Source organism: Salvelinus sp. IW2-2015, linkage group LG23, assembly GCF_002910315.2.
Source record: "Salvelinus sp. IW2-2015 linkage group LG23, ASM291031v2, whole genome shotgun sequence".
Taxonomy (NCBI): domain Eukaryota; kingdom Metazoa; phylum Chordata; class Actinopteri; order Salmoniformes; family Salmonidae; genus Salvelinus; species Salvelinus sp. IW2-2015.
In genome coordinates, this window is record NC_036863.1 from 47,793,523 (window position 1) to 47,844,784 (window position 51,262).

At 42.1% G+C, this 51,262-nt stretch overlaps 1 protein-coding gene across 2 annotated transcripts; it reads left to right on the forward strand.

Annotated features, from left to right (window-relative positions):
• The first annotated feature begins 4,556 nt into the window (after window positions 1–4,556).
• Window positions 4,557–50,211, forward strand: LOC111951088 (lissencephaly-1 homolog B-like). 2 transcript variants are annotated; one of them, XM_023969090.2, is given in 11 exon segments: window positions 4,557–4,726; window positions 19,834–19,986; window positions 23,471–23,555; window positions 23,694–23,768; window positions 25,374–25,580; window positions 39,084–39,252; window positions 46,151–46,253; window positions 46,490–46,718; window positions 49,283–49,384; window positions 49,701–49,857; window positions 50,034–50,211. In XM_023969090.2, coding segments are annotated over 10 exon segments (1,233 nt in total). In that variant the 5' UTR covers window positions 4,557–4,726; window positions 19,834–19,954; the 3' UTR covers window positions 50,108–50,211.
• Window positions 50,212–51,262: the final 1,051 nt, after the last annotated feature.

Consider the following 51,262-nt stretch of genomic DNA (forward strand, 5'->3'; position numbering starts at 1 on the left):
GAGTAACAGCATTAAGTGTTTTAGTACTATATTCTTGACACAATTGATGAAAATAATCATGGCCTCTTAACCTTCAAGCTGCATACTGGACCTATCAACTAAACTACTGAAAGAGCTGCTTCCTGTGCTTGGCCCTCCTATGTTGAACATAATAAACGATTCTCTATCACGGATGTGTACCAAACTCACTAAAAGTGGAGTAATAAAGCCTCTCTTGAAAAAGCAAACCTGTACCCCAGAAATATTAAAAACATCGCTATATTATGAATCTTCCATTCCTCTCAATTTTCTTTTGAAAAAGCTGTTGCGCAGCAACTCACTGCCTTCCTGAAGACAAACAAGGCTATACGAAACTGTCAGCTGCTGTTTTAGACCCTCATACTGAGACTGCACTTTGAAGAGTGTAATTCACCTTTTAATGGCAATTCGAAGACCGACAGGCTCTGCATCTGTCCTCGTGCTGTGGTAGACCTTGAGTGCTGCTTTGTGTTTGATTCCATCGATCACCACATTCTTTGGGAGAGATTGAGAAACCCAAATTGGTCTAACAACGCGAAGTTTCTGGCCTGGTTTAGATCTATCTTATCTGTCGAGAAAGACATCAGTTTGTCTCTGTGAATGGTTTGTCCTGTGACAAATCAACTGTAATTTCGGTGTCTCCTCAAGGTCTCGTTTTAGGACCACTATTGGTTTTCACTAATATTTTACCTCTGGGGATGTCATTCGAAAACATAATGTTAACTTTCACTGCTATGCGGATGACACACACAGCTGTACATTCCATGAAAACATGGTGAAGCCCCAAAATTGCCCTCGCTAGAAAGCTGTGTTTCAGACATAAGGAAGTGGATGGCTGAAACGTTCTACTTTTAAACTCGGACAAAACAGAGATGCTTGTTCTAGGTCCAAGAAACAAAGAGATCTTCTGTTGAATCTGAAATTAATCTTGATGGTTGTAAAGTCGTCTCAAATAAACATGTGAGGCCTCGGCGTTACATCTGGACCCTGAATCTCTCTTTTGACGAACATATCAAGACTGTTTCAAGGACAGCTTTTTTCCATCTATGTAACATTGCAAAAATCAGAAACTTTCTGTCCAAAAATTATGCAGAAAAGATGAATCCATGCTTTTGTTACTTCTAGGTTAGACTACTGCAATGCTCTACTTTCCGGCTACCCTGATAAAGCACTAATAAACTTCAGTTAGTGCTAATACGGCTGCTAGAATCCTGACTAGAACCAAAATTTTTATCATATTTACTCCAGTGCTAGCCTCCCTACACTGCTTCCTGTTAAGGCAAGGGCTGATTTCAATGTTTTACTGCTAAACCTATAAGAGCATACATTGGCTTGCTCCCTACCTATCTTTCCGATTTGGTCCTGCCATACATATCTACACGTACCTATGGTCAACAAGACGCAGGCCTCCTAATTGTCCCTAGAATTTCTAAGCAAACAGCTGGAGTCAGGGCTTTCTCCTATAGAGCTCCATTTTTATGGAAGTCGTGCCTACCCATGTGAGAGACGCAGAACTCGGTCTCAACCTTTAAGTCTTTACTGAAGACTCATCTATTCAGTGGGTCATATGATGATTAAGTGTAGTCTGGCCCAGGATGTGGAAGGTGAACGGAAAGGCTCTGAGACAACGAACCGCCTTTTGCTGTCTCTGCCTGGCCGGTCCCCTCTCTCCACTGGGATTCTCTGCCTCTAACCTATTACAGGGGCTGAGTCACTGGCTTACTGGTGCTCTTTCATGCGTCCCAAGGAGGGGTGTGTAACTGACGTGAGTGGGTGATGTCACTGACTGATCTTCCTGTCTGGGTTGGCGCCCTCCTTTGTGGTGGTGGGCGGAGATCTTTGTGGGGTATACTCGGCTGTCTCAGGATTGTAAGTTGGTGGTGAAGTTATCCCTCTAGTGGTGGGGGCTGTGCTTTGCAAAGTGGGTGGGGTTTATATCCTTCCTGTTTGGCCCTGTCCGGGGGTATCATCGGATGGGGCCACAGTGTCTCCTGACCCCTCCTGTCTCAGCCTCCAGTATTTATGCTGCCGTAGTTTATGTGTCGGGGGCTAGGGCCAGTTTGTTATATCTGGAGTACTTCTCCTGTCTTATCCGGTGTCCTGTGTGAATTTAAGTATGCTCTAATTCTCTCTTTCTCTCTTTCTTTCTCTTTCTCGGAGGACTTGAGCCCTAGGACCATGCCTCAGGACTACCTGGCATCATGACTCCTTGCTGTCCCCAGTCCACCTGGCCGTGCTGCTGCTCCAGTTTCAACTGTTCTGCCTGCGGCTATGGAACCCTGACCTGTTCACCGGACATGCTACCTGTCCCAGACCTGCTGTTTTCAACTCTCTAGAGACAGCAGGAGCGGTAGAGATACTCTTAATGATCGGCTATGAAAAGCCAACTGKCATTTACTCCTGAGGTGCTGACTTGCTGCACCCTCGACAACTACTGTGATTATTATTATTTGACCATACAGCACTTTGAGATATCAGCTGATGTAAGAAGGGATATATAAATAAATGTGATTTTATTTGATTAATGATCCAAGGTCAGTTTTGCATTCACCTACTGATGATTATGATGACTGACAGTGTTGGGATTAAAATAACACAAGGCTTAATCATGCTCTTTCTCTCGTCTGCAGGTACTGTATGTTTTGATGTGAGAGAGGATGCCAACTCCCAGTCCCGTCATTTCCACCTCACCTGRTCTAAGATAACTCACGGGCCTACTGGGTGCCCAAGGCTGGTTAGGAAACACTGCTAGACACTTATGTAATTGTGTTGACCTGAGAGAATATGAAGTTTAGTAGCACTARAATTCATTCATCATATGCTATCTTCCCTGCTCCTCAGTTCTTAACTCTTTCCCTTTGTCTTTTACACTCTCACACCTCTCTCCCAAACTTCTTTCTTCCTGTGTTTTTACAATGCACACCAGATGTGCATTGAAGTACAGATTGAACTTGCATTTATAATATCATACTACAATTATAATATGTATAATGCATGTATTATGTATTTATAACACTTGGATAATGAACTTCTTTCATTAAAGCTTTTCAAATTCTCTACTGGAATTGGTTCACATTCTCTACTGGTTGAAATTAAGTCTKATTTGATGACATACTACATCTATCCTGTGTCCTCAGATCAGTGCAGATGAAGGAAATTAGATATGGAGATGAACCTGTTTTAGAGTATTTACATGACGCATAGGAAGTGTAGTGTAAGTTTTTTACAATTCTGGTTCTATATATATATTGTAATGAAACAGCAGGGAGCAGGTCTCGAACCCTCGACCTTCTAGCCCGAAGTCCGGCGCGCTATCGACTGTGCAGCAAAAGCATGCTCAAGCGGCAGAGTCGATTTCCGCGCTTATAAACCCAGGGTCGTTACAATATGTATTACAAATCAGCCTTTAACTAGTCAAATAATGTGTTGTAGTTCATTGCAGAGTTACAATGTGTAACCATTAATGTCCCAGGACCAGGATTGGTAAACACTGTTTAAGTGTATAATTGTAATASAAACACGCAGATACAGTACAGCATAATTTCAAAGAATGGAGTTTGATACTCCTGATATTGGATATGACTGAAAAATAATGTCTCACAGGCATTCATACCTGAACCACACCTTTATTTGCCAAGGTAGAGTATATGATCAGTGAATATATTCAATGTACAGGCTACAATGTGGCGAACTCATGCTTGGAAATAACTAGATGTATATACGACTTGCATCTTTGGCACAATAATATTATATTATATTCTATTCAATCCATAGGCTTCATTGATTCTATTCAGACTGTGTTGATGTCAATACAACCGGCTATGATAGCTGAGGTTCATAGGTAGCTAGCTAATATTGACATGATAATAATGACATGTAACAGTCGTGTGTAACAGTTATTTTCTGCAATTCTACTGTCAGACTGATGGATCTTACATGGATGTARCTGTAGTAAGTAGACCTACTGTCAGACTGATGGATCTTACATGGWTGCTCCTGTACTAAGTGGACCTGCTGTCTGACTGATGGATCATACATGGATGTACCTGTGGACCTACTGTCAGTGCTGGTGCTTCTGATGGTCCTGGCATGGTTTCGAGGCCTGTTCAGAAATATGTGCTCATGAATGTGCGGCGTCYAAGGACACTTTGATAATGAATAAAGTGGACTTCATACCTTTTATTGGTAAGGTTATCAATACGACTCGGGTTGTGGAAAGCAGAAATGCCAGGTTGAAGGTTATTGTGGAGACGGCAAAATAGATATTGGGGGTAACAGATGTTATTGTTGAAATGGTTGTTGACATGCTGAACAAACCTAAGGGTGGAGTGTTTCAGCATGATATAGATAAAGTTAAATGGGGTTGGGGGTTTGGAGGAGGGTGTGGAAGAAGTTAGGGATTTATTTGGTTTAGAATTTGTTCATTCCAGCACAGTAGGTGGTGGCGTGCACTTAAACGATTGTTTGCGGACCGCCATGATATCATAGAAGAATAATTATTATTATTATTATTATTATTATTATTGTTCATTTGAACCGGGCGTGCGCACTGCGCTGTCACCGCCTGCGAAGCAACACCAACCCGTGCGCGTACTGAAAACAAGATTGATCCTGCCTGGTGATAGGACATATCCCAGCAAAAACATAACATTTTATCGCCTATTTAGATCACAGAACACGGACTTTGAGACAGATCATACATAGAAGGGTGAGTTGAGTTGATTTTATTATCTTGATAAAACGAAGCGGTAATGATGACGATGTGGCTGCAGTTGTTTTGCGCTTCCCGTCTGTCTCAAAATGGCGGAGAGGCAGTTACAGCAACAACAAACGGTTGGGAAATTGATTATTGTAGCTAAATCATGACATTCTATCTTGTTCTGATACATGTATCCAATGTTGTCTCGACGTGTAGTTTTAATCCATGACATTTGGAAACTTGGCTAGCATTCACGTCGAGTTTGTTTACGTGGAACGTTAYCTTACTAAGATTTTAAACTTTAGTAGCTAACATAGCAAGTCAGCATAGCAATTAGCCACGGCTCAGTTGGTTCGACTTTAAATTGTCCGAATGCGGAATGATTGATTGAAATTACAGAACTATAGAATATAGTATTGGTTTATTACTTCTATTAGGTGACAATGTCATGTTTGGTGAGAGGACTTGGGCAAGATAAAATGCWAACGAACCGCTTCAATTTCGGTCTTACTAGCTAACGTAACAAGCTGCATTCGTCAACTAGCTAACTGGCTGGAAGGGCGTATGTTGGTCATTGCTGCAACCTTGGATAGCCAATTCCCTCCATGCTAGATCATGTAGCTACCTACCGGTATGTTGGCTAGTAAACCACCTATTTAAGTATCACCTTTGTTTTACTACCTGCGCCGATATTTAATCTAGSTAAGGTAAGGAGTTGTCTACTTGTGTAAACACTTTTGGAAAATGGCTAACTATTGTAACGTTAATGTTAGACGTTAGCTAACTAGGGCGTTAACGTTAACTAGGTAACGTTAGCGATCTTGTGTGCCATTTGAGTTAAATTAGTAACATCACATTTCTGGTGTTGATTCCTCGAGCATATATACATGTCGATCAAGGCTTAAATGGGCTGAATGTCCAAAATAAATCACATCGTTCATGTGATGAGACAGCTTGTTTGCCACCAGAATATAAGCTAAARAGGGTGGAGTTTTCGCATTATGGTGTTTATCATGAATAACGTTACWCAGATAAAGTGGTTTCTGGTTGTCTAGTGGCTACTCTACATCGAACATTCGCTGSGTGTATATCTACATTTCGGTTCAGATATTATAACGTTAAGCTAGCTAACTGGCTAACGTTATATTCACGATTTGTGTTGTCAACAGTTAGCAAGCCAGAAGGGTATTTTCATGAGCCTTTATGGCAAAGACAACGTAGTTTGAGCTAGCTAACTTTAACTGTCACTGGAGGGGACTCATAGAAAATAAAAAGTAACGTTAATGGCGTATTTCTGTAAGCACTAACTCCGCCATGGTTTGTTTGCAGAGGCCAATGTGAAAATMAATGGCGTATAAGGTCTGTGGTAAACGCATGCTTAGATCTTATACACATTGTTCTGAGATGCTCTTAAGCAGCTAATGTCACATTTTGTGAATTATGTAATCAGAACAAGCACATTACGTTTTAGTAATTTAGCAGACGCTCTTATCTACCTGCCGCATATAAAGGCGTCATAATTCATAAAGGTCATGTTAACTGACTCTTTATTTCACAGAACAAACCATATAAGATCTCCTAKGCCTGTGTTAACCTTAGACCCTATTTTTGGTGTTTATCCCAAAACCCCATTCCCCCATAGGAATGGCTGAATGAACCAGAGGTAACTCATTTCCGTTTTTTAGGACTACAAGCTGGCGAACTCTATTAGCCGAGTTTGTTTTGCATGGCCCACCCGMTGGGTGGAGATTACCCTTGAGGACCAATTGAATGGTCTAAAATGCATTATTAACTGGGTAGTTTGAGCCCTGGATGCTGATTGGCTGTCTGCCGTGGTATACCGTGGGTATGACACAAATATATTTTTACTGCTCTAATTACATTGGTAACCAGTTTATAATAGCAATAAGGCACCTGAGGGATTTGTGGTATATGGCCTATATACCATGGCTAKGGGCTGTGTCCAGGCACTCTACTATGCGTTGTGCTTAAGAACAGCACTTAGCCGTGGTATATTGGCCATATACCACACCCCCTCGTGCCTTATTGRWTAATTAACTCAGCAAACTTGGGGCACTGGGCCATACAAAACGAAATCTCTCAATGCTGTCTTGACACAGCTGTTTGTGATGTGGGCTGACATTACCTTTGAACCCACTAACAATTCAATGTTGTTTTTTTACCAACCATCAAGGTACATCTGATCTGAATTCTAGGTCATTATTTGCGTTTAAGCTAGAAGGCAGCTGTCATCCATGATTTGAGTGAGGGTGGAACGAACAGCGAGCAAKAGGACATTAAAAACAACAATTAATGAGCCTGTGCTAAACTTCACTGTTTTTGTCAGTCTGCTATTATTAGTGGGTCCGAAATTGACACYCTTAAAAAAGATGAGCAAACATTATAATTAAAATATTGAGTTATTATATTATTTTATACTAATACAATTGCTCAGAGAATGAGATTTTGTTTAACTAATACTTTTTTTTCTTCTCAAAGGTAGGGGTCAAAATGATTGACAACCATGTTTTAACACCTTTCAATACCTCACCTTGTGAGGATAATGACACAGAGCCTTTTTCTAAAATGTTTTATGAGTTGGAGAACACATTGGGAGAGAGCTAAGACCATTCCTCCATACAGAATCCTTCCAGATCCTTGATATCATTCATCTGCACTTATGGACTGGCCTCTTCATGTCTGGAGACTGAGATGGCCATTTGCAAAATATTGATTTTGTGGCCAATTAACAATTTCTTTGTGGATTTTGATGTGTGCTTGGGGTTGTTGTCTTGCTGGAAGATCCACTTGTGGCCAAGTTTCAGCCACCTGGCAGAGGCAAACGTGTATGTATATATATTGTTTTTTTGTGTGTGTGTGTGTGTATGTATGTGTGTGTGTCTTTGTACTTGGTAAAGTTCATGATGCCATTGACCTTAACAAGGGCCCCAGGACCAGTGGAAGCAAAATAGCCCCATAACATAGTTCCACCACCATGTTTTACAGTAGGTATTAGTGATGGGGGCAAAAATTGATAGTTACATATCAGGTAGTGATGTTAATCGTTTAGCTGCTGGAAATGCATTTAACCGGTCATGCTTATCAGGCTAAGTTAATTTGAGTAATTTAGTGGAATTAAATTGGCGCAGCATACAAAACCTAGTTTGAGGAGCTGAATGGCCTATCACCTGTCAGTCAGTGCGAGAGCAACTCCTCAAAAAGCTGGTAGTGGAGTGAAATGTGCTTTTATAAGCCCAGTCATTGTGCAACAAATAATTTAAAATTAAATTGCATGCTAATAACTGTTTTGATGCCCACGATTTTAAAATAGCTAATATTTTTTATTTCACCATTCAACTCCATTTTCTATAGTATCAGCGTGTCACCCACCKCTTTACAATGTGAGGTTGAGGCAGTATAATTGTACTTCAAATAATGAGGAATGTCTTACCTGGCTTCAAAATAGCCTAGCCAAAATCCAACCATAGAAATGTGGAGGCAATTCTTTATAAAGACTACCTCATGTCATTAACCAGCATTTCTCTCCTATTCTATTGGTTTTCATAACTTTATTTCGTTGTCCAGAACCCAAAGGCACAATCCTAATCATATTAGCAACCATACTAGTTGTTGCTGTTATATTCCCTCTTTCAAAATTTCMAACAGAAATGTTTGTCTCGGTCAGATTAGGGCTGGGTGATATGGCCAAAATATATCATATGGTATTTTTCAAGTCTTTGACAGTATGACGGTATTTTATGTTTTTGATTAATAGAAGTTCAACATTTGCTTTATGAGTAGTGTGTGACCCTAGGGTGGCAACACATATATTCTAAATTATTTCAATGTGTCTTTCTCAGTTCTGATTTGTTTTATACTTTTCAGTTCAACTTCAACCTAAAACAATTTCCATCCATTTCTGCATTTCCTGCACTCATTTGAGATCATTTCCAGACTTCCACGATGTGGGCAAAAATATTAGGCCTTATTTTTAACCAAATGGTGCAATTGTGATTTAGATCAAAACACTTAGGTGAACTTTTGGAATCATGGAAATGGAATGTTTATTATAATTCTATAGTTAGAATATAATTAATAGTGTGCACTTTGAATACAGTGTTGTTTGACATGACAACGAATGAAAATGCCATGGACATGTTATTGTGACAGGGTAGGAAAAAATGTGATGTTCAGTGTTTCCTAGGGGACCCTATAATTTTTGGCTATATTAAATCTTTATTCATATAGCCAACATTTTCATGCTTCACATATTCCTATTTGATTTAGAAGATACTGTTGCACAAAAAAAACATGCTGATTTAAGCCTCCACCAGTACTGGTATCAGGCTGTATTAGCTAGATACCTTTGCTCTGACTCAGTACTTTTATCTAGTTAGCTAGCCAGCTAACTAGCGATTAGCATTAGTGGCTAACATAATTTAGCTTAACTTGCTAAGAGAATACAAACTAGCTGTTTGCCGATGTAAGAAACACAAACTAAGATTGCAACTATAGAACACTTGTGGGTTTATATTAAGATCAAAGTGGAAGCAACATCGTTGTCATCAACATTGTTGCATGTGCTGCATTGACCATGCAGACTGAACGAAAGTGTCTCGTGGCCAAGCAACAAATGCGCTCGTTGAGTGACAGGGACTAGGGAGAGCGAGAGAGAGGACTCAAGTAGCGGAGTAAACTATAAAAATGGACGTTACACAGGGCGTATCACATTTAACAAACCAAACATTCAAATACCGTTATAGAAGGTAAAGTAAAAACCCAAACCCGTCCGTGCCTAAATACCGCTATATAGTAGAATACGGCATACCGCCCAGCCCTATATCAGTGTTTTCCCACAAATTGCATTTTGGTAAATATTTAAACATGTTTATTTAGCTGCTTCATTACAGCAGTTGCATGTTCAATAATGGGTTATAGACTTTTTACTGTAAGACAATGGGTGTGCTATTGTTGCATGCTTTCATTAAGCGCTTAATGAAAAATGTCAGTTCCTTGTACAAGCATGCATAGTATTTTCTGTTGGTCACGTCATTTTGTTTGGAAATTTTTTAACAATTTGTGACCGGTGAATGAGGGTCGGTGAGTCGGCAGCAAAATTGCCCGAAATGTGCATCCCTAATATCGGGATATTATTTTTGGCGATGTGGCGACAATATCGCGTTCAAAATGTTGAGTTAGTTGGCTGTGCCTGCACCAAAGCTCCAGTGTTGTTATATCGTAGCTTGTTCTCAGTCTTTTTAAATAAGGGAGACAATTTGTTTTCAGCACATATTTCCATGACTGATCAATACTCGTTTTCTCGTGACTCTCATTTCCCTCTGCAGAAGACATGATGAGCAATATGTGTGGTATGATTAATGCAATTCAGATCGAAATTGTGATATTGGTATGTTGAATATCCGTATCGCAAGAGGCTGCGATTTTCTCCTTTCTTTGACGATCTGTTAAAACAACAACTAGACTCCGGTACCTCCTCCAATGAGACGATCTATTCTAGACTGTTCATTCACTCTCTGCTTGGAATACACATGCATACCAATCACAAGCTTCCCCGCTTAGAGCACGCAGTTAGGTGCTGGTGGGCGGGGAGAGAAAGTGCTTTACCAAAGACGGTACAGTATGAGGTTTAGAAACTCTGTGGCTTTACCTTTAACTCTGTGTGTTGGAAACATGAGTGCTGTTAGTATTAACGACAGTGTCGTATATGGTGCCAAATAAAGGTGCCTCTTCAGTAGTATGGCAGTATTTTGGCACCAGGCAAACCAATGACAACCAAATGCAAGTTGTGTTAATAAAAGTACCTCAGATTTGTGGCGACTACAAGAGGCAACACAACAAATTGATTCAATCATTTGAAGAATGGTGGTGAAAAAACCCAGCAGCAAAGCCCCTCAGCCACAACCAGCCATCTACGTCAAACAGGCATTGATTGCCGATGTGTTTTCAAGTATAATGCCCTACCTAAAACATCCCGCAGACACATCAGAGGCTATCACCTATCACATAGCCAAATACATGGTTCCTATTTACAGTTGCAAAGACAGCTTCAAGAATATGATAAACAAGCTGGACAGGAGATACAATATTCCATCTCTTCCATCAATATTCCATCCATCTACAATATTCCATCATATTTCTCCCAAGTCACCATCCCAACACTATAACAAAATTAAGGGAGAAGTTTAAACATGTCGTGTTGAATGACTGGACCAGACTCCAATGTTTTGGACACAGGCTACACCTTGTAATCGGTAGGCTACGTGTTACATGTTTTTAAGGCATTTTGATATTACATTTTAATGATTGAGCCTACTTATGCATCATTACACAATCATAAGGCTATGGCTGCCTGAATAAATAAATTAACTTTTAAGTTATTTAAGAACTCATAATGGTAAAATAGTCAATAGGAACTCTTTATTCATTAATAAGTGCTGTGCTTATACCACACTATATTATTAGCGTCCTCCATTTGCTATTCAAGTGCATAGATTACGTACTTTTTCCCGCTGCCCCTGTTTGGAGACAGCTGCATCAAAACAAATGTCACACATATATATTATTATTTAGTATATGTAAAGACGAGATTAAATCAAGAATAGTCTGATGGGTGACAGTATTAGCCTATGTTATCACTTGTGGATGATGCCCAGCATAAGAAACAATGACTTTTTTGTGACTTTTTCAACTCATAATCGCACACCTCATGTAGCCTAGCCCGTATGTTTTGATAAGGTTTTGTATCGCAATTTAAGTGGCCAAATAACTTCTTTAAAACGAAGCCCATTAATCCGRTTTAKAAGGGTTGTAGAGCTTAATTAGCATACATAAGCAGCGCATGAGTTTCACGTTTGGGGAAGATAATTTTCACCGTAAAAATTCACCTTTATAATAAAAGCATTACATGCATAATCYCATTTCGGTCACTTTTGATAATGGCGTTTTCTTACRAATGGAACATTCACGCTTATAGCTTACTGCCATGTGCGCATTGCTGTGCTTATAATGTGAGGAAATAGCCTAACAGTTTAACAACATTTTAAGCTAAATGTTCTGATCCGTTGCGTGAGCCACGTTGCCTAAAAAAAAAAGTTGATGCTAGTATTTGTATTAATTTGTCATCTATCGCATCCCACAACTGTCCCAGACTATGTGTGGAATATTATTTTTTAGCATAGAATAGTTCAACTTTTGTACTATGGGGGATAGTAGATTGACATAGGCTAGCGCTTTTGCTGTTTGCTAGTTGTTTGCTGATGAAAAGTAAATGTGGACAGTTCTTCCAATATCTTCAATATGCATCTCGGAATTGGATAAGGTTGCGTCCCCGATGTGTCTGTCTTCATTTGTAGCCTGTGAGAAAGACTCGATCAGGTGATTGAGAGCTTTTGGAGTGAGAGATGCTTTGGCGCGTGCAGCGCTCAGGGAGAAGGGCACAACGCAGCACTCCGGGCCAAGGGCACAATTGTCACTGGAGGCAAAAGGCATTGATTTTTTTAGGGTGCGTTACTGCCACACAGAGGGGATGCCGCCATGAAATTTGAGGCATTAACAAGTGCTTGTCAAATTGTGAATGATAAAGTGTGTACGCCCTGCGCAAAAAACAAACCAGAGCTCATGCCTTTTCAAGCAAATTTTTTCAAATCATCATTAGTTGCATCATGCAGCCTTACAATGTATTAAAAATCAAAACATGTAGAACAACTAAAGTTACATTAATAACTCTAAATTGAGCATGTAGGAGTACCTATTTCTTTGTTAACCGCTCAACACAGAATAGCCGCATTTGCGCACTCCCTCAAAGCGTTTGGAGAAAATATTTATATATTATTCAGCTTTGTTCAATTGTATTCTTCATACTATAAAATAATGCCACAGAATTCGAAGGAAATCTTATCTGCAAAATTTGTAGCCCACAGCCATTTGGCATAGCRAGATAAGGGGCGGCAGGTAGCCTAGTGGTTAGAGCGTTAAACCAGTAACAGTTCAAATCCCCGAGCTGACAAGGTAAAAATCTGTCGTTCTTAACTGACTTGCCTAGTTAAATAATGTGTATATATTTTTTTTTTACTCAGACTATGCTATTCTGTTCTTCTGAAATGGACTACATTTTCTTCATATCATGTTTCTTTAGACCTGTCTAAAATAACTAAATGGATTTATTGTGAAGGTGTAGGCTATATTACATGGATTTATTAGACTTTTAAAAAAGTTCCAAAGGTCTGCATCAGTGGCTTGTAGGCTATACGTTGAAGCCAGGAGATGCTAAATGTGTTTATGTTCATTAACGGTCAATTACCGTGAGACCGACCCAGTTATTTGCTTGACAATCACCATCTGAGGAAATGATCGCCACATCCCTAAACGGTACACAATTTGAGCGAGTTCCTTCCTACAAATATCCTGGTATTTGACTTGATACCCAACTGTAATTTAAAGAACATGTCACTGAGCTGAAGAAGTTGAAGTTCAAGGTTGGTTTCTTTTACAGAAACCAAGCATGTCTGAATTTTCTTTATAGGAAATAAATTGTCAAGGCCACTTTTATGTCTATTTTAGATTATGGGGATATTATCTACACTACATACACAAAAGTATGAGGACACCCCTTCAAATGACTGAATTCTGCTATTTCAGCCACACCCTTTCCTGTCAGGTGTATAAAATCAAGCACACAGCCATGCAATCTCCTTAGACAAACATTGGCAGTAGAATGACCTTACTGGGGAGTTCATTGACTTTCAACATGGCATCGTCAAATCAGGTTTTATTTGTCTCATGCATCGAATACCACAGGTGTAGACCTTACTGTCATAGGATGCCACCTTTCCAACAAGTCACTTTGTTAAATGTATGCACTGCTAGAGCTGCCCCAGTCAAGTGCAAGTACTGTTATTGCTCTAGGAGCAAGAACGGCTCAGCCTCAAAGTGGTAGGCCACACAAGCTCACAGAACGGGACCGCTGATTGCTGAAGCTCGCAGCGCGTTAAAAATCGTCTTTCCTAGGCTGCAACACTCAATACCAAGTTCATAACGGCGTCTGGAAGTTACGTCAGTACAATAACTYTTCGTCAGGAGCTTCATGAAATGGGTTTCCATGGCCGACCAGCCGCACACAAGCCTAAGATCACCATGCGCAACGCCAAGCGTCGGCTGGAGTGGTGTAAAGCTCACTGCCATTGGACTCTGGAGCAGTGGAAACGTATTCTATGGAGTGATGAATCACGCTTCCACATCTGGCAGTCCGATGGACGAATCTGGGTTTGGCTGATGCCAGGAGAATGCTACCTGCCCCAATGCATAGTCCCAACTGTGAAGTTTTGTGAAGGAGGAATAATGGTCTGGGGCAGTGTTTGATGGTTTGGGTTAGGAACCTTAGCTCCAGTGAAGGGAAATCTTAACGCTGTGCTTCCAACTTTGTGGCAACAGTTTGGGGAAGGCCATTTCCTGTTTCTGCATGACAATGCCCCCATGCACAAAGCATCCATACAAAAATGGTTTGTCAAGATCGGTGTGAAAGAACTTGACTAGCATGCACAGAGCCCTGACCTCAACCCTATTGAACACCTCACCGACTGCAAGCCAGGCCTAATTTCCCAACATCAGTGGCTGACTTTACTAATGCTCTTGTGYCTGAATGGAAGCAAGTCCCCGCAGCAATGTTCCAACATCTAGTGGAACGCCTTCCCTGAAGAGTGGAGGCTGTTATAGCAGCAAAGAGGGGACCAACTCCATATTAAGGCCCATGATTTTAGAATGAGATGTGTATCTGACGCGAGTTACATTCCTTGCCAAAAGACAACCGTTTAATCCCAAATTCTAAATCCAATGGTTGATTTGAAGTAGTAAAATGTGTTCCAACGAGCTGCAGTTTTGAAATAATTTCTTTGTCTATTTTCCGCTTAGGCTACTTTGCGAACTGCTAGTGCCATTCAGATTTGGTCAGCCTAGGCCAGTACACGAACAGTCAAATGCCCATCCCTTTGTGTGTGGCCTAAATGTTGTCCAGTAATACTAGCCCTAGCTCCTCTCTAAGAACCCGGTTGTCTATAGGGGCCTTGTGTGTCTGTGACTCTCTGGATGGTTTGGAGAGTTAGTCTCCTAGCTAAGTCTACTGTGGTATTACTTACTGTACGGTCTGGCTGTTGTGTATGATGTAGTTCACAGATTGAGAGAATGAYAGATGGACAGGAGACAAGTAACTGACCAACTGGCTAAGACCTACCTTGAGATCTGTGGCGCATGCTACATGAACTTTTGGCGCAAAACTGAAAGTTTGACGGAACAGTGACTGGACTGCATTAGATACTGATACAGTTCCTTCAGAAAGTATTCACACCACCCTTGATTTTTCCAAAATGAGTTGTTACAAAGTGGGATTAAAATGGATTTAATTGTAGTTTTTTTATCAGCGATCTACACAATACTCCAATGTAAAAAATAAAAATAAAACATGTTTTAAATATGTCCACAGTTTCGGCCCCCCTTAGGTTCTCTGGCAGGCTATTCCAGAGGCTGTGGGCATAATAACTAAATCATCATTTTTTGTTACATTTGTGCCCAGGTGTGGATAAAAACACTGGTTGGCTAGCACTGCTAGCATTAGCCTGRTCTGTTTTCACAATGGCTAGCAGCTAACTGCTACTTAACAGGAATCCTGGACACACACTTGCAGTTCCAGCCATAAAGTCTCACCGTGTTGCAGAATCCGTACCAATACAAACTTTACCTATGATTAAAAATGCTGTTCATTGACTACAGCTCTGCATTTAACACCATAGTACCCTCCAAACTCGTCATTAAGCTCGAGACCCTGGGTCTCGACCTCGCCCTGTCCAACTGAGTCCTGGACTTTCTGATGGGCCGCCCCCAGGTGGTGAGGGTAGGAAACAACATCTCCACCCCGCTGATCATCAACACTGGGGCCCCACAAGGGTGCGTTCTCAGCCCTCTCCTGTACTCCCTGTTCACCCATGACTGCGTGGCCATGCACGCCTCCAACTCAATCATCAAGTTTGCAGACGACACTACAGTGTTAGGCATGATTACCAACAACGACGAGACGGCCTACAAGGAGGAAGTGAGGGACCTCGGAGTGTGGTGTCAGGAAAATAATCCACACTCAACGTCAAACAAAACAAAGGAGATGATCGTGGACTTCAGGAAAAGCAGAGGAGCACCCCCCTATCCACTCGAGGGTACAGTATTGGTGGAAAGTTTTAGTTCCTCGGCGTACACATGACGGACAAACTGAAATGGTCCACCCACCAGAACAGCGTGGTGAACAGCGCCTTCTCTTCAACCTCAGGGGTGAGAAATTTGGCTTGTCACAAAAAACACTCACAAACCTTTACAGATGCACAATCGAGAGCATCCTGTCTGGCTGATATACCACCTGGTACGGCAACTCCTCCTCCCACAACCGTGAGGCTCTCTAGAGGGTAGTGAGGTCTGCACAACGCATTACGCAAACTACCTGCCCTCCAGGACACCTACACCACCCGATGTCACAGGACGGCCAAAAAGATCATCAAGGACAACAATTACCCGAGACACTGCCTGTTCACCCTGCTATCATGCAGAAGGCGAGGTCAACAGGTGCATCAAAGAGGGACAGAGAGACTGAAAAACGCTTCTATCTCAAGGCCATCGTGGCTGCTGCAACAGACTCAAATCTCTAGCCACTTTAATAATTAATTATTGATGTAAAAAATGTATCACTAGTCACTTTAAAAACAATGCCACTTTATATAATGATTACATACCCCACATTACTCATCTCATATGTACAGTTGAAGTCGGAAGTTACATACACTTAGGTTGGAGTCATTAAAACTTGTTTTTCAACCACTCCACAAATGTCTGTTAAGAAACTATAGTTTTGGCAAGTCGTTAGGACATCTACTTTGTGCATGACAAAGTAATTTTTCAAACAATTGTTTACAGACAGATTATTTCACTTATAATTCACTGTATCCAATCCCAGTGCGACAGAAGTTTACATACACTAAGTTGACTGTGCCTTTAAACAGCTTGGAATATTCCAGAAAATGATGTCTGGTTAGAACTATTTCATTTGAGTCAATTGGAGGTGTACCTGTGGATGTATTTCAAGGCTACCTTCAAACTCAGTGCCTCTTGCTTGACGTCATGGGAAAATCAAAAGAAAAACCAAGACATCAGAAAAAATTGTCGACGTCCACAGTCTGGTTCATTTTCGGGAGCAATTTCCAAACGCCTGATGTTCCATGTTCATCTGTACAAACAATAGTACGCAAGTTAAACACCATGGACTACGCAACCGTCATACCGCTCAGGAAGGAGACGCGTTCTGTCTCCTGGAGATGAACGTACTTTGGTGCAAAAATGCAAATCAATCCCAGAACAAAGCACGAAGGCCTTGTGAAGATGCTGGAGGAAACTGTACAAAAGTATCTATTCCACAGAAAACGAGTCCTATATCGACAGAACTGAAGGCCGCTCAGCAAGGAAGAAGCCACTGCACCAAAACCGGCCATAAACAATCCAGACTTCGGTTGCACTCCACATGGGACAAAGATCGTACTTTTTGGAGAAATGTCCTCTGGTCTGATGAAACAAAAATAGAACTGTTTGGCCATAAGACCATCGTATGTTGAGGAGGAAAAGGGGGAGGCTTCAAGCCGACGAACACAAACAACCGTGAAGCACGGGGTGGCAGTATCATGTTGTGGGGTGCTTTGCTGCAGGAGGACTGGTGCACTTACACAAAATAGAAAGCATCATGAGAAGAAAAATGTGGATATATTGAAGCAACATCTCAGACATCAGTCAGGAAGTTAAAGCTTGTTGCAAATGGTCTTCCAAATGGACAATTACACCAAGCATACTTCCAAGTTTGTGACAAAATGGCTTAAGGACAACGAAGTCAAGGTATGGAGTGGCCTCACAAAGCCTGACCTCAAGCCTGTAGAAAATGTGTGGCAGAATTGAAAAAGTGTGTGCAAGCAAGGAGTCTACAAGCCTGACTAAGTATTGCTAGTTCTTCAGGAGGAATGGACCAACGTTCAGCAACTTATTGTGAAGCTTGTGGAAGGCTACCCGAAAAGTTTGACCCAAGTTAAACAATTTAAAGGCAATGCTACAAAATCTAATTGAGTGTGTAAATTCTGACCCACTGGGAATTGTGATGAAAAATAAAAGCTGAAATAAATCATTCTCTCTACTATTATCTGACATTCTCACGTTCTTAAATAAAAGTGGTGATCCTAACTCACCTAAGACTGGGAATTTTTACTCGATTAAATGTCAGGAATTGTGAAAAACTGAGTTTAAATGTATTTGGCTAAGGTGTATGTAAACTTCGACATCAACTGTAAACTCAGCAAAGAAATAAACATCCTCTCACTGTCAACTGCGTTTATTTTCAGCAAACTTAACGTGTAATATTTTGTATGAACATAAGATTCAACAACTGAGACATAAACTGAACATGTTCCACAGACATGTGACTAACAGAAATTGAATAATGTGTACAAGACAAAGGGGTGTCAAAAATCAAAAGTAACAGTCAGTATCTGGTGTGGCCACCAGCTGCATTAAGTACTGCAGTGCATCTTCTCCCTCATGGACTGCACCAGATTGTTGCCAAGTTCTTGGCTGTGTAGAATGTTACCCCACTCTTCCACCAAGGCACCTGCAAGTTCCCGGACATTTTGGGGGGATAGGCCCTAGCCCTCACCCTCCGATCCAACAGGTCCTAGATGTGCTCAATGGGATTGAGATCCGGGCTCTTTGCTGGCCATGGCAGAACACTGACATTCCTATCTTGCAGYAAATCACGCACGAACGAGCAGTATGGCTGGTGGCATTGTCAAGCTGGAGGGTCATGTCAGGATGAGCCTGCAGGAAGGGTACCACATGAGGGAGGAGGGTGTCTTCCCTGTAATGCACAGTGTTGAGATTGCCTGCAATGACAACAAGCTCAGTCCGATGATGCTGTGACACACCGCCCCAGACCATGACGGACCCTCCACCTCCAAATCGATCCCATTCCAGAGTACAGGCCTCGGTGTAACGCTCATTCCTTCGACGATAAACGCGAATACGACCATCACCCCTGGTGAGACAAAACCGCGACTCGTTCAGTGAAGAGCACTTTTTGCCAGCCCTGTCTGGTTCAGCGACGGTGGGTTTGTGCCCATAGGCGACGTTGTTGCCGGTGATGTCTGGTGAGGACCTGCCTTACCACAGGCCTACACGCCCTCAGTCCAGCCTCTCTCAGCCTATTGCGGACAGTCTGAGCACTGATGGAGGGATTTTGTGTTCCTGGTGTAACTCGGGCAGTTGTTGCCATCCTGTACCTGTCCCGCAAGTGTGATGTTCGGATGTACCAATCCTGTGCAGGTTTTTGTTACACGTGGTCTACCACTGCAAGGACGATCAGCTTTCCGTCCTATCTCCCTGTAGCGCTGTCTTGGGCGTCTCACAGTACAGACATTTCTTGCAATTTATTGACCTAGCCACATCTGCAGTCCTCATGCCTAATGTACGTTTATGCAGATGAGCAGGGACCCTGGGCATCTTTCTTTTGGTGTTTTTCAGAGTCAGTTGAAAGGCCTCTTTAATGTCCTAAGTTTTCAGAACTGTGACCGTAGTTGCCTACCGTCTGTTAGTGTCTTAWCAACCGTTCCACAGGTGCATGTTCATTAATTGTTTATGGTTCATTGAACAAACATGGGAAACAGTGTTTAAACCCTTTACAATGAAGATCTGTGAAGTTATTTGGATTTTTATGAATTATCTTTGAAAGACAGGGTCTTGAAAAAGGGACGTTTCTTTTTTTGCTGAGTTTATATAGCACTATTAGCCTAAACCTGTTCCACACCTGTCAGTCCAGACTGAGAGGAGCAGGTGAGCCTTGCCATTAGGCAGAATGGCAGATATCAGTCATTGTTTGTGTACCATGTTCATTTCTTATCTGTAATTGTTTTCCGTCAACAACCAGTACATTTTTGTCTTTCTCTTCCACTCTCCCTCTACCTCTGTTTTTTTTTTCTCCCCCGTGTTTTCTGACTGCCTCTCTCTCGCTCTCTCTGTCTTTTGTGGAATACCAGTTATAGTTTCTGAGGGTTGAAGTCTGAACGACTGACCGAGGGACCTGAGAACCCCCCCTACACCATCTCACCCTGTCTCACCCGCCTCCCCCAGAGGGAGAGAGCAGCCACTACAGCCAACATGGTGCTGTCACAGAGACAAAGAGACGAACTGTAAGTACACACACACACACTAGTGATATGGGGGGGCGGGGATCGATAGTTACATATCGCAATATTATTTTGGACGATATTACATTGATACTTTGACTCAAAGTATCGATTTGTAATGCTAGGTAGCATTAGCTAGCGATAGCTGGCTGTACATTTGCCAAAACGCCAATATTTTTCATCCTATGGTTTGTTCTAAATCTTTTTAAACAGTGCGGCAACATGTTTTCCGCACCTATTTCCTTGACTGCTCAAAACAAATTTTGTCATGCTCTTTTTTTTTTCTCTCTCTCTGCAGCAGGAATATAGTGAGCAATATGTTTGGAACATCAGATTACAATAAAATCTCAGTATCAAACTGCAATACATATCGTATACACATCATTTTGTGAGGTACCTGGCAATTCCCACCTTTGAATTTTTTTGGGGTGTGTGTTCGGATGTTTTCACACTTGGTCCCTTTCAGACAATGTTTTTAATTTTGTGCGTTTTGCTTCATTTTTTAGTGCAGTTTGAACACTCCAAAGGATCTCAGACCCCTCAAAAGTGCCCCCGACGTGAACCAAAKAGAGGTTTTTTGAGTTCTCTCTTTTGTGGCACCAATGTGAGGGTTTATGGCAGGGTAAACGGTGTTMCAGTACTCTAGTGGGTGGTGTGGGAATTATGACATGCGAGCTTGGGGAGCTTTGCATTAACATTGTCCTAAAAAAGGGAACCGGAGGTGGTCTCGGTTTGCTTCAGGGGCTCTTTTGAGGGGGTTTGAGTTCACAAAAATTAGCTGAAAGAGAACACGTGTGAAAACACCCTTAGATGGGCATTTGAACTTTTTTCTCTATTTAAATAATATCATAATTTTTTTGCGGATATCCGGATAGTTGAAATTCAAAAATATTTGCTTTAGTCTCTTGACCAATCAGAATGACGCTTAAAAAGGCCACAACAGCAAACAATGCACACTTATTTTTAGGGTAATATTCTGGTAGTTTTGGGGTAACAGTAGCCTACGCTAAAAACAGTGAAAAGTCTGCTGTTCGCCATCATAAAACTGATTTCAGATTATTATTTTTTGGGGTGTTTTTTTGCCTTGATCTGTGTCAGGTCTTGTGGACCCTCGGTTGGTACGCGCCTGTAGGCTAATTTAAAGTGGGGGAAATAGCATATGGTTGTCAGGGCTGACCGGAGGGCTAAATATGCTATGATATTAAAATGTATTTTCTTGTAAAACCAGGGGAGAATGACAGCCCCCTCTCCTTGAAGCCATGAAGGTTAATGTCAACTGCAGGCTGCAGGGAACTGCAGGCTTTTTTCAGGAATCTGTATCCCAGAGCTCTACGCTGACCCTTTTTTGCAAGGTGTGCGAAGTTAAAAAATGTAGGCGCACGCAAAGAAATTTAGGCACACAGTGAYAAACATTTGATCAGGATCGAGGGAAAGATGAACTYAGCAAAGTCCTTGATGAAAACCTTCTCATGACCTCAGACTGGGGGTCAAGGTTCACCTTCCAACAGAGAGGATGACCCTAAGCACACAGCCAAGACAACGCAGGAATGGCTTCGGGACAAGTCTCTGAATGTCCTTGAGTGGCCCAGCCAGAGCCCGGGCTTGAACCCGATCGAACATCTCTGGAGAGACCTGAAAATAGCTGTGCAGCAACGCTCCCCATCCAACCTGACAGAGCCCGAGAGGATCTGCAGAGAAGAATGGGAGATACTCTCCAAATACAGGTGTACCAAGCTTGTAGCGTTATACCCAAGAAGACTCGAGGCTGTAACCGATGTCAAAGGTCCTTCAACAAAGTAKTGAGTAAAGGGTCTGAATACTTATGTGAATGTGACACACACACCACATTCTCTCTGAAAAAATTGTGCGCACACACTCTCACACTCCCATTCTCTCCCTCTCTCCGACACGCACACATATTACAATTATCCAACAGCCATTTGAGGAGTGCTGAGGATGTCAGAGATTTTTTTGTTGCTGCTCATAGGAAATGTAGCCCTCATCAGAGAATGGAACCAGGCTGCCACTCAGACATACAACTCTGTGTGTGCGCATGCGGTTTTGGTCGCGTTGGTCGATCTGCTTCTCCTGAGTGTCGCCATGTTTCCATGACAACCATAAACACACCATCTGTGATTCAATTCTCGGTGTGGTTTTCCTAGAGGAAACATATCACTGGACATCACACTCCAGCACACACACCCACTTTCACTGCAGCACAGCTTCTGCCAGACAGACAGGGTGTGGTCTCTTTCTGTCTTAAGGTGGAACTGAGGTTTCTCTTAAGGTGGAACTGCTGATATCACTGTTGTCATTCAAGGATACATTTAGCATTAAGTCATCACAGAAAACACTGACTCAATAAAACATGCTCGGTTGAAACTGGAATGGTGGACTAACTCAATGTACGTTACAGAAAAGTTTTTGTAGGTTACATACCTTTTTATGAAGACTCTGAAAACCTTGCAATATTATGTGTGTGTTAGCACCTTACACTCTTGGAAATTGGCCTAATATGGAAGAACTTTAAAAAGCATATGCATGACCATGGCAGTAATTAAAAGAACGCTTTTACAAGGGTTTGAGTGWGAGGTCTAGCTGGTGTCTCCAAGTGGCCACACACCCCTCCAAACTGTGCACAGTTCCTAAGTCATTTCAATGCACTTTTGACTCAAGGAAAGAGGTGCTTTCTTTTAGCTCTCCTAGCTTTGCCGTTGAGGAACTGAAGCAAGCACACTTGCAGTTTTTTTGTTTGGAATACAGCCCTGCGTCCGCACCCCAACACAATTACTGTTGTTTACGCAATCCCCAAAAGTTCCTTTTATAAATCCCAATCTGGGTCAGGTGTGCGTAACTTGAATCCAACATGGGTTGTTAAAAAAATCGGATTTTAGTGTTCGGCTTTCAGAAGGCACTTCAGACAAACGGATTGTAATTTTGGTGCGCATAGAATGCAATCATGAGTGCTTTCAAGTGCTTGTTCCACAGCAGATGTTCTTCACAATATGACAAACGGGCTCATTCTGTTCAGGACAACCCAGGATGTCACGCATGTTATCCTTGTAACTGTGGATCAAACATGGCAGTCATAAATATTTGATAATGAAAATGTGTAGTGCACATTTGGACTCAAGGGTGTGTGGTTTGCTTCTGTGACATCAAAGCAGTGTTACAATACTCAATTTTTCCTTCACTCAGACAACAAATGTGCAAAAGTAGCCCAATTAGCGAGAGGGATGGAGGCATTTTGTCACGTGTGTTGCTCAACTTTATAATGGCTGTCAGTCAAAACGTATACTGTGCCGTGAAGCGGAGAACCTGAGCCCTGACGTTATGTATAGCATGTGTCTGTACAGCCACTGCATTCCAATTTAGGCGCGTATAAAGGACAATCTGCCATTTAACACGTTTACGGGATGATGGGCTGTGAGTGGAAAGGACTACCAGATCTGTTTTCTCTTCCTCTCTCTCTCTCTGTGTGTGTTAGAAACCGAGCAATAGCAGACTACCTACGCTCCAATGGCTATGAGGAAGCCTACTCCACCTTCAAGAAAGAGGCTGAATTAGATATGGTAAGAGCACACACACACACTAACTAACCCCACACCTTCCCGATTTGCAACACTAACCTATTCTTTTATTTCCTCAATTTTAAACCTCGGTCATTCTCTCATATTTCCATTTCTGTCTCCCCTCCCTCTCTTCCACAGAATGAGGAGTTAGATAAGAAGTARGCTGGTCTTTTGGAAAAGAAATGGACCTCTGTCATCAGATTACAGAAGAAGGTGATTGTTGACGTCACGTTTGTGGCGTTATGGTATTTGATGTGTATGTCAGTTGACTGTGACTGTTGTATGTGTGAACAGTGCATTCGGAAAGTATTCAGACTAGGGATACACTGATATTACATTTTTGGTCGATACCGATATTTGATATTTTCCTTGACAAAAAAACAGATACCGATAACTGATATTTAACAGTTTAGCTACTTTTTTTAAGCATTCTAGTTAAGTTAAATAGTTGAAACACACACACACCAAAAAGTTATTTTGTTGGCATTTACGTATGTCCCCATTACCAGTAAAACATAATCAAAACCTATTTCTTTAATTTACTTGCTGTGCTGTTTTGTTGTTCATTTGTTCAGTTGTTTATTCTCAACCAGGATTTCATCATACATGTCAAGCAGTGAAGATTCAGCTCTGTCTGTCAGTGGCCTCTTCCTCGGTGCGCACTGTCACTGTATCCATTTCCATCTTGTCCAGCTGTGTCTGTAACATTTCACGTAAAAACCCTTTTTCTTGTCTGCATTGAAGTAGCGGCCCTTGTACCTAGCATCGAGCATGGTGGCGACACAGTGAAGAGGCTCAGAGAGAATGACACCGAATCGCTTGTTCACAGCCACAAGTAGAGTACTTTTGCAAGTTATAACCCCACGGTCTGTGTCGGCAGTTTAGTTGAGCAGGCGTTTCAATGCCATGACAGAGGGTATCACGTCTGCTGCGGACGCAGTTGATGAGCTTATTTCTCGAGTCAGTTGTTCGAATGGCGCTAGGAGTGTGTTCATGTTTCCAAGTTTCAAACATTTTCTCAAATGCCATTGAAATGGCAGCAGTAGTATGAGAACCAGCACATTCTTGAGCATGCAATACTGTTTTCCATATTACGAAATCCTCGTCGACCCACTGTGCTGTCAGACTCCGCATGCCCATGGGGCTGACATTGCTGGTCCAAATGTCAGTCATGAAGCTAATAGCAGTGATGCCCACAGCAAGTAGCTCATGGATGTGCTTTTCAACAATAATGTGTGACTCCGGTAGGGTAACATATGAAAAATAGCGCCTACTTGGTATTGTGTACCGGGGCTCGAGGTGCTCGACCAGTCGGCGAAAGCCAACATCATCCACGACAGAGAACAGTTGWTTGTCAAGGGCAATGAATCCCATTATCTTGGCGTTAATGGATTTCGCCTTTGAGTTGTCTCGCTGAAATGTTCTTACTCTTTCAAATGACTGCTCGACAACTTGTTTAGTTGTTGGAATTGTGCGCTTAGTTTTTTTGTACTTTTTTTCTAAGTAGTCGCTGAACGTCTGGGGGTGATGCACCTTCTCATTGAAAGATTTCACTTTCTCCCCTCTGGAAATAATAGCAGCACATTTTAGAAAACAAAATATGGAAAAAGTGAAAGGGTCTGAATACTTTGAATGCACTGTATATCTGGAGTATGCGTGAAACAACACTGTTGGAGAATAATAAACAACCAACTGAACTATCACCTCTATTCCTCTCTTCTCTTGTTGTCTTCTTTTCTACCCCTTATCTTCTAACACTTCCTTCTTTTTATACCTCTCTCGTCGCTCTTTCCCAATCCCACCCCTTCTCTCCTCCAGGTGATGGAGCTGGAGTCGAAGCTAAATGAGGCCAAAGAGGAGATCACTCTAGGGGGTCCGGTGGCACAGAAGAGGGACCCTAAGGAGTGGATCCCCCGTCCTCCAGAGAGATACGCCCTGAGCGGCCACCGCTCCCCCGTCACACGGGTCATCTTCCATCCTGTCTTCTCCGTCATGGTCACCTCCTCCGAGGACGCCACCATCAAGGTGTGTGCTTCAATTATTTGCTAAGCTCTTGGTTTAAAAGTACAGCAAAAGTGTATGTGGACCAGGGAGCCATAGTTGGGATGCTGGCACAAGTATGAGGTGATAGACATATAATTATGTCAGGTTTTAAAGATTTAAAAAAATCCTTGCAAGGTGAAACTTTATGTATATTTTCATTTTCATGCTGTTGTATTATGTATCTGCCAGTTTAGACTGCATTATTTTCACTGTCAAATCTAAGATGGCTGCCATTGTCAGTTTGGTGGGCTATACCTTTTAAGACGGCATGTCTATTTTAGAAATGGAGGAGAATTTTCTAATGTTTGGTGTATACCTGGCTGAGGTTCTATTTGTTTGGAAAAACCTTTTATGAACCTATATTCGTCATTCCATGTAATAATTGTTTAACAATTCACAAATGATCACTACAAATCATTTATATGTTGGGCGTTTTGGAGGATGCCATGAACATTGAGCTGTTATAAAATGGCGCCGAAGAACATGGCTGACGTTTTACATTCTCCCAACCAATTGTGCTATTTAGTTAGTTTTTTTGCGTTTTGTGTAACTTATTTTTTTACTTATTGTGTACATAACGTTGCTGCTACTGTCTCTTATGACTGAAAATAACTTCTGGACATCAGAACAGCGATTACTCACCGCGGACTGGAATAAACTTTTTCCTTTAACGAGTCCGACGAGAAGGATATCCTGCTTTCACTGGAACAGGCCCAGATTCCCGCCATTTGCGTGAAGAAAAGACGCAGGAAAAGGGGCCGCAGATCGGGCAGTCTTCTGAGAATCCGTAGGCGAGCGAGTAAACACCCACTGCCATTCGTTTTTCTTGCTAACGTGCAATCATTGGAAAATACAATTTATGACCTACGATTTAAGATTATCCTACCAACGGGACATTAAAAACTGTAACATCTTATGTTTCACCGAGACGTGGCTGAACGACGATACGAACAATATAGAGCTAGCGGGATTTTCCATGCACNTGAGTAAAGGGTCTGAATACTTATGTGAATGTGACACACACACCACATTCTCTCTGAAAAAATTGTGCGCACACACTCTCACACTCCCATTCTCTCCCTCTCTCCGACACGCACACATATTACAATTATCCAACAGCCATTTGAGGAGTGCTGAGGATGTCAGAGATTTTTTTGTTGCTGCTCATAGGAAATGTAGCCCTCATCAGAGAATGGAACCAGGCTGCCACTCAGACATACAACTCTGTGTGTGCGCATGCGGTTTTGGTCGCGTTGGTCGATCTGCTTCTCCTGAGTGTCGCCATGTTTCCATGACAACCATAAACACACCATCTGTGATTCAATTCTCGGTGTGGTTTTCCTAGAGGAAACATATCACTGGACATCACACTCCAGCACACACACCCACTTTCACTGCAGCACAGCTTCTGCCAGACAGACAGGGTGTGGTCTCTTTCTGTCTTAAGGTGGAACTGAGGTTTCTCTTAAGGTGGAACTGCTGATATCACTGTTGTCATTCAAGGATACATTTAGCATTAAGTCATCACAGAAAACACTGACTCAATAAAACATGCTCGGTTGAAACTGGAATGGTGGACTAACTCAATGTACGTTACAGAAAAGTTTTTGTAGGTTACATACCTTTTTATGAAGACTCTGAAAACCTTGCAATATTATGTGTGTGTTAGCACCTTACACTCTTGGAAATTGGCCTAATATGGAAGAACTTTAAAAAGCATATGCATGACCATGGCAGTAATTAAAAGAACGCTTTTACAAGGGTTTGAGTGWGAGGTCTAGCTGGTGTCTCCAAGTGGCCACACACCCCTCCAAACTGTGCACAGTTCCTAAGTCATTTCAATGCACTTTTGACTCAAGGAAAGAGGTGCTTTCTTTTAGCTCTCCTAGCTTTGCCGTTGAGGAACTGAAGCAAGCACACTTGCAGTTTTTTTGTTTGGAATACAGCCCTGCGTCCGCACCCCAACACAATTACTGTTGTTTACGCAATCCCCAAAAGTTCCTTTTATAAATCCCAATCTGGGTCAGGTGTGCGTAACTTGAATCCAACATGGGTTGTTAAAAAAATCGGATTTTAGTGTTCGGCTTTCAGAAGGCACTTCAGACAAACGGATTGTAATTTTGGTGCGCATAGAATGCAATCATGAGTGCTTTCAAGTGCTTGTTCCACAGCAGATGTTCTTCACAATATGACAAACGGGCTCATTCTGTTCAGGACAACCCAGGATGTCACGCATGTTATCCTTGTAACTGTGGATCAAACATGGCAGTCATAAATATTTGATAATGAAAATGTGTAGTGCACATTTGGACTCAAGGGTGTGTGGTTTGCTTCTGTGACATCAAAGCAGTGTTACAATACTCAATTTTTCCTTCACTCAGACAACAAATGTGCAAAAGTAGCCCAATTAGCGAGAGGGATGGAGGCATTTTGTCACGTGTGTTGCTCAACTTTATAATGGCTGTCAGTCAAAACGTATACTGTGCCGTGAAGCGGAGAACCTGAGCCCTGACGTTATGTATAGCATGTGTCTGTACAGCCACTGCATTCCAATTTAGGCGCGTATAAAGGACAATCTGCCATTTAACACGTTTACGGGATGATGGGCTGTGAGTGGAAAGGACTACCAGATCTGTTTTCTCTTCCTCTCTCTCTCTCTGTGTGTGTTAGAAACCGAGCAATAGCAGACTACCTACGCTCCAATGGCTATGAGGAAGCCTACTCCACCTTCAAGAAAGAGGCTGAATTAGATATGGTAAGAGCACACACACACACTAACTAACCCCACACCTTCCCGATTTGCAACACTAACCTATTCTTTTATTTCCTCAATTTTAAACCTCGGTCATTCTCTCATATTTCCATTTCTGTCTCCCCTCCCTCTCTTCCACAGAATGAGGAGTTAGATAAGAAGTARGCTGGTCTTTTGGAAAAGAAATGGACCTCTGTCATCAGATTACAGAAGAAGGTGATTGTTGACGTCACGTTTGTGGCGTTATGGTATTTGATGTGTATGTCAGTTGACTGTGACTGTTGTATGTGTGAACAGTGCATTCGGAAAGTATTCAGACTAGGGATACACTGATATTACATTTTTGGTCGATACCGATATTTGATATTTTCCTTGACAAAAAAACAGATACCGATAACTGATATTTAACAGTTTAGCTACTTTTTTTAAGCATTCTAGTTAAGTTAAATAGTTGAAACACACACACACCAAAAAGTTATTTTGTTGGCATTTACGTATGTCCCCATTACCAGTAAAACATAATCAAAACCTATTTCTTTAATTTACTTGCTGTGCTGTTTTGTTGTTCATTTGTTCAGTTGTTTATTCTCAACCAGGATTTCATCATACATGTCAAGCAGTGAAGATTCAGCTCTGTCTGTCAGTGGCCTCTTCCTCGGTGCGCACTGTCACTGTATCCATTTCCATCTTGTCCAGCTGTGTCTGTAACATTTCACGTAAAAACCCTTTTTCTTGTCTGCATTGAAGTAGCGGCCCTTGTACCTAGCATCGAGCATGGTGGCGACACAGTGAAGAGGCTCAGAGAGAATGACACCGAATCGCTTGTTCACAGCCACAAGTAGAGTACTTTTGCAAGTTATAACCCCACGGTCTGTGTCGGCAGTTTAGTTGAGCAGGCGTTTCAATGCCATGACAGAGGGTATCACGTCTGCTGCGGACGCAGTTGATGAGCTTATTTCTCGAGTCAGTTGTTCGAATGGCGCTAGGAGTGTGTTCATGTTTCCAAGTTTCAAACATTTTCTCAAATGCCATTGAAATGGCAGCAGTAGTATGAGAACCAGCACATTCTTGAGCATGCAATACTGTTTTCCATATTACGAAATCCTCGTCGACCCACTGTGCTGTCAGACTCCGCATGCCCATGGGGCTGACATTGCTGGTCCAAATGTCAGTCATGAAGCTAATAGCAGTGATGCCCACAGCAAGTAGCTCATGGATGTGCTTTTCAACAATAATGTGTGACTCCGGTAGGGTAACATATGAAAAATAGCGCCTACTTGGTATTGTGTACCGGGGCTCGAGGTGCTCGACCAGTCGGCGAAAGCCAACATCATCCACGACAGAGAACAGTTGWTTGTCAAGGGCAATGAATCCCATTATCTTGGCGTTAATGGATTTCGCCTTTGAGTTGTCTCGCTGAAATGTTCTTACTCTTTCAAATGACTGCTCGACAACTTGTTTAGTTGTTGGAATTGTGCGCTTAGTTTTTTTGTACTTTTTTTCTAAGTAGTCGCTGAACGTCTGGGGGTGATGCACCTTCTCATTGAAAGATTTCACTTTCTCCCCTCTGGAAATAATAGCAGCACATTTTAGAAAACAAAATATGGAAAAAGTGAAAGGGTCTGAATACTTTGAATGCACTGTATATCTGGAGTATGCGTGAAACAACACTGTTGGAGAATAATAAACAACCAACTGAACTATCACCTCTATTCCTCTCTTCTCTTGTTGTCTTCTTTTCTACCCCTTATCTTCTAACACTTCCTTCTTTTTATACCTCTCTCGTCGCTCTTTCCCAATCCCACCCCTTCTCTCCTCCAGGTGATGGAGCTGGAGTCGAAGCTAAATGAGGCCAAAGAGGAGATCACTCTAGGGGGTCCGGTGGCACAGAAGAGGGACCCTAAGGAGTGGATCCCCCGTCCTCCAGAGAGATACGCCCTGAGCGGCCACCGCTCCCCCGTCACACGGGTCATCTTCCATCCTGTCTTCTCCGTCATGGTCACCTCCTCCGAGGACGCCACCATCAAGGTGTGTGCTTCAATTATTTGCTAAGCTCTTGGTTTAAAAGTACAGCAAAAGTGTATGTGGACCAGGGAGCCATAGTTGGGATGCTGGCACAAGTATGAGGTGATAGACATATAATTATGTCAGGTTTTAAAGATTTAAAAAAATCCTTGCAAGGTGAAACTTTATGTATATTTTCATTTTCATGCTGTTGTATTATGTATCTGCCAGTTTAGACTGCATTATTTTCACTGTCAAATCTAAGATGGCTGCCATTGTCAGTTTGGTGGGCTATACCTTTTAAGACGGCATGTCTATTTTAGAAATGGAGGAGAATTTTCTAATGTTTGGTGTATACCTGGCTGAGGTTCTATTTGTTTGGAAAAACCTTTTATGAACCTATATTCGTCATTCCATGTAATAATTGTTTAACAATTCACAAATGATCACTACAAATCATTTATATGTTGGGCGTTTTGGAGGATGCCATGAACATTGAGCTGTTATAAAATGGCGCCGAAGAACATGGCTGACGTTTTACATTCTCCCAACCAATTGTGCTATTTAGTTAGTTTTTTTGCGTTTTGTGTAACTTATTTTTTTACTTATTGTGTACATAACGTTGCTGCTACTGTCTCTTATGACTGAAAATAACTTCTGGACATCAGAACAGCGATTACTCACCGCGGACTGGAATAAACTTTTTCCTTTAACGAGTCCGACGAGAAGGATATCCTGCTTTCACTGGAACAGGCCCAGATTCCCGCCATTTGCGTGAAGAAAAGACGCAGGAAAAGGGGCCGCAGATCGGGCAGTCTTCTGAGAATCCGTAGGCGAGCGAGTAAACACCCACTGCCATTCGTTTTTCTTGCTAACGTGCAATCATTGGAAAATACAATTTATGACCTACGATTTAAGATTATCCTACCAACGGGACATTAAAAACTGTAACATCTTATGTTTCACCGAGACGTGGCTGAACGACGATACGAACAATATAGAGCTAGCGGGATTTTCCATGCACTGGCAGAACAGAGACGCTACCACTGGTAAGACGAGGGGTGGGGGTGTGTGTCTATTTGTCAATAAAAGCTGGTGCGCAATGTCGAATATTAAAGAAGTCTTGAGGTATTGCTCACCTAAGGTAGAGTCCCTTATGATAAGCTGTAGACCACACTATCTACCAAGAGAGTTCTCATCTATATTATTTGTAGCCATCTATTTACCACCACAGAACGAAGCTGGCACTAAGACCGCTCTCAACCAACTCTATAAGGCCATAAGCAAAGAAGAAAATGCTCACCCAGAAGCGGGACTCCTAGTGGCCGGGGTCTTTAATGCAGTCAAACTTAAATCAGTTCTACTAAATTTTTACACGCAAATCACATGTGCAACCAGAGAAAAAAAGATCCTAGACCACCTTTACTCCACACACAGAGATGCATACAAAGCTCTCCCCCGCCCTCCATTTGGCAATCTGACCATAATTTTATCCTCCTGATTCCTGCTTACAAGCAAAAACTAAAGCAGGGAGTACCAGTGACTCGCTCAATATGGAAGTGATCAGATGATGCGGATGCTACACTACAGGACTGTTTTGCTAGCACAGACTGGAGTATGTTCCGGGATTCATGCAATGGCATTGAGGAGTACACCACCTCAGTCACAGGCTTCATCAATAAGTGCATCAACGACGTCATCCCCACAGTGACTGTACATACATATCCCAACCAGAAGCCATGGAATACAGGCAGCATCGAGCTAAAGGCTAAAGCTGCCGCTTTCAAGGTGCGGGAGACTAAACCGGACGTTTATAAGAAATCCCGCTATGCCCTCAGACGAAACATCAAACAAGCAAAGCGTCAATACAGGATTAAGATTGAATCCTACTACACCGGCTCTGATGCTCGTCGAAAACTATTACGGACTACAAAGGGAAACCCAGACACGAGCTGCCCAGTGACGCGAGCCTACCAGACGAGCTAAATGCCTTTTACGCTCGCTTCGAAGCAAGTAACACTGAAGCATGCACGAGAGCACCAGCTGTTCTGGAAGACTGTGTGATAATGCTCTCGGTAGCCGATGTGAACAAAATCTTTAAACAGGTCAACATTCACAAAAGCCGCTGGGCCAGACGGATTACCAGGACGTGTACTCAAAGCATGTGTGGACCAACTGTCAAGTGTCTTCACTGACATTTTCACCTTCTTCTTGACCGAGTCTGTAATACCTACATGTTTCAAGCAGACCACCATAGTCCCTGTGCCCAAGGAAGCAAAGGTAACCTGCCTAAATTATTTCTGCCCCGTGCTTTGAAAGACTGGTCATGGCTCACATCAACAGCATCCTCCCAGACACCTTAGACCCACTCCAATTCGCATACCGCCCCAACAGATCCACAGATGATGCAATCTCAATCGCATTCCACACTGCCCTTTCTCACCTGGACAAAAGGAATACCTATGTAAGAATGCTGTTCATTGACTAGAGCTCAGCGTTCAACACCATAGTGCCCACGAAGCTCATCACTAAGCTAAGGACTCTGGGACTAAACAGCTCCCTCTGCAACTGGATCCTGGACTTCCTGATAGGCCGCCCCCAGGTGGTAAGAGTAGGCAACAACACAACTGCCACGCTGATCCTTAACACTGGGGCCCCTCAGGGGTGTGTACTTAGTCCCCTTTTGTATTCCCTGTTCACCCACGACTGCGTGGCCAAGCACGACTCCAGCACCATTAAGTTTTCTGAAGACACAACAGTGGTAGGCCTGATCACCAACAACGATGAGACGGCCTATAGGGAGGTCAGAGAACTGGTATTGTGGTGCCAGGACCACAACCTCTCCCTCAATGTGAGCAAGACAAAGGAGCTGATCGTGGACTACAGGAAAAGGCATGACAAACAGGCTCCCATTCACATCAACGGGCTGTAGTGGAGCAGGTCGAGAGTTTTTCAAGTTCCTTGGTGTCCACATCACCAACGAACTATCATGGTCCAAATATACAAGCTTCCTGCCATCCAGGACCTACAGTTGAAGTCAAAAGTTTACATACACCTTAGCCAAATACATTTAAACTCAGTTTTTCACAATTCCTGACATTTAAACCTAGTATTAATCCGGCTGCGTAGTCCCATGGTGTTTATACTTATGTACTATTGGTTGCCCAGATGAACGTGGTACCTTCATGCGTTGCTCCCAAAGTTGCTCCCAAAGATGAACCATACTTGTGGAGGTCTACAATTTTTTTTGCTGATTTTATTTTGATTTTCCCATGATGTCAAGCAAAGAGGCACTGCGTTTGAAGGTAGGCCTTGAAATACGTCCACAGGTACACCTCCAATTGACTCAAATGATGTCAATTAGCCTATCAGAAGCTTCTAAGGCCATGACATCATTTTCTGGAATTTTCCAAGCTGTTTAAAGGCACAGTCAACTTAGTCTATGTAAACATCTGACCCACTGGAATTGTGATACAGTGAATTATAAGTGAAATAATCTGTCTGTAAACAATTGTTACTTGTCATGCACACAGTTGATGTCCTAACCGACTTGCCAAAACTATAGTTCGTTGACAAGAAATTTGTGGAGTGGTTGAAAAACAAGTTTTAATGATTCCAACCTACGTGTATGTAAACTTCAGACTTCAACTGTATATAATAGGCGGTGTCAGAAGAAAGCCCATAAAATTGTCAGAGACTCCAGTCACCCAAGTCATAGACTGTTTTCTCTGCTACCACATGGCAAGTGGTACCGGAGCGCCAAGTCTAGGACCAGAAGGCTCCTTAACAGCTTCTACCCCCAAGCCATAAGACTGCTGAACAGTGAATAAAATCGCCACCGGTCAATTTACATTGACCCCTCCCTTTTGTACACCGCTGCTACTCGCTGTTTATTATCTATGCATTCACCACCACCTACATGTACAAATTACCTCAACTAACCTGTACCCCTGCACACTGACTCGGTACCGGTGCCCCCTGTATATAGCCTCATTATTTTTATTCTTATTGTGTTACTTTTTATTATTACTTTTTATTTTAGTCTACTTGGGAAATATTTTCTTAACTCTTCGTGAACGGCACTGTTGGTTAAGGGCTTGTAAGTATGCATTTCACTGTAACGTCTACACTTGTTGTATTCGGCGCATGTGACAAATAAAGTTTGATTTGATAAGGAAATCTCCACCAGGCGAGATTTTCCTCTTCCTCAACCATCCGGTGAGATTGATCCTAGTTTGTGCTTATATTGGATTACTTATATTTTTGTATTTTGAATTTTGCTCATTTTTTGTTGGGTTTGGGACTTGGACATTCAGAACTTTATTTGGGGGTCTAATTGAATTGAGATTGTGAGTTTATACACTTTATATGACAATATGCTTCTTTTGCTCACTTTATTCATTTTGTCTGTCTTCGGTCACTCCTAGAAACAAAATATTTCTTTGAACCTTTTATATGGTAGTATTGTTTGCAATCCAAGCTGGTTGTTTCAATAGGTCTATGTATCTTATGTAGGCCTACGGTTCCCTGGTCCACAATTTTTTTTTTTTTAACACATACTGTATGTCAGTGACTGTGTCCCATTAGATATTATCTCTTAGCAGCCCCACCCTGTCCATTAGCTTTCGTCCTCTTAATCTTCTCTATATCCTCTCTCTCTCTCTCCTACTCTTGCTCTGATGCTCTCATTTTCCTTATTCCTCATTCGGAAACTATTCAGACCACTTGACTTTTTCCACATTTTGTTACATTACAGCCMTATTCTGAAAAATTATTCAATCAAAAAATGTCCTTATCAATCTACACACAATACCCCATAATGAGAAAATGAAACGGGTTTCTAGAAATGTTTCAAATTGATAAAATACCTTATTTGCATAAGTAATCAGATACTTTGCTTTAAGACTCAAAATTCAGCTCCGATGCATCCTGTTTCCATTGATCATCCTTGAGATGTTTCTACAACTTGATTGGAGTCCATTTGTGGTAAATTCAATTGATTGGACATGATTTGGAAAGGCACACACCTGTCTATATAAGGTCCCACAGTTGACAGTGCATGTCAGAGCAAAAACAAAGCCATGAGGTCGAAGGAATTGTCCGTAGAGCTCTGAGACAGGATTGTGTCGAGGCACAGATCTAGCGAAGGGTACCAAAACAATTCTGCAGCATTGAAGGTCCCCAAGAACACAGTGGCCTCCATCATTCTTAAATGGAAGAAGTGTGGAACCACCAAGATTCTTCCTAGAGCTGGCCATCTGACCGAACTGAGCAATAGGGGGAGAATGGACTTGGTCTGGGAGGTGACCAAGAACCTGATGGTCACTCTGACAGAGCTCCAGTGTTCCTCTGTTGAGATGGGAGAACCTTTCAGAAGTACAACCATCTCTGCAACACTCCACCAATCAGGCCTTTTATGGTAGATTGGCCAGGCACCTATAAGCACTCAGACCATGAGAAACAAGATTCTCTGGTCTGATGAAATCAGATTGAACTCTTTGGCCTGAATGCCAAGCGTCACGTCTAGAGGAAGCCTGGCACCATCCCTACGGTGAATCATGGTGGTGGCAGCATCATGCTTTGGGGATGTTTTTCAGTGGCAGGGACTGGGAGACTAGTCAGGATCAAGGGAAAAATGACAACCTGCTCCAGAGTGCTCACGACCTCAGACTAGGGCGACGGTTCACATCCCAACAGGACAACGATCRTAAGCACACAGCCAAGAGAATGCAGGAGTGGCTTTTCTGACAAGTCTCTGAATGTCCGAGTGGCCCAGCCAGAGCTTGGACTTGAACCCGATTAAACATCTCTGGAGAGACCTGAAAATTTCTGTGCAGCGAAGCTCCCTAATCCAACCTGACAGAGCTTGAGAGGATCTGCAGAGAAGAATGAGAGAAACTCCCCAAATACAGTTGTGCCAAGCGTGTAGAGTCATACCCAAGACTGTAATCGCTGCCAAAGGTTCTTCAACAAAGTACTGAGTAAAGGGTCTGAATACTTATAAATGTAATTTCAGTTTATTTTTATTACATTTGGTTAAAAATATATATTTCTGTTTTTTACATTTAATACGTGTGTAAACCTGTTTTTGCTTTGTCATTATGGGATATTGTGTGTAGATTTATTGCGGGCGGGAAAATATATATATTTTTAATCACTTTGAGAATAAGGTTGTAACATAACAATGTGGAAGAAGTCAAGGGGTCTGAATACTTTGCGAATGCACTGTAGTTTACGATAGTTCTACCAGGAAGGCTGAATGCTTGATTGATTTCATCCAGTAATCACACAATTCACTTTTTCCTATTCTACCGGCGTCTTGTTTCTTCTCCTCTTTCCTATTAAAAATGTGCGGAATATCATTCACCTATTTACCCTGTTTACAAAAATGCACATTCCTCATGCTTGCTGTTCAGCCTATGGGCTCACTCTTGCAATTATCACCTTCTTCTCTCTCAACCAATGGGTGTAAATCCTGGGATGCATTTACAGTTGAAGTCAGAAGTTTACATACACCTTAGCCAAATACATTTAAACTCAGTTTTTCACAATTCCTGACATTTAATCAGAGTAAGAATTCCCTGTTTTAGGTCAGTTAGGATCACCACTGTATTTAAAGAATGTGAAATGTCAGAATAATAGCAGAGAGAATGATTTTTCAGCTTTTATTTCTTTAGTCACATTCCCAGTGGGTCAGAAGTTTGCATACACTCAATTATTATTTTGTTGCATTGCCTTTAAATTGTTTAACTTGGGTCAAACGTTTCGGGTAGCCTTCCACAAGCTTCCCACAATAAGAATGTTGGCCCATTCCTCCTGACAGAACTGGTGTAACTGAGTCAGGTTTGTAGGCCTCCTTGCTCGCACATGCTTTTTCAGTTCTCCCCACAAATTMTCTATAGGATTGAGGTCAGGGCTTTGTGATGTCCACTCTAATACCTTGACTTCGTTGTCCTTAAGCCATTTTGCCACAACTTTGGAAGTATGCTTGGAAGTATGATTGTCCATTTGGAAGACCCATTTGCGACCAAGCTTTAACTTCCTCAAGACTGATGTCTTGAGATGTGTCTTCAATATTTCCACATAATTTTCCTCCCTCATGATGCCATCTATTTTGTGAAGTGCACCAGTCCCTCCTGCAGCAAAGCACCCCTACAACATGATGCTGCCACCCTGTGCTTCACGGTTGGGATGGTGTTCTTTGGCCTGCAAGCCTCCTCCTTTTTCCTCCTAACATAACGATGGTCATTATGGCCAAACAGTTCTATTTTTGTTTCGTCAGACCAGAGGACATTTGTCCAAAAAGTACGATCTTTGTCCCCATGTGGAGTTGCAAACCGAAGTCTGGATTTTTTATGCCGGTTTTGGTGCAGTGGCTTCTTCCTTGCTGAGCGGCCTTTCAGTTCTGTCGATATAGGACTCGTTTTACTGTGGATATAGATACTTTTGTACCTGTTTCCTCCAGCATCTGCACAAAGTCCTTTGCTGTTGTTCTGGGATTGATTTGCACTTTTCACATCAAAGTACTTTCATCTCTAGGAGACAGAACGAGTCTCCTTCCTGAGCGGTATGACGACTGCGTGGTCCCATGGTGTTTATATTTGCGTACTATTGTTTGTACTGATAAACGTGGCGTTTGGAAATTGCTCCCAAGGATGAACCAGACTTGTGGAGGGCTACAATTTTTTTTCTGAGGTCTTGGCTGATTTCTTTAGATTTTCCCATGATGTCAAGCAAAGAGGCACTGAATTTGAAGGTAGGCATTGAAATACATCAACAGGTACACCTCAAATTATGTCAATTAGCCTATCAGAAGCTTCTAAAGCCATGACATAATTTTCTGGAATTTTCCAAGCTGTTTAAAAGCACAGTCAATTTAGTGTATGTAAACTTCTGACCCACTGCAATTGTGATACAGTGAAATAATCTGTCTGTAAACAATTGTTGGAAAAATGACTTGTGTCATGCACAAAGTAGATGTCCTAACCGACTTGTCAAAACTATAGTTTGTTTACAAGAAATTTGTGGAGTGGTTGAAAAACGAGTTTTAATGACTCCAACCTAAGTGTATGTCAACTTACCCTCGTTCTCTCACTTGCTGTTTTTCAGCAACAGTTTTCGACAACCATCCACCACCCTCACCACCACCAGCTATAATAACCTTAAGGCCCATCATTGGAGCTCCTCTCCCCCAGTGGGGTGGGTTTCGATGCCAGCAGCCCCACATAGGGCTACCTGCCATCTTCCCTCGGAGACGAGGCCATTCCCCAAAATATTTCATACAATTTCATATTCCATTCAGTGTTTTGTTGTTCATTCAGCCTGTTCTCTTGCTTTTTCTCTCAATCTCTCTCCCTCACTCGTTTGTCTTTTCACTCGTTTGTCTTTTCTGCTGTGTCACTGCTTATCTACGTTGAGATGGGGTGATGCTCTGGTAACCAGGGGCAACGTTGGCAGATCACCGAGCACTGTACCCTGGGATACATGCAAATCTCCTCCTGCTCTTTCTTTCACCGCCTTTCTCTCCTTTCTTTCGCTGTCTCTTTCCCTCTACTCTTTCTTTTATTTTTCTCCTTTCTTTCTCTCTCACTTGCATTGGGTATGATTCCAATTTCCAAAACATTTTATGCTCATTTGCATTGATCCAGAGGAAGTTTATTGTCATGTTGAAAATGTTTCAAAGCGATATTAACTGACTGTGTGTTTGTAATGTGTGTGTATTTCTCTAGGTGTGGGACTATGAGGCAGGGGACTTTGAGCGGACACTGAAGGGCCATACAGACTCTGTCCAGGACATCTCCTTTGACCAGACGGGCAAGCTGCTGGCTTCCTGTTCTGCAGACATGACCATCAAGCTGTGGGACTTCCAGGGCTTCGAGTGCATCCGCACCATGCACGGTGAGGGGCTGAGGTGTGTGTGTGTGTGTGTGTGTGTGTGTGTGTGTGTGTGTGTGGGTGGGGTTGTGTGTGTGTGTGTGGTTGTGTGTTCCTCCAAGTGGTATAACAAGCACTATTTACCAATGTGTACCTACCTCAGGATTTATTTTTATTTATGATTTGAATTTACTGGACATTTGAGAAATATACTGGCCATCCATATGTACATGTCCTAAAGCCGGCATACAGTAATAAAGCACTACTTCAAAATATAATATTTGTATAATATTATTTGCTAACGACCTGTCCTATAGGCTATTTGTTTGAAAATGTTTGGCCTCTTTAAAATGCTAAGAAAATCAACTTTTGACGTTAATTTGACAATAGCTGGATCCCTTCTAGCCATGATTGAGCCGTGGTATATGCCTAAGGCCGAGACAGTATGAAGATTCCACACCTTTTTGTTTACTCACAAAACCGGAGAGCAACCTCTGTCCGGTGAAGTCCACAAAGCATATTGCATGTGACAAACCATTACATGACCTACAGCATGTCCTAAAGCCGGCATTTACCGGCTAACAGAAACCCTGATCTACCTACACTGTTGTTAGTGTACTTACATGGTTACTACCATAGAAATAGAATTTTAGCAGAATTCTAGCCCACCAATTAAGACAATCCACAGCCTCCCGCCTAATATCGTACTGAAACAGGGTTGATCTCAAATGAGATTTGATTTATATCGCACTGAAGCCTCTGGAGACCACTTGACAGATGCTTTCCTCTCAAGTTTACCAATACCCAAGCTAACAGATGCAGTGAGAATGGATCTTGATTAACCATTTACCTCTTCAGAAATTTTACCAGGACCAGACGGGTTCGAAGACATTTTCTAAACAACTCTGTCCACTATTAGCTTCAGCCTACTCCCACTGCTTTGATACATCTCTATACCCCAGCCTTTTTATCAAGCCACTATATCACTCATTCTAAAGAAAGTTGAGGACCCTCTCGCTTTTGGATTGGATATTAGCTAAAACCCTAGCACTTACCTTCTATAATCAACCCCGATCAGACAGGATTTATTCAAAACGGGCATTCTTAAAAAAAATATATATATAAAAAAAAAAGAATTGAGACACCTGTTTTAATATTGTACAGAGAATTCGGAAAGTATTCAGGCCCCTTGACTTATTCCACATTTTGTTACATTACAGCCTTATTCTAAAAAAAATCCTCATCAATCTACACACAATACCCCATTATGACAAAGTAAAAAAAATAATACCTTATTTACATAAGTATTCAGACCCTTTGCTTTGAGACTCGATATTGAGCTCAGGTGCATCCTGTTTCCATTGATCATCCTTGAGATGTTTCTACAACTTGATTGGAGTCCARCTGTGGTAAATTCAATGGATTGGACATGATTTGGAAAGGCACACACCTGTCTATATAAGGTCCCACAGTTGACAGTGCATGTCAGAGCAAAAACCAAGCCATGAGGTCGAAGGAATTGTCCGTAGAGATCCGAGACAGGATTTTGTCGTGGCACAGATCTGGGAAAGGGTACCAAAAAATGTCTGCAGCATTGAAGGTCCCCAAGAGCACAGTGGCCTCCATCATTCTTAAATGGAAGAAGTTTGGAACCACCAAGACTCTTCATAGAGCTGGCCGCCCGGCCAAACTGGACAAACTATAGCCTTTCCATATCATGTTCAATCAATTGAATTTACCACAGACTCCAAGTTGTAGAAACAGCTCAAGGATGATCAATGGAAACAGGATGAGCTCATTTTAGAGTCTCATACCAAAGGGTTTGAATACTTATGTAAATACCTTCTGTTTTTTGTTTTTTTTATTACATTTGCACACAAAAAATAATCTAAAAACCTGTTTGCACTGTCATTATGGGGTATTGTGTGTAGTTTGAATCGGGGAAAACAATTTTTTGAGCCCTTTGTAGAATAAGGCTGTAACGTAACAAAAAGTGAATGGGTCRGAATACTGATTGTCTGTTACCTGCCATTTTTTAAAGACCTAAAGGCAAACTTTAAGAAGTTACTAGATCTTGACTTTGAGCGCTGGTTGCTTCTTCCCTTTTATCTGGAAGCATAAATACTGTGAAAATGAATGTCTTACAAAGGTTTATCGCTGATTTCGTTCATTTTCTTTTTACAATATACACATGCAACAATTTCTAAGATTTTACTGAGTAACAGTTCATATACAGTGGCAAGAAAAAGTATGACCCCTTTGGATTTACCTGGATTTCTGCATAAATTGGTCATCAAATTTGATCTGATCACAACAATAGACAAACATAGTGTGCTTGAACTAATAACACACACATTATTAACTATATATTGAAAACATAATTTAAACATTCACAGTGTAGGTTGGGGAAAGTATGTGAACCCATAGGCTAATGACTTCTCCAAAGCTAATTGGAGTCAGCTAACCTGGAGTCCAATCGATGAGACGAGAATGGAGATGCTGCCTTGCCCTATAAAAAACACTCACAAAATTTGAGTTTGCTATTCACGAGGCGTTGCCTGATGTGAAACATCTTAGAAGACCTAAGATTGAATAGTTGACTTGCATAAAGTTGGAAAGGGTTACAAAAGTATCTCTAAAAGCTTTGATGTTCATCAGTCCACGGCAAGACAAATTGCCTGTAAATGGAGAAAGTTCAGCACTGTTGCTACTCTCCCTAGGAGTGGCCGTCCTGCAAAGATGACTGCAAGAGCACAACGCAGAATGCTAAATGAGGTTAATAAGAATCCTAGAGTGTCAGCTAAAGACTTACAGAAATATCTGAAACATGCTAACATCTCTGTTGACGAGTCTACGATACATAAAACTCGAATGGTGTTCATTAGAGGACACCACGGAAGAAGCCACTGCTGTCCAAAAAAACCATTGCTGCATGTCTGAAGTTCGCAAAAGAGCATCTGGATGTTCCACAGCACAACTGGCAAAATATTTTGTGGACAGATGAAACTACAGTTGAGTTGTTTGGAAGGAACACGCACCGCTATGTGTGGAGGAAAGAAAGGCACAGCACTCCAACATCAAAACCTCATCCCAACTGTAAAGTATGGTGGAAGGAGCATCATGGTTTGGGGCTGCTTTGCTGCCTCAGAGCCTGGACAGCTTGCTATTGTCAAAATGAATTCCCAGGTTTATCAAGACATTTTGAAAGAGGATGTTAGGCTATCTGTCCGAAGCTCAACAAAAGTTGGGTGATGCAACTGGACAACAACTCAAAACACAGAAGTAAATCAGCTACAGAATGTCTTCAACAGAAGAAAATACGCCTTCTGGAGTGGCCCAGTCAGTCCTGACCTCAACCCGATTTGAGATACTGTGGCATGACCTCGAGAGCAGTGCACACCAGACATCTCAAGAATATTGCTGAACTGGAACAGTTTTGTATAGAGGAATGGTCCAAAATTCCTTCTGACCGTTGTGCAGGTCTGATCCGCAACGGCAGAAAACACCAGTTATTAAATCCAAGAGTTCACATACCCTGCACTGTGAATGTTTACACTGTGTGTTCAATAAAGACAAACATATAATTGTTTGTGTTATTAGTTTAAGCAGACTGTGTTTGTCTATTCTTGTGACCTAGATGACAATCAGATCAAATTTTATGACCAATTTATGCAGAAATCCAGGTATTTCTAAAGGGTTCACATAATTTTTCTTGCCACTGTACATAAATCAGTCAATTGAAATAAATGATTTAGGCCCTAATCTATGGATTTCACATGACTGATAATACAGATATACCTCTGGTCACAGATACCGTAAAAAAAAAAACAGGTAGGGGCGTGGATCAGAAAACCAGTCATTATCTGATGTGACCACCATTTGCCTCATGCAGTGTGACACATCTACTTCGCATCTCAGGCTGTTGATTGTGGAATGTTGTCCCTCTCTTCAATGGCTGTGCCAAGTTGTTGAATATTGGCGGGAACTGGAATGCGCTGTCGTATACGTTGATCCAGAGCATCCTAAACATGCTCAATGGGTGACATGTCTGGTGAGTATGAAGGCCATGGAAGAACTGGGACATTTTCAGCTTGACACAGGGCCGCGCATTATTATGCTGAAAAATGAGGTGATGTCGGCAGATGAATGGCATGACAATGTGCCTCCAGAAATTATTTAGTTGTGCAAACCCACAGTTTCATCAGCTGTCCGGGTGGCTGGTCTCAGATGCTTCCGAAGGTGAAGAAGCCTGATTTGGAGGTCCTGGGTTGGCATGGTTACACGTGGTCTGCGGTTGTGAGGCCGGTTGGACGTACTGCCAAATTCTCTAAAACGACTTTGGAGGCAGAGAAATTAACATAATTCTTATATTCTTCAGAACTTCTCTGGTGGCCATTCCTGCAGTCAGCATGCCAATTGCACGCTCCCTCAACTTGAGACAGCTGTGGCATTGTGTTGTGCATATTTTTGCGGCCTTTTATTGTCCATAGCACAAGGTGCATCTGTGTAATGATCATGCTGTTTTAATCAGCTTCTTGATATGCCACACCTGTCGGGTGGATGGATTATCTTGGCAAAGGAGAAATACTCACTAACAGGGATGTAAATTTGTGCACAAAATTTGAACGAAATCAGCTTTTTTGTACATATGGAATATTTCTGGGACCTTTTATTTCAGCTCATGAAACATGGAACCAACACTTTACGTGTTGCATTTATATTTTTGTTCAGTATATATGGAGAAATGTTGCAATCATAGTTTATCTGTAATGGTTATGATAAATGAGGTGTTTGTTGCGCACTGTTGGCATAGGTCTATAGATAAATACGTACACTTTTTATAATTTTTTTTCAATGTGGGCCTGTTGTAAATATTATTTGTTTTTATTCGAGTACTTGAATACTAAAAAGTATATAATGTGTACTGAACAGGACAAAAAAAGTCAAATGCCCATCCCTATTTTGGCCAAATGTTTTTGCAACATTGTCTGTAATTTTTGGAGTCAGTGTATAATTGTGCCCTCCGCTGGCCTTTTTTTTGGTCCACCACCTACTGGTTTAGTGGTGTCCAGGCCAGTGCAGCTGGTTTTTCTATAAGATATTTGTAGTTCTTGAGTGGAAAAAGGTCCACCCTCCATTGTAGTCAATGGCAGCAGTATTTGATTGACTTTTTAAAACTGGAAAAATATGTTTTACCTTAAAAAGGGAAAACAATTGTATTTCATTCCACAGTAGACCTACAAAGACCAAACCCTCCTTTTGACTTTATTTATTTAAAAATATTTAATTTGCGTCCATTATGTGTGGATGGCTTGGTCCCGCTGAGAATCTGCTACCATACCTGTCCATACATCTTTGAGCTGTGCTTCTTGGTCCTTGCCCTCGGGACCCATCAAACCTCTCATTGGAGTTTGATGTATGAAGGGGGGGTGCACCCCTTTTGGTCCCCGGGACTACAGAAGCACTGCCTTCTAACAATGTGAAAATGTCTAAATCCTTGAATGTACATAACCCATCTAAAGATACAGCGCATTTGGAAAGTATTCAGACTATCCCAAGAGTCATAGCAAAGGGTCTGAATACTTATGTAAATACGTTTTTATATATATATATATATATATATGTTTCTAAAAACCTGTTTTCGCTTTGTCATTATGGGGTATTGTGGAGATTCAGGAAAAATGTATTTAATCCATTTTAGAGTAGGGCAGTAACGTAAGAATGTTGAAAAATTCAAGGGGTCTGAATACTTTCCGAATGCATTGTATCTATCTGAAATTGTAAACCATGAAACGTGTACTATTTATATATACAAACACATATAGTACCAGTCAAAAGTTTGGGAAACACCTACTCATTCCAGGGTTTTTCTTCACTATTATTCTACAATGCAGAAAACAGTAAAGACATCAACACTATGAAATAGCACACATGGAATCATGAAGTAACCAAAAAAGTGTTAAACAAATCAAAAAACATGTTAGATTCTTCAAAGTAGCCACCCTTTGCCTTGATGACAGCTTTGCACACTCTCTCAACCAGCCTTGAAGGAGTTCCCACATATGCTGAGCACTGGCTGCTTTTCCTTCACTCTGTGGTCCAACTCATCCCAAACCATCTCAATTGGGTTGGGTGATTGTGGAGACCAGGTCATCTGATGCAGCACTCCATCACTCTCCTTCTTAGTCAAATAGCCCTTACACAGCCTGGAGGTGTGTTTTGGGTCATTGTCCTGTTGAAAAACAAATGATAGTCCCACTAAGCGCAAATCAGATGGGATGGCGTATCGCTGCAGAATGCTGTGGTAATCATGCTGGTTAGGTGTGCCTTGAATTTTACAGCGTACAATGACATTCTAGACAATTCTGTGCTTCCAACTTTGTGGCAACAGTTTGGGGAAGGCACTTTCCTGTTTCAGCATGATGATGCCCCGTGCACAAAGCAAGGTCCATATAGAAATGGTTTGTTGAACATCAGTGTGGAAGAACTTGACTGGTCTGCACAGAGCCCTGACCTCAACCCCACCGGACACCTTTGGGATGAATTCGAACGCCGACTGCAAGCCAGGCCTAATCGCTCAACATCAGTGCCTGACATCACTAATGGTCTTGTGGCAGAATGGAAGCAAGTCCCCACAGCAATGTTCCAACTTCTAGTGGAAAGCCTTCCCAGAAGAGTGGATACTGTTTTAGCAGCAAAGGGGGGACAAACTTCATGTTAATGCCCATGATTTTGGAATGAAATGTTCGAGCAGTTGTCCTTATACTTTGGTCATGTATGTATGAAATATGACCTGAAAACCCTGAATAAATATGTCTAAATATTTGGTTAGTACTATGTAATTACTGTAAAGTGGACCTGGTTCTTTTGTATTAGGCTTACTAATATCTCTTTCCCTCTCTCCTCCGTCTGTCTGTTTCAGGTCATGACCATAACGTGTCGTCTGTAGCCATCATGCCCAACGGAGACCACATAGTCTCCGGCTCCAGAGACAAGACCATCAAAATGTGGGAGGTGGCCACTGGGTGAGACACACAAACACACTTATCGGCTGATGTGAAAAGGGCTTTATAAATGCATTTGATTGAAATACATTTGATTGACTTATCTCACTTATCAGGTGCTGAAATACTTAATCTCATTTTTTATCAATCCAGTGGCAGACACATTCTGGTGTTGCAAAATGTCCCGTATTTGAGTGTTGCTGCAGGTGTGTATGTCTTTGTGTATGTATATAATTCTGAGTGTTTTCTTTCTTTAGGTACTGTGTGAAGACATTTACAGGCCACAGGGAGTGGGTGAGGATGGTCCGGCCTAACCAGGATGGTTCTCTTATCGCCAGCTGTTCCAACGACCAGACGGTGCGTGTGTGGGTGGCCACCTCAAAGGAGTGTAAGGCTGAGCTGCGGGAGCACGAACACGTGGTGGAGTGTATCGCCTGGGCCCCCGATACCGCTCACCCTACCATCCTGGAGGCTACCAACTCAGAGGTGAGGAGAACCTCTATGTACACACACTAACCCTAATCCTGACTCAGTAACCCAGTGTTTCTCAAACTCTGTCCTGGTTATTTATAGTTATTTATTTTTTAATCAAAATGTGTTTTGAGGCAGAAATGCCATCTTGAACATGTGAACTTTCATGTGCCTTAATAACAAACGTGTATGCTGTTTGGTGTGTATGGTGTTCAACTTTCCCAAGTTCTCTCACGTCACCCCGCTCCTCCGCTCTCTCCACTGGCTTCCAGTTGAAGCTCGCATCCGTTACAAGACCATGGTGCTTGCCTACGGAGCTGTGAGGGGAACGGCACCTCCGTACCTTCAGGCTCTGATCAGGCCCTACACCCAAACAAGGGCACTGTGTTCATCCACCTCTGGCCTGCTCGCCTCCCTACCCTTGAGGAAGTACAGTTCCCGCTCAGCCCAGTCAAAACTGTTCGCTGCTCTGGCACCCCAATGGTGGAACAAACTCCCTCACGACGCCAGGTCAGCGGAGTCAATCACCACCTTCCGGAGACACCTGAAACCCCACCTCTTTAAGGAATACCTAGATAGGATAAAGTAATCCTTCTAACCCCCCCCCCCCCCTTAAAAGAGTTAGATGCACTATTGTAAAGTGGTTGTTCCACTGGATATCATAAGGTGAATGCACCAATTTGTAAGTCGCTCTGGATAAGAGCGTCTGCTAAATGACTTAAATGTAATGTAAATGTATGCCATCTGTAAATACAAATATAATTGTTACATTACAAGCCTTGTTGGTTAAGCACACAGAAAAAGCCAGCAACCTTCCCACTAGCCATTATTGGCTGAGATAAAGAGTGGGCTGGACATGCAGAGAGAGGAGTTTGGATTGGTCTGCCATATAGCAGGCTTCTGTCTATTTGAGCTGGTCAGTCTGTGTTGGTAATCCTGTTGAATGTGGCTTTTTTAATAATGTATTGTGTAGTGGAGCTGCATAAGTGTTGCTCTCCACTTTCTGGAGGATTGAGTTTTGAAATCAGTGGAATTAGAGTATGATAGCTAAAGAGATGGAGAAAACACCTGTCTCTGGATTACATCGTCAAACTAAGGGCAACTGTGGCATGGTCTTCATGACAGGGAGACACGTCAATGCACGAGGATGTATAAGGGTAAGATAGTCTAGCTAGCTACGTTTTCAGATATTAATTTTCTAATTTTGACAGAAAGTGGTTACATTTCAAGCTAAAGTGTACTGTTAGCTAGTTGGCTAACGTTAGCTGGCTGGCTCCATAGCTAACATTACGTGTATGACTATTCGTATCCCAGAACCGTTTGCTTTGCTAGTTAAAGGCTAATGTTAGCTAGCTAACATTGAACCTGGTTGGTTAGCTCCCAGCAGATTCATGCAGGGTAGTAACGGCATGATTTGGCACTATGTTCATTGTTGTTTAACTAGCTAACGTTTGCTGGCTGGCTCGTTAGCTAACGTTACGTGACGTGTGTGATCTTACATGTTGTTTACCTAGCTAGGTTAATTGTTTAGCTACATGTTTTAAGCTAAAGGATACAACACGCGTTGAAAATGGTCAGTGTCAGTAAATGTCGGCAAAAAAAGTGTAATGAAATTGTTGCCAGCAGAGCTTGTTAGGCCGTTTTCATGTTATCCAGAGGTAAACAAATCATCAACCAGAGCCTCAAGTGTGAGCTCTGAACGCAAGGAGATGGGTGGGGCTAAAGCTTAAGAGGGTGTGAACGATGCTGAATGGGTTTAGACAAAGAAGAGCTCTCCAGTAGGTACCAAAAATATTCTAAGGCGATTTTCTCAAAAGTGAGTTTACAAGTTTATCAACTTTCAAAGCAGAATTACTTTCCCATTGTTCCTCAAAAATGCAGTGTATGATAAACCATGTCTCTACTATCCAATGTAAAAAACACAATTTAAAATGTTGCTACATAAGACCAAATCCAGATGGTGAGTCACATTTTGTTAAGGTTGCAAAGATTTGGTAACTCTACCAAAATTCCCAGGTTTACCAGAAATCCTGGTTGGAAGATTCCCTGAATCAGGAAGGAATAAGCAGGAAATCCGTAATCCTCCAACCAGGATGTCTGTGAAACCTGGAATTTTGCAACCCTGGAATTAATTTAAAGACTCTCTGGTGGTGTCTTTGAAAACCAGTGAACATAGTACCAGAGCTCAACCAATAAGATAGCATATTTTTTTTAACGGCATATTTTMGGCATTTTATGCTTTATCGGATAGAGAAGAGACCGTAGAAAGATGATTTTTGGTGCAATAGCAGTGGGCTGGATTCGAACCCATGCTACAGCAGTAAATGTGAACCTGAGGCAGTGGTTTAAGCCCACTAGGCCACAAGATTGCAGGATTTTAACCAGGAGAAATTAAAAGGGCAGCTAGTGTCAAACCATTCTGTAACCCTCTGTAATTTTCTAGATATTAATTTCAAAACCTTGGGTACTTTTGTAGGTTAACAATGTAACAGTGCATACACACTCTTGTTTTTCAATGATGAGCATATTCTCTCTCCCCCGGTCTCTCGCCCTTTTTCTCTCGCTCTCTCTCCCTGTAGAGTAAGAAGAATGGGAAGTCTGGTCCGTTCCTTCTCTCTGGCTCTAGAGATAAGACCATCAAGATGTGGGACATTAGCACTGGCATGTGCCTTATGACTCTGGTGAGTTTGTGTGTGTGTTACCTCCTCCTCAGGTAACCCGATTGGTTTCCAGTGTTTTTTTCACAGGTTGGTCTAGTACAGTGTTTCCCAACGCCGGTCCTCCAGTACCCTCTCCTCCAGTACCCCCAACCGTACACATTGTCCAGGGCTACAATGAAAATCACACCTCATTCAAGTCAAGGGTTTGATGATTAAGTTGAATCAGGTGTGCTTGTCTGGGGCTACAATAAAAACATGTACTGTTGGGGGGGTACTCGAGGACTGGAGTTGGGAAACACTGGTCTAGTGTGTGTAACGTGTTCTATCCTCTCTCTAGGTGGGTCATGATAACTGGGTGCGTGGTGTGTTGGTGCACCCTGGAGGCAAGTTCATAGTGAGCTGTGCTGATGATAAGACTCTGAGGATCTGGGACTACAAGAACAAGCGCTGCATGAAGACCCTGTGTGCCCATGAACACTTTGTTACCTCTCTGGGTAAGAGTGTGTGTTTGTGTCCATGTGTCTGTGTGCATTCCCTCAAATTGCTGTACGTCTAGTCAAAACCACCTATTTGTGTGTGTAATCGCCAATCCACTTCTGCCAGTTCCACAGTTCTGCCTCCACCCAGTCCATCTTCCATTGTCTCTTACATCTGTATCTCTGTCTTCCAGATATGCACCGGACTGCGCCATACGTGGTAACAGGCAGCGTTGATCAGACAGTCAAAGTGTGGGAGTGTCGCTGAGTCTGCCTGCAACCTCCCTATCCTCATCGTCCTCTCTACCCCACAACCACAGCCCTATAACCCCCCCCCCCAACCACCTCTTTTCCCACAAACTCACCGCAACCTCCTCCTTTATCCCCCCCAAACAGCAGCCCTATAACCCCCTCTTCCCCCCCTATCCTACCCTGTCTCTTTGACACTCACCTAAGCCCCACCTTTCGCACACCATACCATGGTTACCCAGGCTCTCCGGCCCTGCCCTGTTCAAATAAATATTGTCCTTTTATGTAAATTATTCTGGATATAGAGTACGCTTAATAAATGTTACACACTCTTTAACACACACATTCTCTCTCACACACACACTAAAAGAGAAAAGTATTCCTTGCATGGTGAATTCACCCAAAACTTGTATACTGTAAATTTGCATACCATTGTCATGACGTCCTGATGGGGGGGGTAAATGGTTTGTGTTCTGCCCCAGTGGATGCTGGGTAATTGTGACACAGTGCACGCAACCCAATCACGTATGTCCTTAAAACCCTTAATTTAGTATCTTGCCTCCGCTGTTATAGTCTGACGCTACCTGGGAGAGAGGGAAGGAGAGGAGTGTGAAAGAAGGAAGAGAGGATGAAGTGGGGAGGAGAAGGAGTAGGATAAAAGATGTGGGGGGGAAGAGCGGGGGAAAAAATTGAAATGGACATTTAGTCCTTTAGTTGAGGTGACAGAAAGTGTATGCGCGTGTGTTCGTCTGCGTGCGTGCAATGCGTACTGTACATGTGTGTACATAATGATAGGATAACCTCTTATCTCTCTCTGTGGTCGTCTGTTTATACAGAGGTAGAGAATTGTGTGGAGGCAAGGCTTATTTCCGTCTGTTTTTACTCCCTCTCTTTCTGACTGACTGGCTTCTAGTAGCTACTCATAGGAGTATGCTCACTAAGTTCTGTGCGCTCGCTCGCTCTTTCTCTCTTTCATATACACATACACTCATACTCAAACAGATGCACATACACACATGCACAGTAAAATTGTGTATCAATATATCTGGATGTCATTGTTTGCACCATAATTAAAAAATAAAAATCTGTAAATATAACGTTGGCCTTGTTTTTTGTATCAATGGTGTATAAGTTTTGCACAGCTTCAGGACACCAAACTACTGTACCAGTCAAG